Here is a 72,089-nt window from a genome sequence, read left to right on the forward strand (position 1 = left end):
GTCAATGCGTAACAGTGGGCCAGACTCACTCTGAAACATAACAGTACGAAAGTGGTTAGACTATTTCAAATACAGAAAGTCCTAATCTTATATCTTAGCCACAAGAACATCCACTCAATCCCACACATGAATGCTCATAAAACTCTGGCTATTAATCAGTTACATCATAAATGGATCCGTCATTCACGCTGGAAACGGAAACATTTTCTGCTTCAATATTTATGTAGGCAGTCTGATCCTACACGGAGCACTAGACGGCTTAGCACATTTGTCTCGTTGTAAACTGCAGGGAGACCAGCTGGAAAAACGGTCGCTGGTCTGTTAGACCATACAGTTAGTAGATGATGTACCGAAATCTGTATCCCACAGGCTATGTAGACTGGAGGGTCTCCTCGCCGAAGAAGGACTGCTATGCGTCGTAGAGCGGAGCCTAATCCTTGGGCCTGCAGACTGTTTTCAGAAAGTGTTCACATAGGACGTAATTTTGTCGATAAGGTGGTGCTCAAATTTTTAGGTTCAAATCGCTCTGCGCACTGTGGGACTTAACTTCTGAAGTCATTAGTCCTCTAGATCTTAGAACTACTTAAACCTAAACCTAAGGACATCACACACATCCATGCCCGAGGCAGGATTCGAACCTAAGACCGTAGCGGTCGCGTGGTTCCAGACTGTAGCGTCTAGAACCGCTCGGCCACATCGGCCGGCCAAATTTTTAAGCTCATGCTTTTTGTCGTCATGTACAATTACAAGGAACATACCTTCATTTTTCTTTTGTGTAATAATATTAGGATATATCGTTTTCATTTAGGGTATTTCGTTTCGTTTTGGTATTATACAAACAGCCTTGTTATCATTCGTATAAGCACTCTAATGTGCTTACGACTAAAATTTGTTCGCTCATGGGTGAAGTCTGCAGACATTGTGATGTTATGACTGTAATGAGGAGTTCACCCATAGTTCATCTGATATCCAAGTGCGTTAGAGTTAAAATCTGCTTACTTTACAACGTGTGTTAGTTGAAATTCATGGTGAAAACCTTCAGCTGTCTTATTTTACACGGTGCTACTAGTTTCAGTTACACCCCATTTTCATTCTTATCAGGACTAAATCTATATCTATATCTATACTCCGCAAGCCACCTGACGGTGTGTGGTGGAGGGTATCTTGAGTATCTCTATCAGTTCTAACTTCTATTCCAGTGTCGTATTGTTCGTGGAAAGAGATATTGTCGGTATGCCTCTGTGTGGGCTCTAATCTCTCTGATTTTATCCTCATGGTCTCTTCGCGAGATATACGTAGGAAGGAGGAATATACTGCTTGACTCCTCGGTGAAGGTATCTTCCACTGGAGCAAAATAAAAGCCAGCTGACATTTTCACCATAAATTTCAGCGATCATACTGCAGCTGATTTTCCGCACCTATATGCGTCCATAGTGGGCGTTTGCTTTGTGATTATAGCACAGTAGGCACAATTTATAATAAAATTATGTTGTCTGTAGATCACAGAATGTGACTCGCTGTGTGCGGAAAACATTATGGGACCAAATATCCAAGGGTTTGGGGCCCAGCGTTCCGTGGGTCGACAGATTATCCTCATAGAAGAAGGCAAACCCTCCAATAAGATCGTAACTAGTAAATCACCCTTCTATCTAAGAATTTGCAATCTGAGGACGATAGCACCTTTACCAGAGAAAATATTTTTATTGCATGGTACATATTCCTGTTATTAAAGCTTAATCGACTGTCCTTTATCAGTCACCATTGGTTAATCTACACCTTGAATGTCCAAATTAAGTTATTCTAGCATCTGTGTTAGAAAAGAGGTAGCCTCCTGCTTACCTGTTTTAAGTATCACGAGAGTTTTGTAGCTATTCGCATTTCCATAATGCCTAAAACTGATTGAATTTTCTTCCAAAATATATTGTTTATTATTATACCATTATTTGAATTGTTACATCTTTTGAGGCATTTATCTGATTCTTACAAAATATCCATTTGTAAGGATAAAAGAAGTGTTTAAGAATTTAAACTAAAATGGCGAGAAATCGTGGACTCCCTCACTTGCGTATGTACAGTAATCGATTATATAACGGCTGATGTAAAGAAATAATACCAATCACGATGGGTTGTTATATCTTTTTATCAACAGTGGGTCACATGGTCTAATTCGAGAAAAATTTAATGCATGTGGAAACAGCAGTGGTTGTTTTGCTTTAAATTTCGTTCACAGACCCAAAAATAAGATAGTATTCTTCGGTGTGCAACATGTCAGAAAGTATAACAGAAAAAACGTAGAATATTCGAATAGAGTACTCACTTCCCCATTCATTTGTTAGGAGATTGGCCGGCCAGAGTGGGCGAGCGGTTCTAGGCGCTACAGTCTGGAGCCACGCGACCGCTACAGACGCAGTTTCGAATGCTGCCTCGGGCATGGATGTGTGTGGTCTTTTGTTCCTTAGGTTAGTTAGGTTTAAGTAGTTCTACGTTCTAGGGGACTGATGACCTCAGAAGTTAAGTCCCATAGTACTCAGAGCCATTTGAACCTTTTTTTTTTTTTTTTTTTTTTTTTTGTTAGGAGATTGACAAGACACGCGAATACATTACGGCAAACTGGAACCGCTAATATTTACAGAATTAATACAGTGTCGGAATGAAACACAGTTATGCACTTTTAATAAACACAAAATACCTAATCTTGACTGCTGTGGCCAAGTGCTGCCTAAACTGAAATCTAACAGGCATTTTTTGTTAAGCTAATCTAACAGTCCTTGTTAAGAGTTGCCTACTAAAAAGTCTTCCGAACTCTGTTTAAACTGTGGTTTATTAGAAGTTTTTAATGGTAGTTGGCGATTTATTGAGAATTTGTGTTCCTGAGTACTGGACTCCTTTTGTACCGAGGTAAATGATCTTAGGTCAGTACGTAGATAGTTCTTATGCCTAGTATTGGTACTACGTATTGAACTGTTGGCTGGAAATAGAGACATATTATTTGCAACTAATTTCATTAAGGAACAAATATACTGGGAAGCAGTGGTTAGAATATCCAGTTTTTGAACAGGTTTTTCCATGATGATCTGGAAGTTACACCACAAATGGGTCTTAATGGACGATTTTGCACTCTAAAAACTTTTGCTTGGTTTAACACTTTACCCGAAAAAAAGATCCAATAGGACATAATAGAATGAAAGTAAGCAAAGCACGCAAGTCTTTATAAAGGCTACATCTGACATCATTCTCATTGAAAATACAGGCTAGTGTAGGTGCTTCCGCATTCTGTGATCTGCCGTCCCAACCGAATTTATCATCGAATTGTAATTCCATAAATTCAATACTATCAAGCTGTTCTATCTACATGTCTTCACATATTATACATACGCTGGAAGGAAATCCCTTCTGGTTCTCAACTGTGTAGAGCGGGTCTATTCAAAGTTTAATGACAGCGAATTGGCTATAAGCCACTTACTAATCTCAGAGAAAACTTGATTAGCAGCCATTTCTAAATCTGTACTGGACTTGCTATTGATTGCAGTGCTTGTATCACCTGCAAACAAAACAAACTTAGCATCTGGTAATGTAACAGACGAGAGATTATTTATGTACACAGGAAAATGCAACGGACCCAAGATGGAACACTACATGTAATTAACTCCTGATCAGACGAAGACTGATTGCTTACTCCACAGGCATTTCGCATTGACATTCGCTGTTTCCTGTCTGTTGGATAAGACTCGAGCCATTTTGGAACACTGACAGTGACACCACAATATTCTAATTCATATAATAAAAAGCTATAATAGCCTGTGTGGTTTTATTATCATTTCCTGTTGTTGCTTGGCCATACTAGAATAAATGAGTCCAACTAAAAGCTATGAAACAGTTTTTGGTGATAATTTCCAAGGAATACCACATGCACTATGAAGAGCGTGTTTGACGTATCGACATGGAATATCGTTTTCCTGGACTTAGTACGATCTCTTAAACCACAGAAAATGCATAAGTCTAATCTGATGAGTATGTAAATGTCTTAGGCGGCCGCCGTGATATCGTCACAGGAGTCATTGTAGAGGATTCTGAAAAAAAAAATCACTGTTCTCCTCCAGCATCCTATAAGGAATTGAAACATTTTCTTTGTAAGGAAGTTTGGCAACCATTCAGAGTTTATACAAACCCATCCGCTGTATATTTCAAACTACACTATATCAGAAGGGCTTTCATCTTAATTTATATGTTTTCGTACTACTGGATCTGGAGTGTACACAAATTGATTAACAGAATTATTCAAGCTACATAATGTGAGATGGGTCCTCACGTTAATTTATATACATTTGTTTTATTTCATGTAGCCCTATTTAGCAACAAAATTTTTCTCAAGCGTATTGGAACATAAGTGCAATATATGAACATCCATGAGGAACACATTTTGTCTTAAATATAAGAAGTTGATTTCCTATTCATTTTTGTTTGTACAACAGGTGTTTTCTGTTCTTTTGCAGGTGCTGCAGACCATGCCGAAACGTCGAAGCCTCTATAAGTAGAACGTCTGGAACGGCAAGCCGTTTCTGCCGTTTCCCACATAATTTAAGCTGACGTTAGAATGAAAGTTTCTGTATATTGTCATGGTACTGCTATGCAACACAGCATAAATTCTGTGGCATGGTAACATAGAGGCGACGTATTATGTTTCAGATCTGCAAATTAGTCTAGTTTTAGAATCAGAATAAATAGATTCTCTCTAAACAATGTTATGGAAGACCTGCGAAAAGGAATCTCTGGTAACGACTCCAACAACGAACTGTCATGAAGCTATCTGTCGGAGGTAATTACTTTATCGGGGAACTAATGTAATACGTTTCAGATGCATGTATCAATAAATTCAGATGCTTCCGTCAAATAAGCTACAATTTTTAATACATATTGGCCACATGCTGTCGTAGGGAATGAAGATACTACATGCTCACTTTTTTAAGAAAAGCAAAAGCAGTAAGTATTTCTACTTCAGGGGTACAGGCGTAATAGATTATTTCTACAAATTATATGCTAAAGTAATGAATAATGGGGCTACTACCATTTATCATCAAACGTAGAAGATTCTAACATTTCTTGGAAACAGTATAGGGAACCCTTGGTCACAGAGTAAGGAAATATACTCTCCTTGAGTGGGTCTTTCTACTGGTTTCAAATGCCACACACGAAGTCCTTTCCTTGCACAATCTCTTCATCCAAGAGTAGCACTTGCACCCTATACCCTTAATTGTTTGTTGGATATACTCTCCTCGAGTGGGTCTTTTTATTGGTTTCAAGTGCCAGAGACGAAGTCCTTTCCTTGTACAATCTCTTCATCCAGGAGTAGTTCTTGCACCCTATATCCTTAATTGTTTGTTGGATATACTTCAATCTCTGTCATCCACTATAGCTCCCTCCAGTACGATGAAGTTTTTCCCTGATGTCTTAAAACATGTTCTATTGTACTGCCCCTTCTACTAGTCATTGTTCTCAATGTGCTCCTTCCTTGTCGGTTATGCGAAGAATTTCGTATTTGACCTCTCCTCCAGATTCTTTACACTTCTCCCAAATCACCACACCTCAAACAATTCGAATCTCTTCCTTTCCGGTTTTCACACAGTCCATGATTCACCTACACACATTAACAGAAATTTCTTCCTTAAATGAGAGCTGATGTTTGTTATTAGTAGACTTCTGTCGACAAGGAATGCACTCTGCGCATGTGGTATTATGCATTTTATGTCCTCTATGCTTTTTGAAGAAGGAGAACACTTTGATGTTGTATATTTCGTGGATCCCAGCTTTGGTTACATATTCATTGCCCATCTCATTTCTGCTACTCCTCGGTTTGTTCGTATTTGCTTTGTTTACCCTCAGTCTACTTTTGTGCTCTTTAGACTGTTCATTCCCTTCAAGAGATCCTAACTCACTGAGGTGAATCTGATGACTGACATCTTTCCACCTTGAATTTTAACCCATGTCCCTAACTTAACTTCCTACTTCAAATCGACGTTATCAATATGGGCGCGTAATTCAGTGCATTACTTCCTCTTCCCCTTCTTGAGTATTGGTGTGACTTGCCCAACTTTCCAATTTTAGGTACGGATCTTTCGACGAGCAAACGGTTTTATGTGATCGTGAAGTGTGGAACTATTATATAAGCATCCTCCGAAAGGAACATGTCTGGTATGCAATCTCGACTGGAAGCCTTGCTCTTAGTAAATGATTTAAGCTGCTTCGCTACACCGAGGATATCTACTTCTAACTTATTCATGTAAGCAGTTGTTCTTGATTCGAATTATGTAACAGGTAGTTCATTTTCTTTGATGACGAATTTCGGAAAACTGTGTTTCATAATTCTGATTTAGTGGCACTGTCATCAGTAACATACCATTTTTGTCGTACAGTGAAAGTATTGCCGCTGATGTAATTTAGACGCGACCAGAATCTCTTCGGGTTTTCTGCCAGATTTCGAGAGAGAGTTGGATTGTGGAAAGTATTAAAAGCATCTCACATTGCAATTCGCACTAAATTCGAACTTCAGTAAGACTTTGCGCGTCTAGGGGGATTTTGTGTTCTTTTACATTTGGAATACTGCTGTCGTTGCTTCAGCAACAGCATTCTGACCTGCTTTTTGTACCAAGATGGATCAGAACCTTCTTTAATTAATTTTATGTGGTACATATCTCTCAAATCCTGTCGATAATTTACATTTGAATGGAAACCGGATCTGATCTACGACTACACATCCAAATTGAGGCATTGGAGACTCTCTCTTAGGAAGATATCTAGTAAATACTTGTCTGATTTTTTAAATAGATGTCTTTTGCTTTTATTTTTGGTTAGATTGGATGTTACGTTACTGGGACTAGCTAAAACAACATGCACCGCCGCTAAGAAGCTCGTTTTCGACGGGGCGTAAAACCCAAATCTTCCTTCCTTTATTTCATGTGGTTGTTGGAACTGTGCCGTAAGTCTTAGACGGGGTGAAGCACCTCATATTATCCAGTTAGTTCTCGTTCAACTTCAGCGACGCTGCTTTGTAAAATGGACATTGTTCGTGTTAAGAGTGTGGAGTATCGGGGCAGAGTCTGACGCGAGGCGCTCGGTCACATTACAACTGTCGCCTGCACAATGTATTTTCAAAACACCTCTTCACCGACCGGTGTACCCTCGTTGGGCAATCGCTCCGTCTTCTCTACACCTCCGTATTAAACTCACTCGTCCTGGCCTCCCGATCCGTTCCCAGCCGCGCCACCTCGCGACGGGCTCACAAGCGCCGAAATGTTAGTATCTCTGAACAAATATCGGTAACCGCAAGCCGGCATGGCTCAGTCAGCGTCTCTTCATGCCCTGGAAAAATGTAATCAGATCTTTCCTCTTGAGCTGAACAAGAAACTTAGACCTGTACTTATACTTCCAGTTGTTCATTACAGCGGTATTGTCCTGCAGGCGTTTCTAAGAAATGCTCACGGCACCTGGAACTGGTTACGAGCGCCTGTGTTCGTTATGTCTATGATGTTTGTCTCTTTGATCATATTTCACCATCGTACGCACAACTACCCTGACTGTGTGCAGACAAGCGTCGAGATTCCCGAACCCTCTTTTTTCTCTGTTGTCTTATGAACGTACACTGTTCATCATATCTCTTCTCGGCCTTAACGCTCTTGTATGAAAAAATGGCTAGAAACACCTGTTCCCATCACAGCAAAATCCTTTCCGTCCAATTTCACCATTCAGCCACTTTCCCGAAGTCCTTCCCAGTCTCAGAAATGCGACTCTGGAAGGACTTCGCGCTCTATATTAGAGAACTGGTTAACATCTACACCTTGAGAAGACAGTTAATGACGTATCTGCTAAAGCAACAACATTGATTACCATTGTGCCTGCACACACTTGTCACTCTTGTACATTCTTGTTGCCAACCAGTTCAAAATCAATTTTATTTACTAAGTTTGCTACTATAAACACTCATACCAATTCAATACTATGTGTCATATTAAAACTTTTATTTATGAGCTAACTATGATGTCTAAAGAAATTGTATGTTTGCAGTCCTTGTCCAATGTAAGAGAGGGCCAGATGGGCTTAATCAGATCAGGATAAATGAAAAAAAATAAAAGCATTTGGTAATCATGGACGTCATAATAGTTTCATTTAATTTTTTTCTCGTTCTTTTGCAACTTTAACGGCGTCGTTAGAATTACATCATGTATGATTCTTTCAGTATGATGTATGCTCTGTAGATTCGAAATGCTAGGGAATATCCGGCATCAAAGGAAGTATCTTTTGAGGTGTACTGTATATGTCCTATGTTAAGTTTCAAACGTGTACCAAATCTACGTAGTTCACGATCGTTGGAGAGAATTCGTGGTTTGCGAGTTATATAAGAAAACAGTATACAAATACTCCGGGAAAGACAGAAATAGAGCAATATGAATCCTTTAGGAATGAAATAAATAGCAAATAAAAGGCAGCCAAGGTGAAAAGGCTACGGAAGGCAGAGCAGATACATGGGAAGGGTCTACTGAAGGGCTCTTCGAAGGGGATCACTTGTTTGATGTACTGGAGGAAGAAATTAGAGTCTGTAGGGATGACATCCGGAAACCTAATTTGTAGTCAGACTTTAAAGAGCTCTAGCTGACTCGGGATTAAATAAGGCAGAAAGCATAGATAATATTCCGTCGAAATTTCTAAAATCATTGGGAGAAGCCTCTACCAAACGAGTTTGTGTATAAAATCTGTGAGACTGGCGACGTACCATCCGACATTCGGATAAAAATCATCAAGACATTTCCAAAGAGAGCAAGGGCAGATATGGATGAAAATTTGTTGCAGAATCAGCCTAACAAATGATGCATCCGAGATGTTGACAAGACTTATACAGAGTGTTACAAAAAGGTACGGCCAAACTTTCAGGCAACATTGCTCACACACAAAGAAAGAAAATATGTTATGTGGACATGTGTCCGGAATCGCTCATTTTATTACTTCTCTTCAAACCACATTAATCATGGAATGGAAACACATAGCAACAGAACGTACCAGCGTGACTTCAAACACTTTGTTACAGGAAATGTTCAAAATGTCTTCCGTTAGCGAGGATACATGCATCCACCCTCCGTCGCATGGAATCCCTGATGCGCTGATGCAGCCATGGAGAATGGCGTATTGTATCACAGCCGTCCACAATACAAGCACGAAGAGTCTCTACATTTGGTACCGAGGTTGCGTAGACAAGAGCTTTAAAATGCCCCCATAAATGAAAGTCAAGAGGGTTGAGGTCAGGAGAGCGTGGAGGCCATCGAATTGGTCCGCCTCTACCAATCCATCGGTCACTGAATTTGTTGTTATGAAGCGTACGAACACTTCGACTGAAATGTGCAGGAGCTCCATCGTGCATGAACCACATGTTGTGTCGTACTTGTAAAGGCACATACTCTAGCAACACAGGTAGAGTATCCCGTATGAAATCATGATAACGTGCTCCAGTGAGCGTAGGTGGAAGAACATGGGGCCCAATCAAGACATCACCAACAATGCCTGCCCAAACGTTCACAGAAAACCTGTATTGATGACGTGATTGCACAAATGCGTGCGGATTTTCGTCAGCCCACACATGTTGATTGTGAAAATTTACAATTTTATCACGTTGGAATGAAGCCTCATCCGTAAAGAGAACACCTGCACTGAAATGAGGATTGACACATTGTTGGACGAACCATTCGCAGAAGTGTAATTGTGGAGGCCAATTAGCTGCTGATAATGCCTGCACACGCCGAACATGGTACGGAAACAAGCGGTTCTCCCGTAGCACTCTCCATACAATGTCGTGGCCAACGTTACCTTGTACAGCAGCAACTTCTCTGACGCTGACTTTAGGGTTATCGCCAAATGTACGAAGAATTGCCTCGTCCATTGAAGGTGTCCTCGTCGTTCTAGGTCTTCCCCAGCCGCGAGTCATAGGCTGGAATGTTCCGTGCTCCCTAAGGCGCCGATCAATGGCTTCGAACGTCTTCCTGTCGGGACACCTTCGTTCTGGAAATCTCTCTCGATACAAACATACCGTGCCACGGCTATTGCCTCTTACTAATCCATACATCAAATGGGCATCTGCCAACTCCGCATTTGTAAACATTGCACTGACAGCAAAACGTTCGTGATGAGCACTAACCTGTTGATGCTATGTGCTGATGTGCTTGTTGCTAGTACTGTAGAGCAATGAGTCGCATGTCAACACAAGCACCGAAGTCAACATTACTTACCTTCAATTGGGCCAACTGGCGCCGAATCGAGGAAGTACAGTACATACTGACGAAACTAAAATGAGCTCTAACATGGAAATTAAGCGTTTCCGGACACATGTCCACAAAACATCTTTATTTATGTGTGAGGAATGTTTCCTGAAAGTTTGGCCGTACCTTTTTGTAACACCCTGTATACTGAAAATGGAAAAAAACATAGGATCTGTCACGTTCTGGTGAGTTTGGAAGTGATGTGAGCATATTAGCAAGTTTCGCAATTGTGCTTAGTTGAGGATAAAGAGCGACAACGCCGGTGATCACCGGGTTGTAGTCACGGACTGCGTTTTGTGATGCGCAAAGCGTCTCTTGTAGTAGAAGCTATTTGCTTGTTTTCCTCTTTACTGGTGCTTACCTAGAGTGTGGGTTAACAGTGTTTGAGCGACATTGTGTGCTAGGCATTGTGTCATTCTGTTCTGAAGGACGTTTCTTGGGAGATACTGTGCTTCCCTAGTGTATGTGCAAGTTTCTTTCAGATGTCTTTTCATGTAATACGGCCTTGTCCTTGTCTTGGTGTTCTTTTGGTTATGTCGGTGTCCACTATTGCGGTGCATTAGTGTTCTCTTCTTACATGAACTCCTGTCTTATTATGTTATACAATGGGGTAACAGAAGTCATGGGACGGCGATGAGCACATTCACAGATGACTGTAGCATCGTGTGCACAAGGTATATTACGGTAGTGCATTGACGGAGCTGTTATTTGTACGCACGTGATTCCTGTGCGAAGGTTTCTAAAGTGATTATGGCTGTACTAGAGGAGTTAACAGACTTCGAACGCGGAATGATAATTGGAGATGGACGATGGGATATTCCATTTCGGAAATCGTTAGAGAATGCAGTACTTCGAGATTGTGTCAAGAGCGTGCCATGGGTACCAAATCTCAGGTTATCTCTCACCACGAACTAAGCAGTAGCCGACTGCCTTCACATAACGACCGACAGCAGCAGTGTTCGCGTAGAGTAGATAGTGCCAACAGACAAACAACATTGCGTGAAATAGCTGCAGAATTCAATGCGGGACGTACGACGAACGTATCCGTTAGGACAAGGCTGCAAAATTTGAAATTAATGGCTTATGGAAGCTGTCGACTAATGCGAATGCCTTTGCGAAAGGCGCAACATTGCCAGCAGGGCCTCTCCTGCGCATGTGACCATTTCGGGTGGACCCTAGACAACTGGGAAACCGTCGCTTTGTCAGATGAGCCCCGATTTCACTTCCTGAGAGGTGATGTAAGGATTCAAGTTTGATGCAGACGCCACCAAGCCATGGAACGATGTTGTCAACAAGACACTGCGCAAGCCGGTGCTGGGGCCATAATGGTGTGGGTTGTGCTTCCATGGAATGGACTGGATCCTGTGGCATAATAGGACCGATGATTGACTGATAGTGGTTATGTTCAGCTACTTGGAAGCCATTTACAGCCACTCAGGTACCTCATGTTCCTAAACGATTATGAAAATTCTATGGATGACATTGCACCACATCAGTACCTCTGTTGTTCGCGACTGGTCTGAAGAAAATTCTGGACAATTCGAGGGAATGGCTTGGCATCCTGGATCACAGTGAATCTCATGGAACGTGTATGTGACACAATCGAGAGTTCAGTTCGTATCCAAGCTCCTGCACCGGTAACACACTTCTTCAGTTATGGACGGCTATTGGGGCAGCGTGGCTCAGTATTTCTGCAGAGAACTTCTAACGACTTCTTTTATAAATGCCACGTCGAAAATGGCTCTGAGCACTATGGGACTTAACATCTGAGGTCATCAGTCCCTCTAGAACTCAGAACTACTTAAACCTAACTAACCTAAGGACATCACACACATCCATCCCCGAGGCGGGATTCGAACCTGCTACCGTAGCGGTCGCGCGGCTCGAGACTGAAGCGTATAGAACCGCTCGGCCACTCCGGCCGGCAAATGCCACGTCGATTTGCAGCACTACGCTGGGAAAAAGGAGTTCCGACACGATTTTAGGAGGTATCCCATGATTTTTAACATCTCAGTGAGTACGTTAGTATAACTGTATCTACGCGGTAGAGGTGAGAGCTTGGTTCACGATAGCAAAATTTTTTCTTCTCTTCCCTTATCCTAACTGAAAGTGATTTTTGCTTTTCCGTTGTTCATCACATATTTCTTTAAGTGTTTTAAGCAAATCTAATCTTTCTTGAGTTGTGAAAGGAGCCTACATTTGTTCCATTTAAGTTTATTTGTGTTCCGGTATCACTGAAGGTTTGCGCAGACGGTACCACGCATATGAGAGAGATTTCATGATTAAAAATTTAATTTGACGGTTACCGTTTGATTGTTTAGGTAAATAGTTCGACCATGTTCAGGTTAAGAGTGTATGTTGCACTAGTGCTATGTGAAGCGTTTAAGAACTGTGAAATAATTTTGTATATTTCTAGTACGTTTTGATATGTGTGTTGGACAGATTTTTAACACACAGGGAACAATGTTGTAAATGTATCTGATTGGCTATAACGAAGGTTTAACTTATTGGCCAATGAGGATTTTCGCAAATGCCTATTGAAATGGGTCGCGATTGATGTTTGTAGCATTTCCGTTGCCTTCAAATGCAACGATGTGACGCTACGTTTATTAAGAAATGACAACTAGGAAGTGTATCCACGAAACCTTCCGGGACGTTCTACTCCACACCACCCACATTCCTACCGTTTATATTATTATTGTACACATGAGTCAGTAATTTCCATAGTTGTTTCATTTTCAGTTAAACTGAAATGTCTGATAGTATTCTGTAATTGCCCTACATATGGGAAAGCCAACTAACTAAATGTAATAACACAACTCCAAGACAGGGCCAGGTGACAAAATCCAGGAGCTTGCATTCTGCGTCAGCATTACACCATGCCAGTGGCTCTGCAACTACGACCTGACCACTGAGGCAATGTGCATTTTAAAAACGCTTTGGTGACGCTTAGCATGCTGCACATATGATCTCAGTGGAAACAAGATCTGCCCTGTTGTGTGTAAAATGTAGCAATAAATTCCCACAGCTGGGCCTTGAATCTCCACCTGTTGTGTGTTGGTTTCTGCCACAGCTCCACCAAAATCCTAACACAATCTTGATGGGGTCATGTGCTGGGGCTCTTCCCACAAAGGTGAGTGTCGAACCAACACTGTCCTATTCACCGAGATGCTGGGTGCTTTCCAGAGCCTGACATTCACCTCAGCTACACGGGACACAGCCACCATGACTGAATTGTATCAACGTTTGACATAGCACCGCCAAGGTACACAGGCCATGCAAGGCTTTGGCACTGCTGTGGCAGCAGTTACTCTGTCATCGTAGCACCACTTATCACTGCTGAGGGCCGTGAGATCAATGCCTCACCAGGGCAGTGTGGGTAGACGCCGTGCTGTGGTACTGGACAAGGGCCTGCACCTGTCACTCATTTTGCTCCTTGGAGTAATAAAGAGTTGTTGCACAAACTCCCTGTCTTGCTGCAGCCACTCTTCTTCTTACGCTGTCCCCACGTAGCCCTTAACAACCAATAAAGCCCACGTAGCCCACCTGGGAGAGCCATCAGCGTCCTGATAAACACAGGAATCGCTCTTACACCCCTCTGTAGCAGTCGTTGCACATCCGACCCTCTACATGTCCGTGTTACAATTGGTATTTGTGGAGGTGATACAGTCAAAAAAGTAGCAACACGCGCGTTTTACATCTAATGCTTTGTTATTGTACCTATTCTTCCTGTATTTGTCCTATTCGCACAGTCTTATTTTTCATTCTGTCAGGTACAGATCCAGTTATGATACCTGGGAGGGGTGCAGGAGATCAGCCAATGACACCAGTTGCGTTGCGTACGACTTGATACACATTGGTAAGGAGAGATGGACTACAGAGCGTTGTGGCAACTCTCATCGTAGGAAAGCTGGACAGCAGCAGTATCATTAACGAAAAAATTGACATGGCAAATTGAGGATCTGCATAACTTGTATTCCTCCAAGTAAAGGAAGACTCAATACAAATGTTGAAGCAAGAAGCAGAGTCCAGCTCATCAGTGTTAGCAAGCAAGAGCCTTGCTGTTGTAAGCATGAACAACGGTGTTAGAGCCGCAACTATATGGCGTCTGCCTAGTGTTACACGACGAAGTGGCTCCGATCAAATGACGAAGTGGCTCCGAGGGCACGAAGGTTGAGTGGCTGCTGCTGTATCGCAGCAGCAGGTGGCGCTCGTAGTACAGAGCCACTGGAGGTGTGGCTCAGTGGATGTACGCCATTACGTCCGCCTGATCCTGTGTTGGTGTCACACATAAACTTGCCATTCTGTTAACAACTGTAGAGCACAAGTGGGGCGATATAGACGTGTGATACCATGGGTTGGGTGTATACAATGTAACCTTATGTGATACCATGGATTGGGTGTATACAATGTAACCTTTTGGGCCCAACCGCCACATCCACTAAACCATACTGTGTAGTGTGTTGTGTAAGTCAAAGGAAAGAGCATTTGTAAAGGTTGTGCAGGGAATTTGTGAGGTTCAAATGAAGAAGGCCGTGGGTGTCAGTGAATAATAAGTTAGTCTAAATGTATAACGAGTGTAGATGTCATTTATTTTTTTCATGTGAGTTATAGATTAATAGTTCGCCATGGATATACACTAGTGTATACAAGTAAGTGATATTACTTGCACAGTGCGCCTAAGGCACGTATGGAGTTGCCTCTTTTCCTTTCCATTTCTGCTCCACCCTCATGCTGCTTACTTTATTTCCTACCAAGATAGCTGTAAACAGTGACACAGCACCGACAAATTGAACTGTAGATCATTGACGCAAGAGTATCTTATGGTTAAGATTATTGCCTTCCATCATTCTCTAATTGACTCACAGCAGCAATATGCTGAGATACCCCATGAACGCAAGATGCTGTTTTGACGTCACATCCAGAGTCTACGAGTACAGCATGCATGACAGCAGAAAATCTATTACGATAACTGTCCAAATCATTGGTTACAATTAAGTTTTATGAATAAAAATGATCTTTTGGCATTGCTGGCCCGGAGGCCCCATCTGAGGAAGTTCGGCCACCAAATGCGAGTCTTTTTTAAGTCGAAACCACAGTGGGCGACTCGCGTGCTAGTGATGGGGATGGAATAGTGACGAGGAGAACAAAACACCCAGTTCAGGAGCGGAGAAAATCCCCAACCCGGCTGGGAATCTAACCTGGGACCGCTGCATGGGAGACAAGCACTTCATCATCCAGCCAAGCAGGCGGATAGTTGTATGAAATATCGTAGATATACCAAATGGAAAGAATAATAGCTGAAAGCGACTGTGACCCAGGAAGTAAGCCAGTGATATTGGGGAGCTCATATAGTCCAATACAATGTACCAGTCCCTCTGAGAGACAATTTTTGGTTGATACGTTGAGGTTTATTAAGAAGTACTGAAGACTTAATGGCAATTGCCTTCCCGCAGTGGTAACACCAGTTTCCGTCAGATCACCTAAGTTCAGCGCTGTTGGGCTTGGCTAACACTTGGATGGGTGACCTACGTGATCTGCTAAGCACTCTTAGCAAGTGGGGTGCACTCAGCCTTTGTAAGGCTAACCCGGGAGCTACTTGATTGAGAAGTAGCGGCTCCAGTCACGAAAACGAACAACAGACAGGAGAGCAGTGTGCTGATCACATGCCGCTCCGTATTCGCATAAAATGATCTCTATCAGCTGAAAATGACACATCAGTCGGTCAGTAGTTTTGGACCTTCCGAGGTCTCTTCGAACAGTGTTTAGTTTAGTTTATTGAGTGTTTATAGCGAAGACGATGTATTGGGACAACAAACGTCAGTGTGTGAATAATCCCGCGATTCGTGAAGACTATAGGCAGAAACAGATGCAGCTGTCACCAGTCAGGTCTTAACTAATATCTTAGACACTATGTGAGAGACTGCAAAAAAATTATTGTGATAGGAGAACGGACCGTAATTACGTCTTGGGCATCTGGTACTAGCTCCTCTTGCAGCACTGTCATTCCACTGTACTGGTGTCGATGTCATGCGGAAGTTCCCGAAGTTGACAAATGAAAAAGATGGATAACTGCACTGACAATCATAACAACTACGTTGTCACCAAAGCTTTCCTAATTGCCGAAGCTCGGGACATTATCTATATTCTGGAATGCGCATGTAATGTATGAATTACGATGTTTGTATAAATAGCAGCACCCTCGTTCCATTAGATAAGTTCTGTTCATAGTGTACACATGTGTGCGTAATAAAGATGGTTTCAGTTTTAAGTGTTGTACTTTAATGACTACCCTGCTTTCGGATTTGGACTTGAGTGTGGTTAAGAAGTGACAATATTTATAGCGTTATTGTAACTATATCTCTTCAAGCATCTAATGAACCATTACAAGTCCATTCATTCAAAAGTCAACTGCGAGATGACTTAAACGGAAACAGAATATCACAACTAGAGGCATTATAGGAGTCTGCAAGAACACAGTCTGATAGACCCTGAGACTATGGAACACCGTTCCTCAGCAAGAACACAGTTTGACAGGTCCTGAGACTATGGAACGCTGTTCCACTATTAAAACATTCAAGTATGGGTCCACAAACTGGTACACGTTTTGTGGAAAACTTAAAAGCTTTTTCACATTTCTTAAGTGCCTTTAAAGAATAATACATTTTTTTAAAAAATATCCAGATAAATATTGAAAGCATTGCATTAAATGACGTGAAATTCATCACTCATGACTAAAAATACCAGAAGATAATTGTACTCGTTAAACGTTTAACTATAGTAACATTCACAAGTTCAAATAATCCATGAACCCATATTGACACAGTATGAAATCAGTTACTAATATCAGGCATATACACAGACTGAAATAATAGGGCAAGCAAGTTCTAACAGGAAAACAATTTTGTACTCAATGTACAGTACTAAACCAGAGAAAGAAACGTGACAACATATGCCCAAAGACTTACGTTCGAAGTGATAAGAAATCACTTGTGACAGAGAGATTCATACACAAAACTAAAACCTCTAGTGCTCTAACTATAATGTTATGCAGCGTTAAATTTATGGATCCTTCTTGTAGTTCAGTAGTTTTGTAATGAAACAGGTATACATGTAATAATTACATAACAGTCTTGATGTTATGAGTACTTACATTCAATTGCACTATAAATATGAACATAATAATACAAAAACAGTAAGCAAAATGGAATTAGTTAACAATTGTGCATTACAGAATGAAGCTACTAACAGCATTGATGATGATACGCTACTTCAGGTTTGTAGATCCAAACGTGATATTTTAAGAAAAACTAGCTCACTCACAATTTCATAGCCATAATATGGTCAGGTGACACAAGTTGATTCATTCCATAACTGCATGTATACAATACTGTCAGTCCTGTTCACAGTGTATTACCAGTACAAAATTTTGTGAGCTATGTCTCATGGTAAAATAAATATTAATTGCGACGTAATTCATTCAACAGTTATATTATTCAAAACATATAGGTACCATAATAATATCTACTCCACCAGGATGATGGGAACCAACAACTCATGAGCACATATAGCTGCATCTGGTAAGAAGTTATATTGCTAGCACGTATACAAATAATAAAACAGCTGAATGTATATAGAGATGGGGAGAAATTTGTAGTATCCCTATTTACTCAATTTAAAATATAAATCACAACACTAACCATTACAGATACAGTGAAAGGACTGCCATAATCTAGTAGAATATAATGAAAATAATTATTGTTGTTTCATCTCCTTCGGCAATGAGGTGAGGAGTGGGTTTTCAGTGCAACTTATATCCCGCTCTTCAGCCAAAGGGTTTAAATATCACATAATTATGAAACAATGTAATTCGAGGATGAATAATTCTTATTTTCTTAAAATTAAAAAATGAATTTCATTGCTGGCGGTTCTATAAAATTCATATGTTGACTTTTTTCGCTTTTCATTTGGTCACAAAGACTGAAAGGTCTAATTAAATAAATCTTATTTAAAACATGTCGCAGACAGGCGACAATCATAAAGAGAAGAACTGCACTTTCACACAATCGTGAAGGATATACTATTGGTAAAAATAATTATGGGGGCGAAACTATAGAAGTAGTGTAGGGTTGTAGAGCGTGGCTGCAAACATAGGGTTCCGTTTGGATGTAGCCATGTGGATGATGGTAGGTGTTAGGTAGGAAAACGGAAAGATAGTAGAAGATTAGTGCGTCGTTAAAGCTGTAGTATTAAGGAGAACGTGACAGTGGCACTTCGACTGAGAAAGGAGAGCTCTGGTGTGAAGGGCAAATATCATAGCGGATTTAACTGTATTGCAGGGGGATTCGAAGAAGATTCGTTAGGAAAGTATACGAAGTGTGTCCATGTGTAAGGTTGGTGGAATTCGTTGATTTGACGCCATAGTTTAGCTTGAGCGCCACTACAAGAAAAACAATAGGATCTTTGGAGTGAGCACTGCGGTAATTTCAACTCTGCTCTTTGTTACAGTAATCTTTTCACCTAAGTCATCTTTGTATGAACTGGAGTAAAATGTTATTTTTAGTTTTGGAATGACATTTTCTCGCAAATAACAACGCAGAGTTAAAACAGTTTAAGAACAATACAACTTTGAGGCCAGTATCTTGTAGTGATGTACAGCGTCTGAGTCCACAATTCGCCGTACCTTTTAAACCAAAGTATTTACTCCATATGTGACCTCATCAAAGCGTTTCCCTGTCGTCAGCAGTTGTACTAGCTCTGCAGATGATGAACAGAATGCAAGGCTGTATGATAAGATGATAGAAAGTATTTTGATTATTTAGGAAGATGAATAGTTAATTCTAATGGGTAGCTAGAATTCGATAGTGGTAACAGGAAGAGAAGCAAGATTAGTTCAAAACGGTAGAGAAACGAAAGGTAAATCAGTTTGTTAGATTTTTTGTTTTTACAATGCACAGTGTAATCATTGCTAACACTTGGTTTAAGAATCTTAAAAGCAGGCTTTATACGTGGAAGAGACGGGGAGTTACGGAAATAGATTACGTAATGATATATAACGTTAAGTCAGAGACTTAGAAACCTCATTTTAACGTCTAAAATATTTACATAGACAGGTGTATACTTTGACACCACTTTGTTGGTCGTGAACAACAGATTAAAACCAAAGGAAATGAATAAATGTAGGAAACAAAGGAATTGAGACCTGGATGAAATGAAAGAACGACATGTTGTCAAGAGCTCCTAATTGAGCTTGATGACAGAACAGAGGAAATGAATAGGCCTACAACAAACAAAGAGTGGTTAACTTTAGAGAAGATATAGCGATATCAGCAGATTGTCGAATAAGCAAATAGACAGGGCATAGTAGAGATCTACGAATATTGCACGAGGTATTGAGTTTAATCTGCGAAAGAAAAAAATATAAAACACACAATCAAGGAAAATGCAAAATGGTTCAAATGGCTCTGAGCACTATGGGACTTAACTTCTGAGGTCATCAGTCTCCTAGAACATAGAACTACTTAAACCTAACTAACCTAAGGACATCACACACATCCATGCCCGAGGCAGGATTCGTACCTGTGACCGTAGCGGTCGCACGGTTCCAGACTGAAGCGCCTAGAACCGCCTGGCCACACCGGCCGACAGGACAATGCAAAAAGGTAGTACAATAATCTAAAGAATGGGTCTGACAGCAACCGCGAAGTGACTAATGTGGTATGGCTGGAGAACGAATGCAAGGCTTCAGAAGCACGCATGGCTATGGGAAAGATAGATGCCTCGCATAAGAAGCTTAAAGAAACGTTAGGACAAAGGGGAGGAACTGTTTGATTATGAAGAGATCATTTTGCAAGGCAGCAGGAAGGAAAGGAAAGGAAGTTGGAACGTGGATGGAAAATATACAAGGTACAAGAAGTTGATATCAGTGTAATGGAATTGAAAGAAGGTGTTAATGAGAAGATATGGCACACATAATGCCGTGAGAAAAATTTGATAGAGAACTGAAAGACCTAAGTCGATATAAGGCCGCTAGAGTAAAAGTCTCTCCCTCAGAATTAATGAGATCGCAGGGAGGTCCATCGGCAGTAAAACTGTACCATCTTTTAAGTAAGATATCTGAGACAAGTGAACTATTCTCACACTTCAAGAAGATTGTAATAATAGCAATTCCAAAACAGTCCACCAGTTTAATAAGTCATGGCTTCAAAACACTGCCATGAATTACATACAGAAGAACGGAACAGCAATTAAAAGCTGACCTTTGGGAAGATCATGATGATTTCCAGAGAAATTTAGGCACACATTAGGTTATACAGACCCTATGATTTATCTGAAGTCTATCGAGTTAGTCAGAATCGAGTCTTGTAGAGATATTTCCATAGACTGCAGAACATCATAAATCCCTGGGCTCGGTAACTGTTCAAGATCTCTGGTTAGGAAATACGAAGACTTATTTTAATCTGATACACCCCCCGAACCAAAAATTTAGACAGAGGAGCTGTTGAACGCTTTATCGGCAACCAGGAGAGAGAAATGGTACTGTACAGTTTCACAACTAGACGCAAAACAGGGCAGTCATAAGCCTTGTAAATCACTGAAGGTATTTAACAGTGATCAACAAGTGCTCCTGCAGGCCTATTTAATGTAACTACGCATCAAACTGCACATCATCTTTTGCTGAATGGGGAAAATAAAAGCAGAGCTATGAACTGGAACTTTCAGAGAAATGCCGATGAATAAGGTTACCTTGATGCTCCTCCCACCGTGAAAGAACTGAAGTAACTTTCCAATCTATGAATAATATTAAAGGTGCAGGCGTACATGATCCAAGTCCAGAGAAAACTAAAATGTTTTGGTCAATAACAAATCAACGGATCTTAACCTTAACTAACACCTGCATTTCCAAATTACAGCATCCTAAGATCTGACGTAAGGTCAGGGTTGTAGCATTTCTGAAGCCTAGAAAAGAACCAAAGGATGCTAAACATTTTCGAACAGTTTCACTTCTTTGCCAACTGTATAAAGGCTTGGAAAGGCTGATTAGACGCCAAGCTCCCAGCGTAATATCATAGATCTATTAGCAGCATATGACACGGTCAAGTTGATTAGAAAGGCGTATCGAATCACAAAGACTACCTTTTAAAACAGTTTGTCCACTGTTTCCTGCGAAACATAATGATTTATTGTGACACTTCACAATAATAAGGGCCGGTGGAAAGCCTTGAAGAATGGTCTGCCTCAGACTTAGACGCAAAATTTCGATAGTCATCCCACAGCCACAACGGAAACGAAGTCTGAGAAAACCGATACAGGAAGGCAACGAAGAATTACAAATACCTTTGAGCTGTTATAGCAGCAAGTAGGATACGTTGTAAAGCCATGCGTACATCATGCTGGCACCCCTGCTGTACAACGTCTACACAAATGACAAACCAATCAACCCTGGGAAAAGGGCATTTCTTTATGCAGACGAAACTGCAAATGTAACTTAAGGCAAAATCTTTAAGGAAGAGGAGATGAAGCTAACAGCAGCCCTTGGAGATCTCGCCAAGTGTTATGATTGTTACCACGCAAATCCCAGTCCTGGTGAGTTACAGGTCTGTGTCTTTCATGTGAGAAACTGGGAGGCCGGGAGGAAATTAAATTATGTCTTGTGTGGGCATGTGTCTTGTCAATACGATACTCCAAAATACCTATGATTAAAATTGGATCGTAGTCTAGGCGCTTCAGTCAGGACCTGCGCGACCGCTACTGTCACAGGTTCAAATCCTGCCTCGGGTATGGATGTGTGTGATGTCCTTAGGTTGGTTAGGTTTAAGTAGTTTTAAGTTCTAGGGGACAGATGACCACAGATGTTAAGTCCCATAGTGCTCAGAGCCATTTGAACCATTTTTGATCGTAGTCTCCCAATCAAAGATCATTGCCAAGAGACGAATGTAAATGTACATTTGCTCAGAACGACATCATCCGTAAACGTACTTACAGTACCTGTTCCTCTTGGTCAACATGCGCCGTACAAGTGTCCTGGCACTACCCTTCTCTGTTGCAGTTGACGAAATTGCAGACATGGGAAACAGGCTTTTAATGAGGCTGAATGCATTATGGCTGCCCCCGACGACCTCCTTCCCCCAAAATTTGTCAGATTACGGGTAGAGCGCCATCTAACAATCACAGAAGAACGGTGGCAGAGAAGTACAATAAGAAGCGGAAAATCGATCCCAGATACCAAGTTTTTGGATATAAACCGCAAAAACCTAGACTGAGGTCAAGGACAAGCTTCATGCACACAACATCAACAATACCATCAGCACTTGAAACTCACTGCACAGGGCTAAGACTACATCTATTAACCGAATGGCTTGGGAAAAACATCAACGAGGCACCAGCTAGGGGCTTTCATCTGCTGTATGTGATATGGGAGGCACTAAAGCGACTGAAGACTGGAGTGTCACGACGCAAGCCGAACCTCAGGAAGCGTGTGTGGTGACCTGCTGGAACAACATCTCCCGGTTTACAGAAACCTGCCCGGTTCTAGCACCACAGAAGATCTATATGCAAAAAGATATTGTAACTCTGGGACTTTTGGTCCATTCAGTCATAAATCAGGAGTGCCTGGCAGGTTTCTTATTATTTTTATAATTTTGTGTTCTCTAAATCCTGGACGCATAAAGTTACATAAATAAATATCTTCAAACGTAGAACGAAGAAACGCAAACCTACACCATCAGCAATTGTAGATTTAAAGGAAGGTTTTGGTAATGTTGACTGAAATTCTCTCTTTGAAATGCTGGAGGCTGAATGAATAAAATGCAGGACAAAATCGATATCTAAAACTTATACAGATATCAGGTTGCAGTTATTAATGATGTGGTAGTGGAGCTGTAAATGAGGAGTAAGGCGGGTTTTACCAGGTCTACGATTTCACCGAATGTGTTCATCGAGCAAACACCGAAGGGAGCTAAGGAGGTACTGGAAACAGAAAGTTTATGGAGGAGAAACAGAAACGGAGATTTCCCGATGGCGTTTGTTGCCATCGAACGTAAATATTTCTGTTAGAAAATCTTTCGTGAAGGTAATTTTTACCGTGTAACCGTGTACCAAAGTGAAACGTGAACAGAAAAGAAAGGAATATAAGCTTTTGAAATATGATGTCGCAGCTTAATGTTGAAAATCAGATGGATAATTAGAATAACTAATGAGAAATAATAAATCGAAAAGTGGAGAAACGGAATTTATGGCATAAGGAGACTAAAAGGACGAGTTAGTTGACAGGACTCATCCTCAGGAATCGAGAACACATTATTTATTGAGGGAAGTGTAGGGGGGGGGGGGGGGGAGTAAAAATGGTGCAGAAAGGCCAAGGCTTGAATACAGGAGTCAAACTCAAATAGGTCTATGTTGCAGCAATTTTACAGAAATGATGAGGCTTGTGCAGGGTGTAGCAGTATGGAGAGCTGCATCAAACCATTTATCTGACGGAACACCATATCAAATGGTGGCAGTTTTGTATGCTCACAGCTTTGGCGATAATATAAGACAACATATATGTACGACCATAAAACACACAACTGCTCAATATCGAACACACTTCCTCGTTTCTTTTACATTTATCTATGGAAAAGAATGTACACTACTGACCATTAAAATTGCTACACCAAGAAGAAATGCAGATGATAAACGGGTATTCCTTGGACAAATATATTATACCAGAACTGACATGTGATTACATTTTCACCCAATTTGGGTGCATAGATCCAGAGAAATCAGTACCCAGAACAACCACCTCTGGCCGTAATAACGGACTTGATACGCCTGGGCATTGAGTCAAACAGGACTTGGATGGTGTGTACAGGTACAGCTACAAATGCTGCTTCAACACGATACCACAGTTCGTCAAGAGTAGTGACTGGCGTATTGTGACAGGCCACTTGCTCGGCCACCATCGATCAGACGTTTTCACTTGGTGAGACATCTGGGGAATGTGCTGGCCAGGACAACAGTCGAACATTTTCTGTATCCAGAAAGGTCCGTACAGGACTTGCAACATGCGGTCGTGCATTATCCTGCTGAAATGTAGGGTTTCGCAGGGATTGAATGAAGGGTAGAGCCACGGGTCGTAACACGTCTGAAATGTAACGTCCACTGTTCAAAATGCCGTCAATGCGAACGAGAGGTGACCGAGACGTGTAACCAATGGCACCTCGTACCATCACGCCGGGTGATACGCCAGTATGGCGATGACGAATACACGCTTCCAATTTGTGTTCACTGCGATGTCGCCAAACACGGATGCAACCATCATGATGCTGTAAACTGAACCTGGATTCACCCGAAAAAATGACGTTTTGCCATTCGTGCACCCAGGTTCGTCGTAGAGTACACCATTGCAGGCAGCATCAGGGGTAACCGCAGCCATGGTCTCCGAGCTGATAGTCTGTGCTGCTGCAAACGTCGTCGAACTGTTCGTGCAGATGGTTGTTGTCTTGCAAACTTCCCTATCTGTTGACTCAGGGATCGAGACGTGGCTGTACGATCCGTTGCAGCCATGCGGATAAGATGCCTGTCAACTCGACTGCTAGTGATACAAGGCCGTTGGGATCGAGCACGGCGTTCCGTATTATCCTCCTGAACCCAGAGATTTCATATCCTGCTAACAGTCATTGGATGTCGACCAATGCGAGCAGCAATGTCGCGATACGATAAACCGCAATCGCGATAGGCAACAATCCGACCTTTATCAAAGTCGGAAACGTGATGGTACGCTTTTCTCCTCCTTACAGGAGGCATCACAACAACGTTTCACCAAGCAACGCCGGTCAACAGCTGTTTGTGGATGAGAAATCGGTTGGAAACTTTACTCATGTCAGCACGTTGTAGGTGTCGCCACCGTCGCCAACCTTGTGTGAATGCTCTGAAAAGCTGATCATTTGCATATCACAGCATCTTCTTCCTGTCGGATGAATTTCGCATCTGTAGCAGTCATCTTCGTGGTGTAGTAATGTTAATGGCCAGTCGTATATATTAAGGAAAACTATCACAAATTTTAGGGTAACAATGTCTCAGATTACTGGTAGTTGCTGACATAGTTTTCAACGACGTTAACTTCAAAGACGGGGATCTGCGTCGTCCATATGTATGTTGAGGTGAAACTTCCCAATACGATGATTGGCCCTGCTGACAGATTTGCCTAGTCTCCTGCATTGCTGTCTGTGGCATCTCATGCGTTCTCTGTAAATCGAGAGACATCAGTGTTATAAGGCTAATCTCACTTTCCTAATTAACTAGGCATTTTAGATGGAATTATTAGATAGTATATTAGTACTTAAATCACCTCAGCATTAATTATCGCATCGTGCATTTCAAAAGTGTGGGTAGGATCACCTTGACTGCTAGTTTGAAGTGCTCCAGGTTAATGTAATGAATATTATTGTGATACAGTATTGTCATGAGCCTCTAGTCCTGCTAAGAATAACGAGCAGCTGTACATTTTATGTCTATTGGAAATTAAACTTGTTTCTGCTCTTCTAGGTAATAGCTCTGTGATTATGGAATGCCTGCGCCATATCTTTCTGGCGAGATAGAATACCGCAGTCTCTCTTCTAAACAGAACTTGGGCTCTGACTACATCGCCCAGAATTCCTCCTGATATTCTTCCATGCCCAAGTGGACTTTATGAAACGGTTAATAGGTTCCGGTATTTACGACAAGATCTCTTCTTACTCTCGTCAATAACTCGACATTATATTGTACTCGGCAGCCAAATTCATGAGACTCTTGGAAACGAATCAACATTTGAAGGTGTGCAGAGCCACAAGCTTTCTCCTGATCGGAAAATGACAATCCTCAAGCCACCAGAGATCAAGCAGACACTGAAATGTGTTGAAGAACGCTTTCTTGTTTCTCAAATACAGCCAGTTATAGTGTTCACTCCATTCCATCATTGGCTCACTGATATATCAACCGGTATTCATTGTTGTATTGTAAATAAAACAGTCATTGTTGGAAAGTAATTTTAATTTCAAAGTAACGCGTTTCACCGTGGATAGAGATTATTAGATCATCTAAAATGAAAAACGAAGCTAGTTGAGTAACTATCATATAGACACTACAATGCATGGTTCTAGACTGCGCCTATAATTAAATTAAAGTTGTAACAGTATTCACGCAGAAGTGTCAAGTGAATTCACTGCAGCCGCTACCACAGCTCTATGTCAACCACATACCATGAAACCGTCAGAATAACTAAATGGAACAATGGGAACCTAGACGCAAAATTTCGAAAGTCATCCCACAATCACAACGGAAACGAACTCTCAGAAAACCGGTATAGGAAAGCCAGGAAAAATTACAAATACCTTTGAGCTGTTATATCAGCAAGTAGAGCACAACGTAGAGGCTTGCGCGCATCACGCTGGCCTGGATGCCAAACGGCTGGGCGGTCCAACTGGCTGCGCCACTTGAATTACTAAACGGGGGATGGCCGCATCTTTCGCGCTAATAGAATGAAAGACAGATGGGCTTAATATTTTCAGTTTCGGACGAGGCTAATATGTAGCTGATTAATTTATACTTGAATAGAAGGATTGCATTAGATTAAAATTACTTTAACGTGTAATAAAAATTAAAATTATTGAACAGGTGATACGGGCCATCCAAATCACTTACAATACTAAGGCGATTACTGTACATACTAGGGTAACACCATTGTGGTAAACGACGGCAAGTTACCCAGCAAGTATGACTTGGGTAAAGCATACAAAAGTAGCATCCACGAGTAATTAAATAAATAAATCAATGAAAGCTATGACACTGTACTATTAAAAAAATGGTTCAAATGGCTCTGAGCACTATGGGACTTAACATCTGTGGTCATCAGTCCCCTAGAACTTAGAACTACTTAAACCTAACTAACCTAAGGACATCACACACATCCATGCCCGAGGCAGGATTCGAACCTGCGACTGTAGCAGTCCCGCAGTTCCGGACTGCGCGCCTAGAACCACTAGACCACCGCGGCCGGCACACTGTACTATTAAATTCACGCTCAGAAATCTGTTGTGATTGTTAATACAGGGTGATAAAAACCTTAATATTTGGGAGTGTATATGGCGGTCATTGGAATAAATCACATATACACCATATAAAAACACGATAATAGAAGGTAATATCCAGTGATACACACTGAATAGATCTTAGATCAGATACGGGAGTATAACGATAATACAAATTATTGGAATAATAGTCAATGGAGTCAATGGAGGAACTCTATGAAAGGGATCATTAATCCTAAAATGTCTGATTTTTCCAGACCAACTGATCGTTAAGAATAGTATCATTTAAAACTTCCTGACAGATTAAAACTGTGTGCCGGACCAAGAATCGAATTTGGGACCTTCCCCGAGTTCGAGTCTCGGTCTGGCACACAGTTTTAATCTGCCAGGAAGCTTCATATCAGCGCATACTCCGCTGCAGAGTAATAATTTCATTCTAGGAAATCTCCGTGACCTGCCTGTTCCTCGCTATGTATCTGAACTGCAGTCAGTGCTAGGAAAGCACATAAATATTGCACAGGCCACGGATGCGGACCCTGATCAGAAGATTTTGTTGCATTACATCCGCACGTCTTTGCCGCGCTCATTGAACAATATTCAGAACTTGTAGTGTGCTGTAACTGCGGCAGGGACGGTCGCGGGGTAGCAATGACGGAAAGCGCGGAGGGACCCGCGGAGAGGACCGCAAACAACACAACAACACAACGGGAGAGGACTGGTACGACCAACGAAGCACAGAACGAATACAACAAGATAGAGCAACGGAGTCACCAGGAAACAAACACGTCCACTCGTACACAGAACAAGGAAGTAAGCTGTCTAACGCGAGGCGAGGTGTCAACCGACGTACGCGAAATTAGACTGGCTGGCTGAGCTTTTTTTTTTATTTTTCCTTTATTGATTTTCAATTCCTCCCTGAAGGGGACAAGCTGGGAGCAGCTTAGCACGCGGCTCTACACCCTACAGACTTTTAATTTAGAAAACGGAAGAAGAAAAGAAACAAGAAAAACAGGCGATAAAACGGTGACGTCAAGTGTAAAATGGCGGAAAAATGCGGAAAGTTAAAACAGAAAGCAAAAGGCGTTGGCAACGTTAATAAAAGACACAGGAATCAGACAAGTAACATAGTACACACACAATTAAAAAAACATGGCGACTGTCTGGTTTCTGTTCGCAAGAGATAAAAGGCACACCCAGCGACAGTATGATGACCGTTCACAACACTTCCCAAAAAACACAACACGAACACTCACTGTAGAACACTCACTGTAGAACACTGCACGAAAGTGGCGGCACAAAGATGACACTCCCGAGCCAAAGGCAGATGGGGGGGGGGGGGGACCTGGAGGAGGGGGAAGAACAAGGAGGGAGGAAGGAAAAGAACGAAAAAGGGGGGGGGACTGGCTGAGCGAGAGGCAGGCGCTTAAGTACGCTATCGGGGGCGCCGCTATTGTCCGCTGGAACCACGTGTTCCACTGTGGCGCCCTCACACTAAAAAGCGCGCCAGGACGCGCGCCGCCACAGCTTACGGCGCGATGGTGCAGAGACCTCTATGGGTCTTCGACGTCCATGACGTCTGATGCTGATTCAAATTCCCCGGCGCGCGGTAACAGGTAGTGCACCGATACTTTGCTCGTTGGCTTAAACTTCTAGTACAACAACGTGTGACCTAAGTACAATCTGACAGTGGACAATCGCGTGTGCTCATTCCAACAGTGATGCAAAAGGATATGTTGCAATTGCTTCACCAAGGACACTGGGGAATTGTTCGCGCTAAACAGTTAGCGCGCTGGCACTGTACTTACAAGGGAACCTCCCCATCGCACCCCCCTCAGATTTAGTTACAAGTTGCAAAGTGGATAGGCCTTGAAAAACTGAACACAGAACAATCGAGAAAACAGGAAGAAGTTTTATGGAACTATGAAAAAAATAAGCAAAATATACAAACTGAGTAGTCCGTGTGCAAGATACGCAACATCAAGAATAGTGTAAGCTCAGGAGCGCCGTCGTCACGTGGTTTCCGTGAGCAGCTGCAGAACGAGAGGTCCTTGATTCAAGACTTACCTCGAGTGAAACGTTTACTTTCTTTATTTCCGCACAGTTATGATCTGTCCGTTCGTTCATTGACGTCTCTGTTCACTGTAATAAGTTTAGTGTCTGTGTTTTACGACCGCACTGCAAAACCGTGCGATTAGTAGACGAAAGGACGTGCCTCTCCAATGGGAACCGAAAACATTTGATGGCAAGGTCATAGGTCAACCCATTCCTCCACAGGAACACACATCTGATATATTCTATACGACACTGGTGACAGCATGTGCGTCACATGACAGGAGAATGTTGTCGACCCCCCTAACTTGTACACTTGGCGAATGGGTAAAAGATTCTTCTATCTTGCCCGATTTAGGTTTCATTGTGGATGTGATGATCACTCCCAAAAAAGTGATGAAAACATAAGAGTTTGTCACATAAGCTGCAACAAATGAATGCAACAGTTTCACAGCTGCACAGTTTTCCCTGTGCTCCGTCAAAACATATGTTTTTAGCGTTTTCAAATTTTTCCGTGTGTAGACCGTCAAATCCTGCATATGTCCAAGCAAATATGAACGTGTCCAGGAATTTTGGATAGCCTGAACTTTGATAATTGACACACGATCACGTAAACAATACTGCTCTGTGTACCTGTGCAGCTTCGCAAAATCATAATTCTTTTCACAAAGTATTTCACTTGCCGAAAACCAAACATACCTAACGGTTGCACAAGAGGTGTACAACCTGGAGGAATGGTAATCACGTCAACCCCCACACTAAAATTGTACAATGCCTGATCCTTCTGTCCTGTATAGCTGTCAAGGGGTAAGGCAAAATCTTTGTCCGCGTAAGGAGCAATCACATGTTGATTAAAGACTTTCACTAGTCTTTTCTACATTTTTCCTGACGCACTGCAATTCACAATGACATTTGGCGTTTGCGCAAGTACCCTATTCACCTGTTGATGAACTTGCGGTCCAAATACACCATTTTTTCCTGCAAACATAAATAAAATGTAGGTAAAAGAAATACTGCTTTGTTCAGAGCATATTGTATGGTATAACTATGTGAAGTGGCATGCAGCTGGTCTACAGTACATTCCGTGTCGCCTTCTCCAACTAAGGATAACGTGCGGGTCGATTTCATTTCATAGATAAAACCAGACTGATCTGTGTTGATAATATACGCATCTTCATACTGTTGGAATCTGACGTTAGTTTCTGTAACAAACGTCTTGGAACACTCTAAAAGTTCTTCCAGTTTATTCGCGTAGTTCTTGCTTACATATTTCGTAATCTTCCTGCTCGTAATTTTGTATTTTCTTTAGAACGTGACAAGCCAATGAGATGAAGCCTTGATGTCCATGCCGATTTGTTTAGCGTAATGCAATCCCCAATTCTGTAGGTCTGTATCATGCACTGCACTTAATTGATTTCTGGCTTTAATAAATTGTCGGTATACATGGTTTTCTAGTTCACTGAACTTCTGTCTTCGGGTTCCACCTCCTTCCACGACTTCTTTGCAATATTTAAACGTGCTCTTTTCCTCCATCCCTTTAAATTTCTTAAATTTATTTGTTACTTCACTCCATAATCTATATTTGCGTCTTTTAATTGGTTTGGACAGTAACATGCGTTTGAGCATTTCCTTCATGTAATCCAAAGAAATACCATCAGATTGAAGTCGCAGTAGTTCCTCTTCGTGTTCTTCGTACAGATGGTCAACAATCTCATCATCTGGTACATACATACAGCCCTGCAGCAATCAGCAAGCTATCGTCATCACCACACGTACTGTTTATCAACAAATGTAGGAAATAATCATACAAATGTTTGACAACCGCTCTATCCCTTAAAGAACTTTCCGATTCCTTACAGTTCTTAAAATATTCATTGACGTTGTTATTGAAGTCGCGAGCTATATTTGCTGGATTCATATTGCCCACGGAATACATCTCACGTATTTAATGCACTCTCGTCCAAAGTAGCGAACAGTCAACTGCCAGCCAGGGAGCCTCGTTAGCAGGAATACTCTCTCTTCCGTGCGCTGTAGTTGACTGACGTCGTGTGCTTCGATGTTTGTTTAGGTGTAGCATCCCCATACTACGGCGCAGTTACCTCGCATCTGACGGATGGAGGGACAGATAATAATTGTCTGAAAACTGTGAAGGTCACGGTTAAAGCAGGCTCAGACACGGAAGTTGGATGTCTCTATAGGCCCCCTGGCTCAGCAGCTGTTGTGGCTGAGCACCTGAAGGATAATTTGGAAAATATTTCGAGTAGATTTCCACACCATGTTATAGTTCTGGGTGGAGATTTTAAATTGCCGGATATAGACTGGGAGACTTAAACGTTCATAACGGGTGGCAGGGACGAAAAATCCTGTGAAATTTTTTTAAGTGGTTTCTCTGAAAACTGCCTTGAGCAGTTAAACAGAGAACCGACTCATGACGATAACATATTAGACCTTCTGGTGACAAACAGACCCTAACTATTTGAAACAGTTAACGCAGAACAGGTAAAATTCTATGTACCAACTTGACAGAAAATCCTAGGAAGCTCTGGTCTTATGTTAAATCAGTAAGTGGCTCGAAACAGCATATCCAGTTACTACGGGATGATGGTTGCATTGAAACAGAGGATGACCTGCGTAAAGCTGAAATACTAAACACCTTTTTCCAAAGCTGTTTCACAGAGGGAGACCGCACTGCAGTTCCTTCTCTAAATCCGCGCACAAACGAAAATATGGCTGACATCGAAATAAGTGTCCAAGGAATAGAAAAGCAACTGGAATCACTCAACAGAGGAAAGTCCACTGGACCTGACGGGATACCAATTCGATTCTACATAGAGTACGCGAAAGAAATTGCCCCCCTTCTAACAGCCGTATACCGCAAGTCTCTAGAGGAACGGAAGGTTCCAAACGACTGGAAAAGAGCACAGGTAGTCCCACTCATCAAGAAGGGTCGTCGAGCGGATGCGCAAAACTATAGACCTATATCTCTGACGTCGATCTGTTGCAGAATTGTAGAACATGTTTTTTGCTCGAGTGTCATGTCGTTTTTGGAAACCCAGAATCTACTCTGTAGGAATCAACATGGATTCCGGAAACAGCGATCGTGTGAGACTCAACTCGCTTTATTTGTTTATGAGGCCCAGAAAATATTAGATACAGGCTCCCAGGTAGATGCTGTTTTCCTTGAGTTCCGGAAGGCTTTCGACACAGTTCCGCACTGTCGCGTGATAAGCAAAGTAAGAGCCTACAGCATATCAGACCAGCTGTGTGGCTGGATCGAAGAGTTTTTAGCAAACAGAACACATCATGTTGTTATCAATGGAGAGACGTCTACAGACGTTAAGGTAACCTCTGGCGTGCCACAGGGGAGTGTTATGGGACCATTGCTTTTCACAATATATATAAATGACCTAGTAGATAGTGTCGGAAGTTCCATGCGGCTTTTCGCGGATGATGCTATAGTATACAGAGAAGTTGCAGCATTAGAAAATTGTAGCGAAATGCAGGAAGATCTGCAGCGGATAGGCACTTGGTGCAGGGAGTGGCAACTGACCCTTAACATAGACAAATGTAATGCATTGCGAATATATAGAAAGAAGGATCCTTTATTCTATGATTATATGATAGCGGAACAAACACTGGTAGCAGTTACTTCTGTAAAATATCTGGGAGTATGCATGCGGAACGATTTGAAGTGGAATGATCATATAAAATTAATTGTTGGTAAGGCGGGTACCAGGTTGAGATTCATTGGAGAGTGCTTAGAAAATGTTGTCCATCAACAAAGGAGGTGGCTTACAAAACAATCGTTCGACCTACACTTGAGTATTGCTCATCAGTGTGGGATCCGTACCAGATCGGGTTGACGGAGGAGATAGAGAAGATCCAAAGAAGAGCGGCGCGTTTCGTCACAGGGTTATTTGGTAACCATGATAGCGTTACGGAGATGTTTAGCAAACTCAAGTGGCAGATTCTGCAAGAAATACGCTCTGCATCGCGGTGTAGCTTGCTCGCCAGGTTTCGAGAGGGTGCGTTTTTGGATGGGGTATCGAATATACTGCTTCCCCCTGCTTATACCTCCCGAGGAGTTCACGGATGTAAAATTAGAGAGATTCGAGCGCGCACGGAGGCTTTTAGACAGTCGTTCTTCCCGCGAACCATACGCGACTGGAACAGAAAAGGGAGGTAATGACAGTGGCACGTAAAGTGCCCTCCGCCACACACCGTTTGGTGGTTTACGGAGTATAAATGTAGATGTAGATGTAGAATCGACGATCATAAAGCAGTTACTGCATCGATGATTTCAGCCGTAAATAGAAATATTAAAAAAGGTAGGAGGATTTTTCTGTTTAGCAAAAGTGACAAAAAGCAGATTACAGAGTACCTGACTGCTCAACACAAAAGTTTCGTCTCAAGTACAGATAGTGTTGAGGATCAGTGGAGAAAGTTCAAGACCATCGTACAATATGCGTTAGATGAGTGTGTGCCAAGCAAGGTCGTAAGAGATGGGAAAGAGCCATCGTGGTACAACAACCGAGTTAGAAAACTGCTGCGGAAGCAAAGGGAACTTCACAGGAAACATAAACATAGCCAAAGCCTTGCACACAAACAAAAATTACGCGAAGCGAAATGTAGTGTGAGGAGGGCTATGCGAGAGGCGTTCAATGAATTCGAAAGTAAAGTTCTATGTACTAACTTGGCAGAAAATCCTAAGAAATTTTGGTCTTATGTCAAAGCGGTAGGCGGATCAAAACAAAATGTCCAGAAACTCTGTGACCAAAATTGTACTGAAACAGACGATGACAGACTAAAGGCCGAAATACTAAATGTCTTTTTCCAAAGCTGTTTCACAGAGGAAGACTGCAGTGTAGTTCCTTCTCTAGATTGTCACACAGACAACAAAATTGTAGATATCGAAATAGACGACAGAGGGATAGAGAAACAATTAAAATGGCTCAAAAGAGGAAAGGCCGCTGAACCTGATGGGATACCAGTTCGATTTTACACAGAGTATGCGAAGGAACTTGCCCCCCTTCTTGCAGAGGTGTACTGTAGGTCTCTAGAAGAGCGTAGCGTTCCAAAGGTTTGAAAAAGGTCACAGGTCATCCCCGTTTTCAAGAAGGGACGTCAAACAGAAGTGCAGAACTATAGACCTATATCTCTAACGTCGATCAGTTGTAGAATTTTGGAACACGTATTATGTTCGAGTATAACGACTTTTCTGGAGACTAGAAATCTACTCTGTAGGAATCAGCATGGGTTTCGAAAAAGACGGTCGTGTGAAACCCAGCTCGGGCTATTCGTCCACGAGACTCAGAGGGCCATAGACACGGGTTCACAGGTAGGTGCCGTGTTTCATGACTTCCGCATAGCGTTCGATACAGTTCCCCACAGTCGTTTAATGGACAAAGTAAGAGCATATGGGGTATCAGACCAATTGTTTGATTGGATTGAAGAGTTCCTAGAGAACAGAACGCAGCATGTTATTCTCAATGGAGAGAAGTCTTCCGAAGTAAGAGTGATTTCAGGTGTGCCGCAGGGGAGTGTCATAGGACCGTTGGTATTCACAATATACATAAATGACCTTGTGGATGACATCGGAAGTTCACTGAGGCTTTTTGCAGATGATGCTGTGGTGTATCGAGAGGCTGTAACAATGGAAAATTGTACTGAAATGCAGGAGTATCTGCAGCGAATTGACGCATGGTGCAGGGAATGGCAATTCAATCTCAATGTAGACAAGTGTAATGTGCTGCGAATACATAGATAGATAGATCCCTTATCATTTAGCTACAAAATAGCAGGTCAGCAACTGGAAGCAGTTAATTCCATAAATTATCTGGGAGTACCCATTAGGAGTGATTTAAAATGGAATCATTACATAAATTTGATCGTCGGTAAAGCAGATGCCAGACTGAGATTTATTGGAGGAATACTAATGAAATGCAATCCGAAAACAAAGGAAGTAGGTTATAGTACGCTTGTTCGCCCACTGCTTGAATACTGCTCAGCAGTGTGGGATCCATACCAGTAAGGGTTGATGGAAGAGATAGAGAAGATCAAACAGAGAGCAGCGCGCTTCGTTACAGGATCATTTAGTAATCGCGAAAACGTTAGGGAGATGATAGATAAACTCCAGTGGAAGACTCTGCAGGAGAGACGCTGAGTAGCTCGGTACGGGCCTTTGTTAAAGTTTCGAGAACTTACCTTCACCGAAGAATCAAGCAGTATATTGCTCCCTCTTACGTATATTTCGCGAAGAGACCATGAGGATAAAATCAGGGAGATTAGAGCCCACATAGAAGCATAACGTCAATCCTTCTTTCCAGGAACAATACGAGACTGGAATAGAAGGGAGAACCGATAGACGTACTCAGGGTACCCTCCGCCACACACCGTCAGGTGGCTTGCGGAGTATGGATGTAGATGTAGATAAAAATTTAAACTTTTCATTCGAGGGAAGACATGAACCAAGGATCTCTAGCTCCGCAGCTGCTCACGCTAACCACGGGACCACGGCGCTCCTGAGCTCACTTTATCCTTGATGTTGTCTATGTTGCGTACGGACTACTCAGTTTGTGTATTTTGCTTGTTTTTTTCATAGTTCCACAAAGCTTCTTCCTGTTTTCTCTATTGATCCGTGCTCGGTTTTTCAAGGCCTATCCAATGTGAAAGCTAAATCTGACGAGGGTGTGATGGGGAAGTTCCCTTGTTAGCAGGGCATGGACGCCGACATAGGACAGATGACGTCAAGGTGTCGCGCATGCGCGGGAAACTAGTCCGCTCGGCCACAGACATTCTAATCCTGGCCTAAGACTCAATTCCCATGGCATCGAGTGTACATAGTCTTGGCAGGACCATTTTGGAACACTCGTTGCCTCATAGCGGCTGACTCTTTTAGTAAGTTCCCATTTGTGGTGTCTATGAATTGTGCCACGTCAGGTAGTACCATTTCAATGTTGTCCTCAATCTTTTGCATTTAAGGATTGCCTGAAGTCATTATTATCGATAATGGACTTCTTCAGTTCAAGTCACAGGACTTTAAACAGTTTTGTGAATGAAATGGCATTCATCATCTAACAAGTGCTCCGTTTCACCCCCAGTCCAACGGAGAAGCAGAACGTTCCGTACGCACTTTTAAGCTACAGATGGCCAAGCTTCGCAACTCCCACCCATGGGCACAGGCGCTGCTATTCTGTCCCATCCACGCGACGGGAACTTTTTCATGGCTGGCACCATCGGATGCTGCCTCACTTGCTTCACCCACAGCAAGTATCGCTTTGCACCGCGTGATGGTCCGCAAGTATCGCTTAGCACCGCGTGACTTGTTTTTTGCAGGGATTTTAGCCGCCGCCATCGCTGGGAGCGTGGTGAATTCCAGAAACGCATGGGCACATGCAGGGTGTTTCAAGAATGACCGGTATATTTGAAACGGCAATAAAAACTAAACGAGCAGCGATAGAAATACACCGTTTGTTGCAATATGCTTGGGACAACAGTACATTTTCAGGCGGACAAACTTTCGAAATTACAGTAGTTACAATTTTCAACAACAGATGGCGCTGCAAGTGATGTGAAAGATATAGAAGACAACGCAGTCTCTGGGTGCGCCATTCTGTACGTCGTCTTTCTGCTGTAAGCGTGTGCTGTTCACAATGTGCAAGTGTGCTGCAAACAACATGGTTTATTCCTTAGAACAGAGGATATTTCTGGTGTTGGAATTCCACCGCCTAGAACACAGTGTTGTTGCAACAAGACGAAGTTTTCAACGGAGGTTTAATGTAACCAAAGGACCGAAAAGCGATACAATAAAGGATCTGTTTGAAACATTTCAACGGACTGGGAACGCGACGGATGAACGTGGTGGAAAGGTAGGGCGACCGCATACGGCAACCACAGAGGGCAACGCACAGCTAGTGCTGCAGGCGATGCAACAGCGGCCTCGGGTTTCCGTTCGCCGTGTTGCAGCTGCGGTCCAAATGACGCCAACGTCCACGTATCGTCTCATGCACCAGAGTTTACACCTCTATCCATACAAAATTCAAACGCGGCAACCCCTCAGCGCCGCTACCATTGTTGCACGAGAGACATTCGCTAACGATATACTGCACAGGATTGATGACGGCGATATGCATGTGGGCAGCATTTGGTTTACTGACGAAGCTTATTTTTAACTGGACGGCTTCGTCAATAAACAGAACTGGCGCATATGGGGAACCGAAAAGCCCCATGTTGCAGTCCCGTCGTCCCTGCATCCTCAAAAACTACTTGTCTGGGCCGCCATTCCTTCCAAACGAATCATTGGCCCATTTTTCAGATCCGAAACGATTACTGCATCACGCTATCTGGACATTCTTCGTGAGTTTGTGGCGGTACAAACTGCCTTAGACGACACTGCGAACACCTCGTGGTTTATGCAAGATGGTGCCCGGCCACATCGCACGGCCGACTTCTTTAATATCCTGAATGAATATTTCGATGATCATGTGATTGCTTTGGGCTATCCGAAACATACAGGAGGCGGCGTGGATTGGCCTCCCTATTCGCCAGACATGAACCGCTGTGACTTCTTTCTGTGGGGACACTTGAAAGACCAGGTGTACCGCCAGAATCCAGAAACAATTGAACAGCTGAAGCAGTACATCTCATCTGCATGTGAAGCCATTCCGCCAGACACGTTGTCAAAGGTTTCGGGTAATTTCATTCAGAGACTACGCCATATTATTGCTACGCATGGTGAATACGTGGAAAATATCGAACTAGAGAGATTCCCAGACCGCAGCGCCATCTGTTGTTGAAAATTGTAACTACTGTAATTTCGAAAGTTTGTCTGCCTGAAAATGTACTGTTGTCCCAAGCATATTGCAACAAACGGTGTATTTCTATCGCTGCTCGTTTAGTTTTTATTGCCGTTTCAAATATACCGGTCATTTTTGAAACACCCTGTATATGTACCTAATGGCAGGTCCCGATGGTTTGCAGCGCCGTCACCAGAATTAAATTCGCATTTGTCGTTTGCCCCGTGATTCTGCTGCTTTTCTCCCCCCAGGTTCACGGCCTTACGAGACCACACGGCCTCCGCAGCCGCCCACTGGTGCCGCCATAGCGCCACACGACGTCGCGCCCTCATCTCCGCCGCCGCCGCTCTCGGACCCGATAAACCCCCCCTACCCCCTACCCCCTCCCCGCAATTTCCTTCGCTGCCGCAGTCGCCGTCCCCCTCATCACCCAGGAAACACCAGCAGGACTGGACGTGTATCCTGGGCAGTGTCTCCAGGATGGAGTTCCTTTGATCTCGCACGCCAGATGAAGGGGTACGGCTGGGTGTACACCATCCTCCAGCAGGTACGCCTCCTGTCTCATCTCCACGTCCAGCTTCCAGCCTCTCCTCCCCTACCCCCTCCAACCCGCCCCAGTTGTCGTTCGCATCTCCAGTATGCGCGAACGGTGCGGCGTTTCGGGGGACGGGAATATTTCGGCGTACGCCTTCGCTAGCACACTGGTTGACATTACGAAACATTGTATGGCAGGCTCTGAACTAAGCGCACCTTTCACAAGAAAAGACCAAGACACGCCTCCAGGTTACGTGTTTATAACGCCCCCTGGGCAGCGTGCGTGTAGGCCGCGGCCGCCGACCGAGTTCTCTCGGTGTCTCAATCTCGTGTATTAGTACGTTGCGTCGGGACTCAGTTCGCATTGCACCTGAATGAATCGCACTGTGATCTAGGCTTCCACAGTGAGAGTCGCCGCCTCCCACGTTATGAGGGAACGTTAGTCGCAGTATATACACTGCTGGCCATTAAAATTGCTACACCACGAAGATGAAGTGCTACAGACGTGAAAATTCACTGACAGGAAGAAGATGCTGTGATATGCAAATAATTAGCTTTTCAGAGCATTCACACAACTTTGGCGTCGGTGGCGACACCCAAAACGTGCTGACATGAGTGAAGTTTCCAACCGATTTCTCTTACACAAACAGCAGTAGACCGGCGTTGCCTGGTGAAACGTTCTTGTGATGCTTCGTGTAAAGAAGAGAAATGCGTACCATCACGTTTCCGACTTTGATAAAGGTCGGATTATAGCCTATCGCCATTGCGGTTTATCATTTCGCTACATTGCTGCTCGCGTTGGTCGAGATCCAATGACTGATAGCACAATATGGAATTGGTGGGTTCAGGAGGGTAATACGGAACGCCGTGCTGGATCAAAACGGCCTCGTATCACTAGCAGTCGAGATGACAGGCATCTTATCCGCATGTCTGTAACGGATCGTGCAGCCACGTCTCGATCCCTGAGTCAACAGATGGGGACGTTTGCAAGACAACAACCATCTGCACCAACAATTCGACGACGTTTGCAGCAGCATGGACTATCGGCTCGGAGACCATGGCTGCGGTTACCGTTGACACTACATCACAGACAGGAGCGCCTGCGATGGTGTACTCGACGACGAACCTGGGTGCACGAATGGCAAAACGTCATTTTCTTGGATCAATCCAGGTTCTGATTACAGGATCATGATGGTCGCATCCGTGTTTGGCGACATCGCAGTGAACACAAATTGGAAGCGTGTATTCGTCATCGCCATACTGGCGTATCACCCAACGTGATGGTATGGGGTGCCACTGGTTACGCGTCTCGGTCACCTCTCGTTCGCATTGACGGCACCTTGAACAGTGGTCGTTACATTTCATTTCAGATGTGTTACGACTCGTGGCTCTAGCCTTCATTCGATCCCAGCGAAACCCTGCATTTCAGCAGGATCATGCACGACCGCATGTTGCAGGTCCTGTACGGGCCTTTCTGGATACAGAAAATGTTCAACTGCTGCCCTGGCCAGCACATTCTCCCGATCTCACACCAATTGAAAATGTCTGGTCAATGGTGGCCGAGCAACTGGCTCGTCACAATACGTCAGTCACTACTCTTGATGAACTGTGGCATCGTGTTGAAGCTGCATGGGCAGCTGTACCTGTACACGCCACCCAAGCTCTGTTTGACTCAATGCCCATGCGTATCAAGGCCGTTATTACGGCCAGACGTAGTTGTTCTGAGTACAGATTTCTCATGATCTATGCACCCAAACTGCGGGAAAATGTAATCACATGTCACTTCTAGTGTAATATATCTGTCCAATGAATACCCGTTTATCATCTGCATTTCTTCTTGGTGTAGCAATTTTAATGGCCAGTAGTGTATCAGGATTGATGGCCACAAAGTAGCTGAAGCTAAGAAATTCTGCTACCTGGGCAGTAAAATAACCAATGACGGGCGGAGTAAGGCGGACATCACAGGCAGAGTAGCAATGGCTAAAAGATGTGACGTAGCATGTGAAAGTTGCTGAATTGGACGGGTTACTCCTGTAACTTAAGTATCAGATCTGAAGATGGTTCTGAATGAACCGAAACCGGTCATATGAATAATAAAAAAATTTGCAATCAAGACGGATTTAAAGTAACATTATAAAATCACCGATTGCTGTTATCCCATGAGACATTATGTCTGTTTTTGCAAAATTATATATTCCTGTTTGAAGGCTTCTGTACGCCTTCGTTGTCTGGCCCCGCCCAAGAGGGTGGCTTCCCTCACATTATGATTTCACCTTCCTTTGATCATGCTGTGATAAACAATATTTGCAGCTGTTTCTCTTTTTCGCTGGCTCTCTCCCCACTGGCAGAGGTCGATGTAGGTCCTGCAGCTAACACTAAGATGGCTTTACCATCGTTTCTCCCAATGCACATTCCACATATGACACTGAGACGGCTTGACCATCACTTTCCCCTAAGAAGGAAGGGATGCAGTGTCATCAGCTAACCTCAAGAGGACTCTGCCATCTCTCCCTAGGGAATAAGGGATGCGGTATACAGGGCCAAACTGATCGCTTAGGCTAGCAGATATATATGCACATCCAAGGGGTTGCGAGGTCACAGGCTTGATCTGTCCCAACCAGCAAATATACCTGGAATCCAAACACAACCCACACTCAGATTCCAGGCCTTGAACTATCCAGACAACAATCACAAAGGCCGATATCTTGTTGAAGGAATCTCCGGCAGTCACCAAGAGAGATTTATTGTGCACCGGCATCAGACTGCGTACCCATGACCATGATGCTTCAATGGCGGATACAGAGTTGTCTGCTATGATATTGCATCCGCAACTGGTATCACAGCCAGTTAGAGTGTTTCCATTCATTGTCGTTCTACAGTGCGATCTTAGACCTTCGGTTAACATTCTCTGAACTGGTTATTCACCAAAACTTTCAAGCTCCATCCTTAATATTTTCTCAGAACTGAGAAATGTAGATTTATGTTACTATTAATACATTTTTTGTCTTTTTTGTAACTGGGTGAGGATCTGCTCATACGGAACTCAGATTCACTCATATCATTTTTCATGCAAGCTGGCTCCGGGCACATTGTCAAACGATTCGTATCTTTCTGGATGCAGTTCGTCTTCTGAATCCAAAAGAAGACACCAGTGGCTGTTTTCACACTCCCGTGAGGTGTAGACGGATCGGTGGCATAATGTCTCTTGAAGTTGTGGCAATATTTCTTTTGCAAATATTTCTGCAGTGTATGGTTGCCAAGTAATTTTCTCTTTTATTGATTAAATTTGATAGGGGTTATATACATAAGTTCCTTTTGGTAAAGTAAACTGATATGATCTGTAAGTCAAACAATGTAATGTAAGGGACCGGTTTATTTTCAGTTTCAGTATAAGGCAAGAACACAATGAAATAAGGCGAAAACCGGTACTTGAAAAATAATTTGTCAGAAAGTAACATCAAAACTAGCAAAACGTAAGCGCCAACACTGGAAGAAAAGTGCCAAAGTTAATGGCAAATAATAATACTGATCTCGGCAGAAGTAAATAAGAATTTCGACATAAAATTAAACGATTTTTACCTGTCCCTGCTCTTTAGAGGTGAGAAACTCGAAAAGCTCCCCACTAAACGTGTAATTAGGTACTATAGGAGTCTTCCTTTTTGTTCAGGACGGTACTTTGCCATTCTTTTATTTAATTGTCTTTTTTATTTAGTCATCAGTCCTCTGACTGCTTTGACCCCCCACCAACTATTCTCATGCGCCAACCTCTTTATTACACAGTAGAATATGCATCTTCCGTCTTCAATCGTTTGCTGAATGCATTTGAAACACTGTCTTCACCTGCAGTTTTTACTCTCTACAGTTCTTTCTGGTACCATAGCGGTTTAATATCCTGTCCGTTCCTCTTGCCAGTGTCTTCCATATGATCCTTTCTTCGCCGGTTCTCTGGAGAACCTCCTCACTTTCTTATCGATCCACCTGATTTTCAACATTCTTCTGTGGTGCCAGTTCTCATCTGCTCGGTTCTCCCCCTGTCCGTGGTCCAATACAATACAATGCTGTGCTCCAAACGCACGTTCTTAGATATTTATGCCGGCCGGAGTGGCCGTGCGGTTCTAGGCGCTTCAGTCTGGAACCGGGCGACCGCTACGGTCGGAGGTTGCAATCCTGCCTCGGGCATGGATGTCTGTGATGTCCTTAGATTAGTTAGGTTTAAGTAGTTCTAAGTTCTAGGGGACTGATGACCTGAGATGTTAAGTCCCTTAGATCTCAGAGCCATTTAGATATTTCTACTTCAAATTATGTCCTATGCTTAATGCAGTTGACATCTCTTTTTCACGAATTCCCTCTTTTCCTGAGCTAGTCCGCTTCTTACGTTCTCTTTCTTTGTGTGTCATAGGTTATTTTGCTTACAAGTTAGCAGAATTGCTTAACCTCGTCTGCTTCTTGACCAATTGTTTTGTTAAGTATGTCGCTTCTCTCATTTCTGTTATTTGCCATTTCGTTTGTTTTTTTCTGGCCTACTCTTAACCCATATTCTGTACTCATTGGAATTTTCATTCCATTCTACAGGTCCTGTAATTCTTCATTTTCATTTAGAATAGTGACATAATTACGGGATCTTATCACTGATATCCCTCCGCCCTCAGTTTTAATCCCACTCTTGAATCTTTCTTTCATTTCCGTCATTGCGTCTTCGATGTATAAACTGGAAAGCAGGGGCATGCTTGTCGTACCATTTTTAAATCGAGTGCTTCAGACCTGGTCCTCCAGTCTGTGTTCTTGTCCATATCGTATATCACCCGCCTTTCGCTGTAAATACTCTTTTTCTCAGAATTTCGAAATGAATCATTTCATACTGCCGAACGCTTTCTTTAGATCGATAAACCCAGTGAGTGTGTTTTGTTTTCTCTTCAGTCTTGCTCCCACTATCGAGTGCAAAGTCGCCATAGGCTCAATGGCGCATTTACCTTTCCTAAGGCCACACTGATCGTCGTCTAACGAATCCTAAGCTTTCTTTCCCACTCGCCCGTATATCATTATTTTCAACAGCTTGGACGCATGAGGTGATATGCCGATTGTGCGATAGATTTCGCACCGATCTGCCCTTACTACCGGTGTGTATTATACTTTTCCGGAAGTCTGATGGCAGATCGCCCGTCCCATAGAGTCTACATTTCAGCTTGAGCAGTCGTATGGTTGCCGCTTCCTCCATTTACATTATAAATTGCATTGGAATATTATCAATCCGTTCTGCTTTGTTTGATCTCCAGTTTTCCAGAGTTTTTTTAAATTCTGACTCCGGTACTGGGTCCCCAATACCTTCCTTATCGACTCCAGTTTCAATGTCAACTCATTAGACATGTGCTCCCTCTCATAGAAGGCTTCAGTGTACTGTTTACGCCTATCTGCTTTTTCCTCTGCGTTTAACAGTTCTCAACGTTACCTCACTTGCTTTGAATTTCACTGAAAATGGTTTCGACTAATTATACACTGAGTCACTCCTTCCGACGTTAATTCCTTTTTTTGTTTATTCACATTTTCCCTGGAGCTATTTCACGTTACTGTAAGTGCCGTTGCTGTTTACTTCATTCCTAAGTGATTTGTGCTGCTGTTTTCCTGTATTGCCCTTCCGTCGATCAACTGAAGTATTTCTTCTATTACAGAAGGTTTCTTAGGAGTTACCTTCCTTGTACCCACGCCTGGCCGTCCAACACATGTGATTGCCTTTTCTTAGAAATGTCTCGTCTCTCCAACTGAACTGCTCATCCCAGTATCCAATTTCCTAGCGAACATCAAACGTGTCCCTTCAATCCTCAGTACTTCCGTATTCCACTTCCTACCACACTGATCCTTCCGCAAGATTCTCTTAAACTTCAGTGTGCTGTTTCTGCTTGCTAAATTGTGATCGGTGTCTATATCAGCTCCTGGGTAGGAGTAACAGTCTAGAATCTGATTTCGGGACATTTTTCTGACTATTATATAATCCAACATTTATCATACTTTTTTCCACGTCTTTTCCAAGTATGCATCGCCCTCTTGTGCTGCTGCCTGCATCATATTCCGCCTCTGTTCCTTCCACTACAACCTCCTGCAATTCCTCCACGTTTATTATATTTCAGTCTCCCTTTACATAGTTAATTACGCATTCATTGTCTTTATGTACCTTACATATTCCTTCATCCACTACTTGCGACGTCAGCATGTATACCTAAACCATCGTTGTCGGCGTCGGTTTGCTATCGAATCTGGTAAGAACAACCCTAACATTGAACTGTTCTTTGTCTACCAACTTTCCTGTTTATAATAAATCCTACAACCCATTATACCATTTCCTGGTTCTAGTGATGTTACTCTGAACTCGTCAGTCCGAATATCCCTATCTTCCTTCCGTTTCACTTCACTGACACCCACTATATAAGACTTTCCATTCCCCTCTTCAGAGTTTCCAGTTGTCCTACTACGTTCAAAATCCTGATTTCCTACGCTCAGGCTTGTTACATGTTACCCATTCGTTGATTATTCCTCCTTTTGTCATGGTCACTTTCCTTGTGGCAGTGATTGGAGATTCGAATGACGTTGTAGTTCCGAATCTTTTGCCAATGGAGAGATCATCATGCAGCAGTTACAGGTCACATATACTGTGGCTCCAAGTTATGTGTCTTTGATGCAGTCGTTTCAACTGTCATTTGCATCCTCAGGCCGATGATAATTGCTGATTCTTCCTCTTTTTGGGGCAGTTTCTCACCCGAAGGGTAAGACAGTGCCCTCCGACCACATTGACAAGTCCACTGGCGGAACGACTGTTACTTCTAAAACGGTAGTCCTTAGCCGCCATTTGCGAAGATTTAACATGTTAGCAGTGCCTGAGCTCAAAGTTGACGCGCACAACGTTTTGATTATGTGTAAAAAACACTAACCCTAGCCCACAGTTTCCGATCCTCTTATCACCGTTTAATATAGCTTCCATTCAATGAACCAACTCGCAGCCTTTCCGCATTTTTTAAGATCGATCAGCGATGATACTTTCCCGTAAACAAGAGAAGCGTTAACGAAAATCTCATGATAGAACCTCTGACCATATCTAAAAATCGCTTATGCATTTTAAAAATATTCGAGCCCCTATTATCCTTCCTTTGCGTATGTTCAACTTTAGTTTTTGTTGAACATATGCCGGTTAGTACAATGTTCTTTGTTTTATTCACCAGGCTGATCTCTTAGCTGTGAAGATAGGCCGATCAGGTTTTTGGTCGACAATGTGGTACAGTGTTGGCTACCTTCTTTGAAACTACTTGTTAGCCTACATCTACAGTGATGGAATTTTCCTGATGTGGTAACGAAATTAATTTTTTCCCATTTCTTTAATTAAAATTATCGCCTTTGATTAAAATATGTAATTATACACGTATTATGTAAGTATTGTACATGTGCACTTTCTGTTATATGAGTACTATGCCCAAAGATAATAGTATCTGTGTGACATAAGAGGAAAGGACAGTTGAAACAAAGTGAGTAAGTACAGAATAATGGTGATATTCTTTCTCGAGATCATCGACTGTATGAAAATTAAGACCAAAGTACTTAAGGCCTAAAAATTATTGAAAAAGTGTATTTGGATGGAATAAAAAACCAATGATTCTAAGTGATTTAAGTTATTGAACTTCTGCAAGTTATTATGAGCAAAGAGGAACTGATGTGTTTGCTATAAATGCCATAAGAATCCACATTTCTTACAGATTTACAAACGGCTCTCAGCACTATGGGACTTAACATCTGTGGTCATCAGTACCTTAGAACTTAGAACTACTTAAACCTAACTAACCTAAGGATATAACGCACATCCATGCCCGAGGCAGCATTCGAACCTGTGCCCGTAGCGATCACGTTGTTCCAGACTGAAGCACCTAGTACCGCACGGCCACATCGGCCGGCTTACAGATTTACAGTGAGTAATGATTAATCACTTGCTAGTAATTTTGTTAAATAGTAGCAAAGGCAGATTGTTTTTCATGTCAGTTCTGTTGAATAAAGAGTCATGTTTAGAGGAAACAGAGCACCTTCAACGACTAGAGATAAGACGTTCATATTCACAGGACATGTACATTAGTACGTTCTGCAGGAATGATTAGCTTTTCGGTCACCTCGGTTTAGTATGTGTCCTGTTGTCTAACAGGTACACAGTGTCCTGGACACGGACCAACTGCGATTTGTGGCTGTACCCAATAGCATCCCACATCACAAGGCCTTCAGTTGGCACTGTGTGTCTCATGCAAATGCAGTCACTGTGATGTCGCTCTCCCTGTCTGCAGTGAGCCAGAATGAGGCTATCATTTTTGCATAAACGGAACCTAAATTCGTCCGAAAATATTATCTGATGGTATTCCTGTCCCCAGTGATGTCGTTCCATACGACATTTGAAGTCTAGCGTATTCCTACGTATTCATCAAAGTAATTTTAGAAGTGGATAACGCACATATAAGCCATGCCATAGTAAATGATGGCGGACTGTCAGCCCGGAGAGATACGATGTGGTACGCTGTTCCTCTGTTGCGTCAGAGCCGAGGAGGACGCAGATATGTCCTGCAACGTCATTCGGATGATGTGTGGCTGCGAGGAGGAAGGTGCGGGGGTAAGGATTCTGGGTGGGACGAGATCCGCCTCGTCCTGTTCTGTGGCCTTCCGTGAACCATTGCACTACTGAAACACTTCGTCCCACACGAGCAGTAATTTCACGAATGGATGCAACACTTCTCTCACGCTAATAACGCGCCCTCTTTCAAACTCACTGATTTGACAGTACGGTTTGCACATGCGTCTGAGTGGCATTCTGGACGTGTTCTCAAGCCACACTTTCGGTTTATAGTGCCAACGAGAGTTGCAGGCACATTTTACCGGCAGGTGGTGTTGTCCAGCAATATTAGTGTTGACTGTGAGCCCGCGCACCGACATGGTTAAAATGCTAATCATTTCTGAGGAACATGCTAATATACGCGTCTTGTGAATATGAACGTCGTTCTGTGGGGTCTGTTTTTTTCTGAACATGGTGGTATATCGGGAGTTACTACGAAATATGGTTGGAAATTGGCGATTGTTAGTAAATGGAATATATTACATCCAGTTAGATATTACTTCACACACTGAAGCGCCAAAGAGACTGCTATAGACGTGCATATTCAAAGATAGAGACATGTAAGCAGGCAGAATACGGCGCTGCTGTCGGCAACGCTTCAACACATGAAGTTTCCGGTGCAATTGTTAGATGGGTTACTGCTGCCACACTACAGGTTATCAAGATTAAAGTGAGTCTGAAGCTGGTGTTATTGTCGGCACACGAGCGAGGGGACGCAGCATATCCGAAGTAGCTATGAAATGGGGATTTTGCCGTACAACCATTTCAAGAGTGTACTGTGAATATCAGGTATCCGGTAAAAGATCAAATCTCCGACATCGCTGCGGCCGGGAAAAGATCCTGCCAGAACGGGACCAACGACAACTGGAGAGAATCGTTCATCGTGACAGAAGAGCAACCCTCCCGCAAACTGCTGGAGATTTGAATGCTGGGCCATCAACAGGTGTCAGCGTGCGAAGCATTCAGCGAAACATCATCGATATGGACTTTCGGAGCCGAAGTCCCACTCGTGTGTCCTTAGTGACTGAACGACACGAAGCTTTAGGCCTCGTCTGGGCTCGTCAACACCGACATTGGACTGTTTGGCTGGAAACATGTTACTTGTAGGACGAGTCGCGTTTCAAATTGTATCGAGCGGATGGACGTGTAAAGGTGAGGAGGCAACCTCATGAATCCATTGATCCAACGTGACAGCAGGGGACTGTTCAAGCTGGTGGAGGCTCTGTAATGGTGCGGGGCCTGTGCAGTTGGAGTGAAATTGGACCCGTGATATGTCTAGATACGACTCTGATAGGAGACACGTACGTAAGCATCCTGTCTGATCACCTGCATGCATTCATGTCCATTGTGCGTCCCGACAGACTTGGGCAATTCGAGCAGTATATTGCTGCAGCCTGCACGTCCAGAATTGCTACAGAGTGGCTCCAGGAACACTCTTCTGAGTTAAAATACTTTCGCGTGCCACCAAACTCCCTAGACATGAACATTATTGAGCGTATCTTGCAAAGTGCTGTTCAGAAGAGATCTCCATCCCCTCGTACTCTTACGGATTTATGGACAGCCCTGCAGGATTCATGGGGTCAGTTCCCTCCAGAACTACTTGAGACATTAGTGGAGTCCAGGCCACATCATGTTGCGGCACTTCTGCGTGCTCGCGGGGCCCTACACGAGATTAGGCAGGTGTAGCAGTTTCTTTGGCTCTTCAGTATATATCGCTCCGTGTTCGTTTGTACTTTTCAGAAAAGCATTTTGATGCAACCTAATCTGTTTTCCAAGGGCATCTACAATCATTCTAGTATCTGTTCGGGTAAAACAAAGAAAGGCACCACACCAATTTAACTAAATAAGCGAACGAAGAATCAAACGCAGTCTTCATATGTCACGAGGCACGAGAGATTTGTTTATAGATATCTTCGGGCATCAACAACAATTGACAGGAAAAGTGAACAAAATGGACAAATGTCACATATTCACATCAAGAACAAACATACACTTATAGAGCCACTTCTAACAAAAGATAAGTTGTTTATTTAGAAACAAACTCCCATTACAAGTTAAATGGAGTTTGTGATATTTATTGTGTTGCGTTGGTGTGTAGGCGTTTAGACATAGTTGTAATTCAGAATGTGCACTGTACCTTGTAGCTAGCAGTACATAAAAAGGTAAAATATTTTTGAAGCAGTGTTAAACTAAATAACGACATAAAATATTACGTTTTTTGCTAAGGGAATGTATAGCATTTCGTAAAGTACACGATCATCGAATGTTGTGTTCATATATGAATCTGAAATGTCTGTAGCGATTGCTAATTTGGCACAAGAGTAAATTTACATAGCGACAGTGCATTAGTAAGGAAGTAAATAAATTAATGTAGAATACCCCTCAGTCGTCCTTTGATCTGGAAGATATTGTTAACATATAGATCAAGTTGTGTTTCGCATAAGTGCTTTTACCTAAATCAGTACTGATTCCTTACAGAATTTTTTTTCTTTAGGAACGTCCTCGATATGAAAAGTGTACATTGGCGTCTTGGCTAAGCTGCCGATTAGTGTAGTTGCCGATAGGGTTCTCCACGGAGCATATAGCTCGCTTACTCGTTACCCCATGTACATTAACCTTTTGAGGTTTGTGAGAGACTTCGCCTGCGTGGCTCCCCTTCGAACATCTAGGTGTAATCTGAGTCAGTGCACGGCAAAAACAAAGAGTGCAATAGCTACAGCCATTCTCAGCAAAAGAATGGGACGAGACAGCTATCGTCTGTATGCTTATAATGCGTCTTGTGGTGAGAAAAGTAAGCATTAGTGACAGGTAAATGAAAACTTTAATTTTAATCGTAACTGTATGACGAATCCCTTTTAAAACATATTTATCCCACTGAACACAATAGCATTCTAGTCCTGTGCATAGGTGAAAATGTACCTCAGTTATTATTTTCATTCCTGTAGAAGATATAGTCTTGTCAATGTGGATTAACCTTTCTGAAACACGATGTAGTTTCAGAATGCCCTTAGAAATTTCTGTCCGTTTTCCATTTTTCTACTCCTCTTGGCGGTAATTTTATTGATCTAAATCACGCTGAGCTCAAATATACAAATTAGAAATCCGTGATGTACTTCACTGATACGGTTAACAGTGCCCTATTAGGGGTGAATATGCTGAGGAGACATCGAAAAGACCAGGAATTGATGTAACATTCCCTCCTGCCATTCAATGCATTTAACTGTCTGACTTACAGCACCAATCCACTTTTGGGTACCCCCAACTAAATTTTATTAATGCTGTGGATGGTAAAGTTGATGATGTTCGTGTGGGGACCTGGGCTTATACATTAGCGACTTATGGTCGTGCTACTCAAGTAACTCGAGATTAATTCAAAATATAGGGGCAACATGGTGAGCTAATAGGGGTGGTCACTGTAGCTGAATAGGGGGTGGTGGGTTTCACGTGGTTGCTAGGTAGAAGGTGATTCTGCAGTGATCATTTGTGCTAATTGTTACTTCAGTATTATTAATGTTTTTGTTGTTACTGATGGAGGACGAAATTATTTTGGTTTTCACACACTGCCTTAGGCTGCCTCAGCTACACTCAATGTTACAGGTTGCTATAAAGACGTTTAAATGTAGATTACCATAACGTGTCGTTAACAAGCAATTACTGATGGAATAATATTACATGAAGTCTGATGGAATACAAGTATTAGCCGTGTAATAGGATTCACTCATATATCGTCCACTGCAATGGGGATAGTGGTGTTGACAAGTTTAGTGTATTGTAGAAGGTACAGAGGGTCGGAGTGAGGTAGTAAGGATATATAAGAGCAAACTTGCGTAATGGAAGGGGAGATGAAACACTGTGTACAAATGCAGGTGTACGATATTTCATAAAATGAAATTACTTTGGCAAAGGATACGAATCCTCTGAAGTGTAGTAAGAACTTTCTCAGAGATAAAAAGGGAGTAAAGATTTTGGATGACAATGGAACGGCCAAAAGCTCTTAAAACGTTAATAATTTGACCAGTATTTCAAGGTAGTGTTTTTCTCATTGGCTAGTAAATCCGATTCCATGCGAAATTTCACAAACTATTTATCAGCTATCTTGGCTGACTAGATGATGAAACGGTAGACGTCATTACAGCAAATGAGGTAGCAATTGACTTCTAGTCACAAAAACACATTGCAGCCATCAGTAGTGTGTATGCGTAACGAGTTTCTGGCAAGGAATGAGATTTTCGAACTTTGGTGGAGTGCTGTTGTGGTCTAAGACGCATTTGATGCAACTCCCCACACTGATCTATCCTGTGCAGGTCCCTTTATTTGGATAACTACTGCAATCTACATTAACTTGAACATAGTGACTCTATTCAAGCCTTGAGCTCTTATAACCCTCCCCCATCCCTGATGCTTCATTGCAATATCAAACTGATGACTCTTTGATACCTCGGGATGAGTCCTGTCTACCAATACCTTATTTTAAACAAGTTGTGCCATTCACTTCTATTATATCCACTTCTGTTCAGTAGCTCCTCATTAGTTACTAATTTTCAGAATTTTTATGTAACAGCACATCTCTAAAGTTTCTGTTATTTTCGTCTCTGCACTGTTTGTCACCCATGTTTAACTCCTCTACAAAGCTACATTGCAGACAAATACTTTTAGGAAAGAATTTATAGCTCTCACATTTAACAAATTTATCTTCTGTTGCTGTTAATCTTATAACCTCATTTTCTAGGTAACAAAAAAATTGTTCAGATGACTCTGAGCACTATGGGACTTAACAGCTGTGGTCATCAGTCCCCTAGAACTTAGAACTACTTAAACCTAACTAACCCAAGGACATCACACACATCCACGCCCGAGGCAGGATTCGAACCTGCGACCGTAGCAGTCGCACGGTTCCAGACTGCACGCCTAATCTAGATACCATTCATCCCATTCAAACTCCCTTCGAAGTCGTTTGCTGTTTGTGGTAGAATTAAATGTCATCAGCAAACTTCAAAATTGTTATTGCTTCTCCATTAATATTAATTCCCTTTCGAACTGATTTCCTTCAGAGCTTACTCAGTTTACAGCTTTAATAACACCAGGAATTTGCTTCACTCGTTTCTCATTCACCTCTCAGCTATAGATTCCCTTTTATGTTCTTTGATAGTAGCAGTCTTCTTCTATGAAAGCCATAGATAGCTTTACACCTACTGTGTTCTATCCCTGCTAGTTTCAGAAACTGAAAGAAAATAATCAGGATAAAATTTCTAGAATAAGGCTCCCAATATATACTCTCTCTCTTCTGTACTGTCATATCAACGAACACAGTCCCTCAACACTCTCCTCGCCCTAGTCAAGATCATGTCATTCCCACCAGACCAAACTCCTCTCCGTCTCACTCCATCGTTCAGCCACTTTGTCGAAGTCTTCCCAGCAGCAGGAACCCAACCCTGTAATAACCACGCACGTTATATGAGAGAACTGAGTAAATCTCAAGCTTCATAAAATACTTAATAGAATATTATCACTGCCCCTGTATGCACTCGTTACCGTTGTACTTCCTTCTTTCTTACCAAATCTTCACCACATCCCAGGATTCTTAGCTGTCGCTATCTCCTTGCATTTATTTTACTCAGAACTAGCTATGTCAGAAAGCCTGTTTAATACACCTACAATTTGTTTTATGAATGTCACTACAGTTAGAATCACTATTGCCGTTGTTATTGCTACTGTTACCGTTATTTATGGCAGCAGCTCAAGTAGTACAAACTTGCCAGTATTAACTTTCCAACTTCATAGTCAGTACTATTTACTAACACTACCGCTTCAGACACTGAAACTATTTTAATACCGTTTGTTTCGTGGATAACAATGACCTAAAAGTACAGTAGATGTAAACCATGGTGCGATGTAAGAGAGGGTCCGATGGTCCTAGTCTCAGGTTCAATAAATATATAAATAAATTAATTTATCGACATAACTTCAAGAAAGAAGGTGAGAAGGAGGGCAGTGTATGTCGTTACGAGGGAGGTGAAGCCGGAAATAACCCCCAGATCGAGAGTGAGCACCCTTAACAGACTGGTCGTGGGACGGCCAGAGGACACCTGCAGCACCAGCTTCCGCAGTTCTCGCTGTGTGTCGTCCACCCAACCCCTCCTTCCAAGCAGAAGCTGCGAGCACAGCCTCACTGTGAGGTCTGCCTCGGAGGACACCCAGTGAGCTGGTAAAACGAATATAGCCATAGTACATATGTTGTAGATTAAGGCAACCCACGAGCACCATAAGTTGCCATAACTCTGTGAGCCAAATAATAGTGGTTTTGTAGCAATAAAGTAAGCCATTTCCACAACTATTGACGATAACGCTGCGAGGTAAAGAATCAGAAAAATTTGGTGAGCAGATATCACCACCACTGAAAATTCACACAGTGCCACATAACATCGACTAAGTGCTCGCACAGCAGACGGTGTGCAGTGAAAGTCTCTGTCAGAGAAACCTGAAGTACTGTTCCGTTCCGAACGTCTGCCTGAATACTTCTGCTTATCAGCTGCTCTGTCTTTCATGTTCATAAGGTAACTGTTCAATAATGACAGCCTCTGCTTGATAATTAACTGTAGGTTTGCAAATCGTAAGAGCGACATTATGGACGTTCCCAAACAGCTCATGCAAGACACTAGTAATGCGATGTTTTTTTGCGTCATATCTGCAGTGAAAGGGACACTGAACATCAAGCAATACAGAAGAAGCGCTAATGATAACTGCCTCTTAACAAACTTTCCTGGTGATATTCTTGTCATTCTTACGTCGACAGCCAGACATCTATCACACGACGCTAACAAGCAAAGCATTTTTTGATATTTACGTGTGTTGCAGACGATGTCTGTTAGAATCGCAATCAAGGACAGGCATCAATACTGAAGAACTCCTATGGCCATCAGAAATTTCACCACAGAATACCCCTGTGTTATCTCCAGCGCTAAATATGACGAAACACATGCACATAGTAAATGTCGTAAGCTGGCTAGGCTTGCGTAGATAATATCCGCTTGTGATCTCTTCAGTGTTGCAGTTGTAGCGTCTACCGTAAACAGCATTAGGCCGAATAATTTACATGCGAAGAAAAATGGTTTTCCTGCCAACAGGAGCTGCTCTGTCATTTTGGTTACTGGCTTCATCTGAAACAAGAATACATTTGTTAGAAAGATGATACATACGTGCATGTGATTAACTTTTTCTCGTTTCTGATATCCTAGATAGAGAATACTGGCACTGAGAAACTATTGTTGAATGATATGTGTCACAATAATAGGGCAATAAAGCCAGAGTGAGGTCAGTCTGTACTGTTGCCAAATTTATTAAAGATAACATATCTTCTGAGTAGGGTCTACCTTTAGCAAAACACAATTTTGCTTTCTGTCCCAGACATGTTTCACTGCAGTTGCAGCATCACCAGTGTTTTTTTTTATTATTATTACGGCTGTTAAACATAAGAAATGTTCTTTTTCGTCATCTTCTTCATTATCAAGTACTATGTATTGAGTTGTCACTGTCACTGTTTACCAGCTGTAATAACAAGATGGAAGACAGTGGAAAAGTAGAAGGTGTGAAAACAAGATGGCAGACAGATGAACGGTTGAAGATGCCACTGGCGGTTGTTTTGAACTTCTCAGGTGTGTATGTGTGTGTGTGTGTGTGTGTGTGTGAGTGTGTATCTATGTGTAAGTGTGTATGTGTGATGGCGTGGGGGGGGGGGGGGGGAGTTCTATAGGTTGGGTTTATCTAATAACTCTTTGAGGGCAGAGAACAGAGTTCCATTGTAGAGAGCTGTGTATTCATTTATTATTTGCTTTCCTTCAACTAAGGCTTTTTGTATTTGATAAATTTCTTCAATTATTAATTTTTGTGGGAAGCTGTTTCTGCATTTGAGAATTTTCCATTTTGAGCCCTTGTTTTTTGAGTATTCTGAGGACTGCTTTGTTGTTGTAGGTGAGAGTGAACAACTTCTTTGTTGTTGTGGGTGTTTCTCATCCATGTGTGATCGTTTGTGTGTTCTGTGTGTTCCTAAGTTGATGTGAAGGCTTTTGTGTGTTGGGTGTCTTTTTTAATTTTGTTTTAATTATGTGGTTCAGTTTATCTATAGTGTTTGTGTCACATTCATTGTCTACAGCTATTTGTCTGATTGTAATTCAGTGAGTGGCGTATTGTTCAGTCTGTGTAGCATATATTGGAATCCAGGTAGTTAGTGTGTAGTTGGATGATTGGAATGTTTGTGAGAGGGTGTGCTGGTGGTGGTTACTTTTCTGAATATGGATAATTAGTGTTGGTTGTTGTGTCTGTGTATTGTAGGATAAGGAAATTTAACATTTTCTTGTTTTCTGTTTCTAAGATGAATTTTATTTTTTTGTGAACTATGTTCATATGGCTATGGAGTTGTTGGATGCGACTGGGTGTTTCATCTAGAAGGTATGTGACATTATCTACATAACAATACCAATATATTATTGGGTATTGTTTGAGTCCTACTATTGTTTCAAATACTTTATTTTCAATGTGATTAAGAAAAATGTTGGCTAGAAGTCCATTGACTGGTGACCCCATTGCAAGTCTGTCTTCTTGTGAGTAAAACTGATTGTCAAATGAGAAACAGTTTTGCTCTGTGATTAGTTTCAGAATGCTAGCTCTTTCTTTTGTGTGGTGCTTGGGAATTTTTGCCTATTCTTCTTATTATAATTTGATTATGTTGATGGTGTCTGTGGTTGGGATATTGGTGTACGTGGATGTAATGTCAAATTATTTTAGTGTGGCTGTTGTGGGTATGCTGATGTCTTTGATTTTTGTATCAGCTCTTCAGTGTTGTTATGCTTCTGTTCTTTGTGTATACATAATGCTTCTGTAAGTAAGTGTGCATTTCTCTGGCTATGTATTATGTGGGTGGACTTCTGAAATTGACAAGAGGGTGTATCAGAATGCCCTCCTTGCGGAGCTTTAGTAGGCTGTTCAGTGTTGGTGCTTGGGGCTTCTATTGTTTCAGTCATTTCGCTTTCTGTTTTGTGAATATGCGTGAGATGTTTTTAGAAGTATTTGTGTGTTTTTGTGGTACCTTTGTGTTGGGTCACTGGTTAGCTTTGTTATGTAGTTGTCTTCCAGAAATTTTATTGGTTAATGTTTGTATTCACGCAGTTTTATGATTATCATGGTGCTGCCCTTGTCTGATCTCATAATGGGTGCCTTGTTGATTTTAAATTTGTCTTTTATTTTTCTGCATGTTTTTCCTTCTTCAGTTTTTGTTCCTGTCAATATGTTGTTCTAGTTTCTCTTTATTATGTATCGTATTTCTTCTGCAACTAATTCCCTTGCCAGAGCTGCATTGAAGTTTGGGTTACTGTTCCTTTCTTGTTGTTTTATGATGTATTCACTTTCTGTGATAAGATTTTCCACTGTCTTGTGCGTAATGTGTGAGTTGACACTGTATTTTGGGCCTCTTTCTTGAAAATTTATTTCTTGGTTAGTTGGTTGTATCTCCGTAAGGTTGACCATATGTTTGTGGAATGTGTGGTTAGTTTGCTTTTATGTGTAATGATTTCATTCTGTTTCCAGAGGTCGTTTAGTTTTTGTTGTGGTTTATTCCATTTTTTTGTTTGTTTGTGTTCCTGTGTTTTGTTTGGCTGTATTCATGATATCATTAATAAATCAGAGAATTTGATGTGATTTCCTAGTTCCAGGTGAATTTTGAACCATTCAATACTGGGTTCCTGATTTTTTTTAATGTAGGTATCTAATTTCTTGCTTCAGCCACTCAATTTCAGCTTTGTGTTAGTCACATTGGGCTGCAGGCTACGTATGGTTTACATTTACTTGTATATAGTTAGGTATTATATTGCGTGAAAGACAGATTTTGTTGAATTTTATATTTAAGATAGTTTCATCTAACTTTGTTGTGGTGTTCCAGAATTTGCTGTAGAGCATGCTTGGATATGCCTGGCATGGGGCTGAGATAATCATTTTGATGCTGAAGATCTTTTGTCTGCGTTTGTTTTAACAATAACAAATGTTTCGAGTGGGGTCCACCTTTATCAAAACACAGTTTTGTTTTCTGTCCCAGACATATTTCACAGCAGTTGCTGCATCATCAGCGGTTTTTTTTATTATGATGGCTGTTAAACATAAGGAATGTATTTTACTGCTTAAATACATATAAATATTTGTTTCGAAATCAGATTTACAGGATTTTGAAGGCCACATAAAATTGTGTATTCATACCTTCTTAACACATGGTGAGGTTTTTCTGCTGTAATTCGTTTTTGCAGTGACTATTTTTCTTTACAGTTTGTCACCTGCAACTATATACAACTTGATGTTGGCAAAATAATTTTGCAATAATTTCGATTTCAAAACTGTTATGGTTATGCCTGGCATTAATAATTAATGTTAATGGTGCGTGTGTGCATGTATCTATAAACATTGTGTATCACTTACAGTTTTTTTGTTTATCTCCTTCAGTGTCAGGTATTATGTATTGAGTTGTCACTGTCATTGTCACTGTTTACAAGCTATAATAACAAGATGGAGGACAGTGGAACAGTAGAAGGTGTAAAAACAAGATGGCACACAGTGGAAGATTTGAAGATGTTATTGGCGGTTGTTTTGAATTTCTCAGAGGTGTGTTGTGTGTGTGTGTGTGTGTGTGTGTGTGTGTGTGTGTGTGTGTAAGTGTGTGTATGTGTGTGTGAAAAGAATGAGGGGGACAGAGAAAGAGAGAGAGAGAGAGAGAGTATGTTTGAGATTTATCATTATTATTACAATTATATTTAATTCTTTTTAATTTTATGTGTGTGTGCATATGTATCTATGTACATGTCTGTGTGTACATGTTTGGGGAGTTCTATAAACTGGTTTTATCTTATAATTTTTTGAGGGCAGAGAACAGAGTTCCATTGCAGAGAGCTGTGCATTCATTTACTTCTAGCGTCTTCTTGTATTTGATAATTTTCTCAATTATTAGATTCTTTGGGGGGCTGTTGTTGCATTTGAGAATTTTATAAACAGTGCTGCTGTCTGTCGTGCTATGTTTATTGTCCATAAGGCGTTCAGCATATGTGAAATGACAGCTCTTACGTTATAATGCTCTTCTGTGTTCTGTGTATCTGGTATTAAAGTTTCTGCTTGTCTGTTCTATATAAACCGATTTGCAGTCCTGACATGTTAGTTGGTAAATAACAGATGTGTTGTGCTTGTCTGTGCTTGTGTTGGTTGTCCTCAGTTTCCTATGTGTTGAGTTGTCTGTCCTAGAGGCTATTTTTAGCCCTTGTGTTTTGAGTATGTTGCCTACTCTGGGTCACTGGTTAGCTTTGTTATATAGTTGTCTTCCAGAAAAATTTCAGGTTTAATGTTTGTATTCACCCAGTTTTATTATCATCATGGTACTGCCCTTGTCTGATCTCAAAATGAGTGCCTTATTGTTTTTAAGTTTCTCTTTTATTTTTCTGCATTTATTTTCGTCTTCAGTTTTTTTGGTCAATATGTTGTTCTTGTTTTTCTTTATTATGTATCTTATTTTTTCTGCACCTAACTCCCTTGCCAGAGGTGCACTGAAGTTTGGGTTACTGTTCCTTTCTTGCTGTTTTATGATGTAAACACTTTCTGTAATAAGATTCTCCACTGTCTTGTGTGTAATGTGTGTGCTGACATTGTATTTTGGGCCTTTTTCTTGAAAATTTATTTCTTGGTTAGTGAGTTGTATCTTAGTAAGGTTGACCATACGCTTGTGGAATGTGTGGTTAGTTTACTTTCTATTTTTATTTGTAATGATTTCATTTTGTTTCCAGGGGTCGTTTAGTTTTTGTTGTCGTTTATGCCATTTCGTTTTTGTTTGTGTTCCTGTGTTTAGTTTGGCTGTATTCATGATATCATTAATAAATCAGAGAATTTAATGCGATTTCCTAGTTCCATGTGAATTTTGAACTGTTCAACATTGAGTTCCTGATTTTTTGTATGTAGGTGTCTAATTTCTAGCTTAAGCCGCTCAATTTCAGCTTTGTGTTTGCCACATTGGGCTGCAGGCTACGTATGGTTTACATTTTCATGTATGTAGTTAGGTATAATATTATGTGAAAGATAGATTCTGTAGAATTATATATTTAAAATAGTTTGATGCAACTTTTCTGTGGTGTTCTGGAACTTGTTGTAGAGCCTGCCTGGAAATGTCTGGAAGGGCATCAAGATATTCATCTTCATGTTGAATCTCTTTTCTCTTTGTTTGTTTTAACAATAACATATATTATGAGTGGGGTCCACTTTTAGTAACGTACAATTTTTTGTCTGGGCCAAAAAACAAAGTTGTGTTTTTATAAAGGTGGATACCTTCCAAATAAATGTCATTGTTAAAGCAAACACAGGAAAAAGGGCATCAACATCAAGATGATTATCTTGATGCCTTGCCAAGCATTTACAAGCAAGCTCTACAACAAATTCCAGAACACCACAGGAAAGTACATCACACTATTTAAATATAAAATTCAACAGAATCTGAAACAGAAGGCGAAATGGCTGAAACAAAAGAATCCTCAAGTACCCACACTGAACAGCCTAATAAAGTTCCACAAGGAGGGCATTCTAATACATCCCATTTTCAATTTCAGAAGTCCACCCAAATATCACTTAGCCTGAGAAATACACTCTTACTTACAAAAACATTGCATATACACAAATAACAGAAGCATACACAACACTGAAGAGCTGATACAAAAACTCAAAGACATCAATGTACCCACAACAGCCACACTCAAATCATTTGACATTACATACATGTACACCAATATTCCAACCACAGACACCATCAACATCATCCAATTGTAATTAGAAGAATAGACAAAAGTTCCCAAGCCTCACATAAAAGAAATAGCTAGCATTCTAAAACTAATCACAGAGCAAAACTATTTCTCATTATTTTGACAATCATTTTTACTCACAAGAAGAGAGACTTGCAATGGGGTCACCAATTAATGGACTTCTAGCCAACATTTTCTTAATCACATTGAAAATAAAGTATTTGAAAGAATAGTAGGACCCAAACAATACCGGATAATATATTGGTATCTTTATGTAAATGATGTCATATACGTTCTAGATGAAACACCGAGTCGCATCCAACAACTCCATAGCGATATGAACAAAGTTCACAAAAAAATTAAATTCACCTTAGAAACAGAAAGCAACACACACACACACACACACACACACACACACACACCTCTGAGAAATTCAAAACAACCGCCAATGACATCTTCAACTGTTTTCCACTGCCTGCAATCCTCTTTTGACACCTTCTACTGTTCCAGTGGTTGCCATCTTGTTATTACAGGTTGTAAATAGTGACAGTAACAGTGACAACTCAATACATAGAACTTTACAATGAAGAAGATGACGAAAAGGAAACCATAAGTGAAACATAATGTAAATACACATGCACACACACACACACACACACACACACACACACACACACACACACACCTTTCACATGAATTATTAATCTCAGACATAGCCATGACAGTTTAGAAATCGTAATTATTGCAAAAATGTTTTGCCTACATTAAGTTGTATATAGTTGCAAGTGACAAACTGTATTGAAAAACATTCACTGTTAAAACGTAATACAGCTGGGAAAGCACACCATGTTGTAAGAAGGTATGAATACACAATTTTATGTGCTCTTCAGCGACCAGATTTAGAAACTAATATGTACGTGTATTTAAACAGTAGAGAACATTACTTATGATTAACAGCCATAATAATAAGAAACCCACTGATGATGCTGCAAATGCAGTGAAACATGTCTGGGACAGAAAACAAAAATGTGTCTTGCTAATAGCGGACCCCACTCAAAACATACGTCATTGTTAAAGCAAACACAGACAAAAGAGCTTCAATATCAAGATGGTTTATTCAAGATGTCGGCACTCACTGTGAGGTTTGTGGTGTCACCGCCAGACACCACACTTGCTAGGTGGTAGTTTAAATCGGCCGCGGTCCATGTAGTACATGTCGGACCCGCGTGTCGCCACTGTGATCGCAGACCTAGCGCCACCACCAAGGCAGGTCTCGTGATACGAGAGTGGACTCGACCCCAGTTGTACGAGAACCAAGCTACCGCCCAGTTGTACGCGAACCTAGCTATCGCCCAGTTGTACGAAGCCCTTCTCTCTCATTAGCCGAGAGACATAATAGCCATCAGCTAAGTTAATGGCTACGAACTAGCAAGGAGCCATTTGTATCAGTGCCTATAGCTTACGAGTATTCAAGAGAGATGTATTCCAAGGAATTATTAAAAGTTAAGTAAAAAGCATCTACATACTTTTCTTCTTATTCATTCATAAGTTTTTATGTTCCAGACTTCACGCCCGTATGCTTATTGCCGTTCGTGCACTATCGGCTACAGCTTTAGTTTAGCATTCCTTTTCAGCAATCAACATCACGGTGTCGGTCCAGCTACCGACACTACAAGGTTCCCCCACCTACTCTCCCTGGATGTGACTATGTTGCATGATGTCACCACCCCACTCATCCCTGCCAACGTCCCTCCTCTGAGAATGGAACAGTGCTGAACTTCTGGAGAGGAAGGACGCAATGTACAGTTTATATTTGTTTATTTATTTCCGTGAGAAATGTGTTCTTGGTGGTGTTATCCTGCTGCTGGACAGTCCTACAGCTGCCTCCACACTCATCCATCACCTGCATTCACACTTTCATCTGACCCCCGCCCCACATTTTTCTGCTCACACGTGTGTGCATGATTGCTTTGAATTTTGAAGACCCAGTTTTCTCGTCCACATTACTGTCATCAAAGGATGCTCTTAACTATACTAAGGCCACCACACCCCCACTTTTGAACTGACGGGAAAAAGGCTGGAGCGGTCCAGTGCTGGAGCAGTCCATAGTTTCTTAAATGGCAGGTCAATCCACAGTGCAGGGGACAAACAGGCGCCCTTGCCCCTGTGCCCTGCGTCCCTTTCTACCAACCACCAGTGTCTCAGAGTTCGCTACAGATGCCTCCTTCTGAATTGCTGTATGCCCTACTCGACAAACACCTTGCTGTCTGATGCTCAGAATTTATGTAAAAGGTGATCTCTTTATTTCTTGACAATTTCATCCTGTTTCACAACCACCAAGAGGTCATCTTGTTACAGCTCCTGAGGAATTTCTACAGAGGTACATGGTGTGAAGGGATAAGAAGTAATCTGTCATTGAAGTGCAGGAAGAGGTGCCAGCTATCAATCTACAAATGTATAGCTCCTAAGGAACTTCTACACAGGTACATGGTAAGAAATGATAGAGTAGCAAATTGTCACGGAAGTGTACAAAGGCCAACACATGTTACCACAACTGATGGAAAATGCTTCACTGCTCTAATTACACATCGAAATTGTCATGAAAAACCACATCTCGTAAGTAATGGATCATAATGCAACACATGCACTGGAACAATGAAAAATCATTGTAATAACACAACCTGAGGAGAGTGGCGGCAGCTGCATGTGCAGATGCACACCAACCCAGTGTGCGATTTGCAGGGGGGGATGGGGGGGGGGATTTCCCCTTGTCTGCATCAGACCATCCCTTCCTCTGGTTTTAGTTTAAGCATTCCAACCTGGGATGTTTATTTCCCACGCACTGGAGTAAAACTTTGCATATAATTTAAATTTGTGGAGCAGAATACTGAAAGTTTTTAATACAGTCCCACTATTAATAATATTAATATGTTTGCTTATTAATTTTGAAAAAGTGTTATGTAGTAGTTAAGCATTTCAAAACATTTAGAACTAAATCATCATTATCATGTTGTCATTGTTGCTTCGTCTAAGGTTCGTCATCTGTTTACATGCGAGCTTGCGAGGGAAGGAGTGTGGCAGTCATACCGCAGCAGTCGTACCGCAGAGTTGGGTGAGCTGGGGGCTGAAATTCCCACTCCGGGCTCTGACATAGGGTGGTGACCGGCCCGGAACTTGTGCGAACATTTACTGTTAGGCCACCCTTTGGCAACGGTATGGCGCGGACTAACGCTCCTGGGACGAAAGCACAAAGTAGTGCGAAGTGAGCAACGGTACTGGTCAGACGGGATCGGACAGTCTGACTTCGCTAGCCGTGAACCACCTGGGTGGAGCTTAACACAGGCTCCCCGGCATCGCGTACTCCAAATTAATTGGTGTCGTTCGTTCGTTGCCTCGTGTCCGCCAAACACACGGCGATGTTCACACGTTCCCGCTTCAGTAGCTTCGTTAGTGAGTTGAGTGCGTCTGGGCCTGTAAGAACTAGGGAATTTCAGGATGTCATTCAACAAAGCAAAATTTCTGATTTTCTTAAGAGCAGTGCATTACCTGATACGTGTACAAACTCTGACAGTCGGGATACTAACAGTGGTGCTAAAAGAGTTACAATAGACACTGAATGCAAAAGAGAAAACGGTAATAATGGTGCTAATACAGGGGAAGAGACTATATCTCCGGTGACTGAAAACTCTGACAAATCTCAAGATAGGAATGGGAGTAGCAGTACTCTTGCGATTATAGTAGGAAATTATGTTGCCTTACCACGTTTTCAAAACTGTCAGAAGACTAAGCCGTGGCTGTCCGTAAATGACAAAAACTTAGTAATATGCACAGTGTGTTCACAAGTTCGTGAACTTCAGGTGGAAAGCGGTGAACGTGTGCGTATCGATAACGCATTTTTAGCTGGTCTTTCTGCCAATAACGCCAAAAAACTAAATGATAAAATCGGGAATCATGCAAAGTGCAAATCACACATGATGTGCGTAGAAATCATGAGTATAAAAGAAAAGAAAAGTTTAGAAAAATGTATCATTGAAGTGCAAAGCTGTGGGGAAAGCGGTATCAAGAAAAAGTAATCGAACTGCTTCGTTCTTCAGATCTGCATATGTAATAGCTAAACAGAAATTATCATTCAAATCGTATCCTGCAGTAATCGAACTACAAAAGCTTAATGATTTATCAGTCGGTAATATGCTTCATTCTGACAATGCATGCCGAATCATTATGTTTGTATGAGAAGAAATGAAAGAGAATCTTGCTCACTTCCTTGTAGAATCGCGTACAAACTTTAGTATCATGATGGACGAAAGTACAACGGTTTCCAATAAAACTTGTTTAATAATATTTATACGTTTGTCCTTTGAGGGAGTTGCTTGCGATTATTTTTTTGACATTGTTGAATTAGAAATAGGGACAGGAGAATGCATTTTCAGCACACTGTTAGCAGCTCTTGGAAAGTATGGCTCAACAATGTTTGCACCTTACAAAGGAGTAGCCACTCTACTGTCGTTCATTGTATGAACCACGAAATGGAATTAGCTGTCCACAATGTTATGAATGATGTAGCAGATGTATACCATATACAGGTTTTTTTTTTTAGATTCCTTATATTCTGTGTTTTCTCGAAGTCCCAAAAATCAGGGACTACTACAAAGTGTTTCACAATAATTATCCTCGCAGCTATTAAAACTAGGCCGTATTTTTCGCGTACATTGGGTTGCTTCCTCATTTAATGCTGTTCGAGCTATTCTTGAAAGTCACAGTTCTCTTGTCCATCTATTTGAAAAACTGAGACATGATGGTTCCTGATCAACTCAAGAGAGATCTAAATTTGAAGGTTTACTAAAACAACTCACAAAGTGGTTTTTCTGATAGTGCATACGCGTGAATAGGGAGATTCGGCATTTAGATCTATTTATAAATAACTGTTTAACCCTGGGTAACGCCACGGTCCAAGCTAGTAACATATATAATTATACTAACCCCCTAAGACATCCCCCCCACTGGTAAAAGCACAAATCACACACTGATACTTAGTGAAACTACAAATATTCACACTGAATAATGGTATTACTGCATGATGGGTTTCATTGTGTTGCCGTAGCAGCAATAATAACAGTATTATTTAAAAGAAATAATCTCTGATAATTCTTATTTATGTGCTGCTGAGGACGACTACAATGAATTATTTTGTCGTACCTTATCACTACAAATAAATATGGAAATATTTCATTAATTCAGTAAGCGACATTAAATGTATGCACCAAATAATTAATATGTCACTCCACAAACTCTTCCTATAACAACACTGGTTCCTGAGAAAAATTTATCTTACACACCAGCCACAAAAATGATTTCATTTACATAAAGTCTAAGACTGTTCTGCTGAATGTTATTTTCACTGTTAGAATAGAAAAAATATAAATTCCTTTGTGTTCTTGTCGTCCGAGTTCAAATATTGTAATACCGATCGAATGAATTAACGTCTGATTCTTTGTGCAGTTTGAAATGGCCGCTCCATATGCCCACGTAATGGCGGACAAAACACAGTATCTTCTCACTCTGTGAGTCTGTGTCGCCTAGCCACCAAGAGTTGTTGCAGGACGATTGATTCACGGGTACAGTTATTTTACGACTATGACAAGTGGGGCCTGAAGAGAGCATCAGTGTAATGCCGAAACTGGTAGCACATAGAAGTTCATAAAATAAAATAAATTTCTGCAATACATACGGCTGTTGGTTAATTATTGCATCAAGAAGTTCATGCCAGCCGTCGTCCCACGATCCGTAATGGATCAACGAAGATTAAAAACACGGTATGGACTGTGTAATGATACCAACGTAAATTTTCGTAGAAAATCGGTAACATCAACCCTCCCCTTTACGCTGGATTAAATAGCAGAATCCTACACCGTTCTGACGGTTCAAAATATCAATATTGGTCATCAGTTACGAAAAATACAGTATCGCCGTACCAGGTGTTAATGGCCGCCTTCCTGCTTGCTGCGGACGCAGTACTTAAAACATTCATAGTTGGTTACCTAATTACAAATAAAAGTCCGTACACTAGTAAATTGCACGTTATGACGTTATCCGTTTCAAGAAATCTTTACTTAATTAAACAATGTCATTTAGAATCATCGCTGTTATGGTGTATTAAACGGTCTGCTACTGCATCTTGGTTTTCCTTCAGATACTAGGGCACCAGGAAGCCTATGAAATACATCCAGAAATCAGAGAAAAAATATAGGAGCCTTTGGGGATGTAAAAGAAGATTGTGCCGGTAAATAATGATTAGATGCATTCTTCTACAGCAGTAAAGCAATTTCGTGTTCCACTTAACACACTGGAACAAGAGTTTAGGAAAACACAGAAATGCATTAGGTGGTAAAACGATTGTGGGACTCTTAAGAAGCGTGTTCAATAAAAAACAACAAATCATTGATTATGTTTTTGAAACGAAAAAGCGATTTTATGGATTTACAGTGAACAATCTATGGAGAGTGAAAGAAAAATTTCGCATCGTTTTAACAGACTGTCGGAAATGGCAGGCAATGACAGCAACCTAATATTAGTCTTAGGAAGCCTGTATCAGAGGCAAGACAAGCTTCTAACCAAGTAAACGTAGATGAATTTTCATACACCTAAAACAGTGGGAGACAAGCAATTCATCTCTGTTCAATAGATTTTTAATGTTGATGAAACACTTGACACTTCGCTCCAAGAACATCAGAGGTTAGCACTTAAAGGAAGCCGCCAAGCCGGAGGCTTTACTTCAATAGAAAAGGTTTGCTGTCTGCTTTCGGAGTATGTACAGCAAAACAATTAATGAGGAGTAATAAAATTTCTGGAATACATTTGTCGAAGTAACATATTTAAATTCGTAACATTATAAATTTACATAAAGATGTAAGAGAGAGATAAGCCATGGCAAATGTGAAATGCTGGTACATTTGAAATGCTAGTATATTAATAACCGGTGTAGCCTCCAGAATGTTTATTGCAAAGATGGAAACGTGCATGCATTACGTTGTACAGGTGCCGTATGTCAGTTTGTGGGATGGTTTTCCACGCTTGTTGCACTTGGTCGCTCGATACGAGGACGGTTAATGCTGTTTGTAGATGCCGTTGGAGTTGTCCAGTGATTTCCCATACGTGCTCGACAGGAGGCAGATCTGGAGATAGAGCAGGCCAGGGCAACATGTAAACACCCTGCATAGCATATTGAGTTACAACAGTGGTATATGGGCGAGCGTTATCCTGTTAGAAAACATCCCCTGGGATGCTGTTCATGAATGGTAGCGCAATACATCGAATCATCAGATTGCTGTACAAATTTATAGTCAATGTGTGTGGGACAACCACGAGACTGCTCCTGCAGATCCTCACCCGACACCATAATTCCTGGTTATGTTCACTGTCTCTAGCACACAGATAAGTCGGCTGTAGGTCCCCAAATGGCTTCCTTCTAACCAACATGTTGTGGGTTGGCAGGAGAGCCAACACCGTAATATTAGAGGAAGCCGAAAGGCACGCGTTTTAGCTCACGCAGGCTGGCGTGAGGTCTGGAACAGGTGAAGGAAATTAGACTTTAACAAAAAAGGGCCGTAGCTGGTGGAATACTTAACTTTAATCCATAAATGATGAGCGTCGCTCTTGACGGTACATTATTCACAATATCAATAGTAACCGAACATGGCGCCTTGTTAGGTCGTAGCAAATGACGTAGCTGATGGCTATGCTATCGTCTCGGCAAATGAGAAACCATCGCTAGCAAAGTCGGCCGTACAACTGGGGCGAGTGCTAGGAAGTCTCTCTAGATCTGCCGTGAGGCGGCGCTCGGTCTGCAATCACTGATAGTGGAGACACGCGGGTCCGACGTATACTAACGGGCCGCGGCCGATTTAAAGGCTACCACCTAGCAAGTGTAGTGTCTGGTGGTGACACCACACAACCCATGGCCATCCTTGTTACCGAGATAGAAACGGCTTTCCTCAGAAAACACAACAGACCACCCTGTCCTCCAATGAGCTCTCGCTTGACAACAGTGAAGTCGCAAATGGCTCTGGTTTGGGGTGAGTGGAATGCACGCTACAAGGCGTCTGCCCTGGATCCCGATTGTGCTGGAAATGCAGCACGATGCGCCACGGCCCCACACCGGAAACGATGGTCACCCCTCTCAGTAATACGATGCGGACATCGTGCGCCAGGGCTTCTTTCGACCGTACATTCTTATATTCACCGCTGCCAGCAATCAAGTACTGTGGCTACATTTATGCCAAGTTTCTCTGCAATATCGCAGCAGGTACATTCAGATTCCCGCAGCCACAGCGTTCAAACTCAGCGCGGTGTTAAATGCATTCTGGACTTGCATCTACTCAACACGACGGATCTTGAAGATAACTAATGCTGGCTGACCATTACAGCGAGTATTGAAAGTGAAGGTGATATGCATACTAATAGTGGCGTTAGTGTATCAGTTTGGATTCCATACGAATGTTGGAACACGCGAGGCAGTACTGACTACGACTTACCTTAGAAGATAGATTTAGAGAAAACTTTTGACATTCTGGACTGCTATACCCTCTTTCAAATTCTGAAGGTGGTAGGGGTATAATACAGGAAGCGAAATACTATTTACAATTTGTACAGAATCCAGATGGCAGTTATAAGAGTCGAAGTTCACGAGAGGAAAGCAGCGATTAAAAATGGAGTGAGACAGTGTTGTAGCCTATCTCCGACGTTATTCAATATGTAATTGAGCAAGCAGTAAAGGAAACAAAAGAAAATTTTGGAGTAGAAATTAAAATCCACGGAGAACAAATAAAAACTTTGACGTCTGCCGGTGACATTGTAATTGTGTCAGAGACAGCAAAGGACCTGGAAGAGAAGTTGAACAGAATGGTCAGTGTCTTCAGAGGAGGAAATAAGACGAACATCAACAGAAGCAAAAAGAGGATAATGGAACGTAGTCTAATTAAATCAGGCGATGCCGAGGGAATTAGATTAGGAACTGAGACACTTAAAGTAGTAGATGGGTTTTGCTATCTGGGTAGCAAAACAAATGGTAATGGTCGAAGTAGAGAGGATATACTTTAAAATGTAGACTGACTCTGGCAAGGAAAGCGTTTCTGAAGAAGAGAAATTTGTTAACATCAAGTATAGATGTGAGTGTGAGGAAGTCTTTTCTGAAAGTAATAGTATGGGATGTAGCCATGTATGGAAGCGAAACATCGACGGTAAATAGTTTAGACAAGAAGAGAACCGAAGCTTCTAAATGTGGTGATACAGAACAACGTTGACAATTAGATGGGTAGATCACGTAAACAATGAGGAGGTACTGAACAGAATTGGGGAGAAGAGAAATTTCTGGCACAGTCTGACTAAAAGAATGGATCAGTTGGTAGGACACGTACTGAGGCACAGAGAGATCACCAGTTTAGTATTGGAGGGAACCGTGGAGGGTAAAAAGCGAAGAGGAAGTCCAATTGATGAATACACTAAGCAGATTCAAAAGGATGTAGGTTTCAGTAGTTACTTGGAGATGAAGAAGAGTGCACAGGTTAGAGCAGCACGGGGAGCTGCATCAAACCAGTCTTAATTTTAAAAATGCCAAAGGCTTTACATAAAACAGATCTTACATTAGGCTGAAGGCTATACCGTCCCCAGTGAAATACTAAGAAAAGACTTCAAAACAGTATTTATAAAGAAAAGACATTCAAAAATTGTAATAATTTCTCTGTGAAAGTTTCGAGGGCAAAGAAATATACATAACACTCGAAACAAAATGATCTAAAGAGACGACAAGATACGCTCTTTTCTTAATTTTTTTAGTCGTCTTCACTACTTCACTTGTCTTGGTTGCTTGTAGACGGACATCTTGCGAGTGCTGGCAAAGGTAAGCATATTTGTACTAATGAAGCAGATAATATACTGATTTAAGCCGGCCGAGGTGGCCGAGCGGTTTTAGGCGCTACAGTCTGGAACCGCGCGACCACTACGGTCGCAGGTTAGAATCCTGCCTCGGGCATGGATGTGTGTGATGTCTTTAGGTTAGTTAGGTTTAAGTAGTTCTAAGTTCTAGGGGACTGATGACCTTAGAAGTTAAGTCCCATAGAGCTCAGAGCCATTTGAACCATTTTATTGATTTAGTATTATTGTTCACTTTTAATTTGCAAGAAGTGATCCCGATTTCATGTCCGCCTTCCTTGAATTAACCTGCATTCGAGTAATTTACAGTGCAACAATCGCAGCGGCCGATGCAGCCAACGACGCCATTGCGTGGTGATATTAACTTATAAAAATTAGCGGAAGCGAAAAAATCGCCCGCTATTAACATAATGTACATTTTTCTCCACAGCCGCCAGACGTTGCAGAGAATACGTTGCTTTAAGATTCTTATCTTCAGTTCAAAAGCCGTGAGCCAGACTACTCCGACTACAATGCAATGGTTAACGCAGGTAAGGAAAAGTACTTTCGCGCGTGTGTGGGCTGCAATTGTAATTAATAACTAAAGATTTCGTGCTTCAAAGTGAACTGACTAGCTGAGGAAATTAATATTAAAACTATTCCATTGTTCAATTTCTATGCTCATGTTTAAAGATGCAGTGATTCTTACGTCATTAACGCAACAAATAATTTCCACTGAAAATTAATATTGTTATAGAAAGAGACAACTGCACAAAAGCATTTAATTGTAAATCAAAATTGAATGAAATATAATTTTGATCAATGCCCACGACGTAAGTCGGCAACAATCACCATTACCAATCAATTTCTGTAGTAAATAATAAATTAAATTACGACGGCCGACGGAGGCGAGGTTGACGCCGCAACTTTGAGGTCCGAACAAAGAAAATACGAGATTTATTAGTATGACACTATTATAACAAATGTAATGATGTATGTGCCTATTTGTTGTAAGATATTAATGCCTATATGAATTCTTTTTGATGTACAACAACAAAACCGCACCCTGAGGTGATCTGGAGAAGAAAAAGTGGGGAAAAGAAAGAGGATTACGTGAAAAAGAAATAACAAATTAAGGCCCATTGTGCGAGCATCTTGTGTAGCTCTGTGCGGAATATCGAACCCATATGGACATGAGAAACCTTCGGTGAAAAAATAGTAATTAGAGTGTAAATTAAATTGCGTGTATTTGTGTATTTATATGTTTACTTTTGGAGGGGATAATTATTCGTGTGTGTGCCAGTGTTAAGGATTTGTCAGTGGTTTAAAGCGAATCTATTATGGGTAAGATAGGACAACCTAAAACATCCGTACCAGACGAACAAAATTCTGTTAACATGGAAAATGAGGAGCATTTGCAAAACGTAAACGAACCCCGAGCCACCGCCTCGGAGCGGGGGGCCAAGATCTGTGGACGGTGAATGACGCTCCACAGCAGAATGGGAATAGAATAACAACAACTCCACTGCCTGGACAGGAGGGCCAATCGAGGGCTAGATTAAGCGGGGCACCAGTATGCTCACAGATTGCAGACCCATTTGCAGAATTTCTGCGCAGGTTAGAAGGAAGAGATAGGGAGAGGGACGAGAAACTTGCTCAAATGCTCCATGAGCGTCAGCAGAAAGACAGAGAGTGAGACCAGAGACTAGAAACGAAACTAAACAGTATCCAAAGCGAACTTGCCAAGACGCGAGACGCTTGCACAGAAATAGCTGATTTTGCGCGAAGTCCAGCCAGCGAGATGCAAAAACTACAGATATCGCAGGCCAGGCTACAAGACAATGTCCAGACTTTAATCAACAGCGCGGATAATGTGGAGTTAGATGCCCGGAAAAGTATCGATACATATTTGAAAGGGCAAGCTCGAAAAGTCTAAAAAGAATTCAAAGAATGGCTAGAAGTAAAGGATCGCGACAAATATGCAAAGATTGATAGCGATGTAAAAACAGCTATAGAAC

This window comes from Schistocerca piceifrons, unplaced genomic scaffold (genome assembly GCF_021461385.2).
Source record: "Schistocerca piceifrons isolate TAMUIC-IGC-003096 unplaced genomic scaffold, iqSchPice1.1 HiC_scaffold_2357, whole genome shotgun sequence".
Lineage (NCBI taxonomy): Eukaryota > Metazoa > Arthropoda > Insecta > Orthoptera > Acrididae > Schistocerca > Schistocerca piceifrons.